This window comes from Pseudocercospora fijiensis (genome assembly GCF_000340215.1).
Source record: "Pseudocercospora fijiensis CIRAD86 unplaced genomic scaffold MYCFIscaffold_1, whole genome shotgun sequence".
Lineage (NCBI taxonomy): Eukaryota > Fungi > Ascomycota > Dothideomycetes > Mycosphaerellales > Mycosphaerellaceae > Pseudocercospora > Pseudocercospora fijiensis.
In genome coordinates, this window is record NW_006921532.1 from 8,357,802 (window position 1) to 8,423,957 (window position 66,156).

Sequence of the window (66,156 nt, forward strand, 5' to 3'; positions counted from 1 at the left end):
GGAGGTTTTTACTAACTAAGTTGGTTTCCTACCTAAAACAATATATAGAAACAGACCTACATAGGCCGAAAGGCACTATAACAGGCAAATGAAATATCTATCTATCTATCTATCTATATAGTTGTTAATTAGTAACTTGTATTTAGCCTCGTAAGCCTCCTTCTACTATAGCTAATATAGCGACTAAGTCGCCTCCTTATAGCTCTTTAGGATAGGGATAGTTTCTTCAGGCTTGTTAGACTACTTAGCAATATAGTAGGAGGCTACAAAACCTTTAATATATGCTATTAGTATATTAGCTATTATACGTCGAGTTAACCGCCTAATACTACAATCCGCTAGGCAGCTACGTAACAGTTTACGAGCGCTCTTATTACTTCGTATCTTACGTATAGAGCGGCTACTAACTATATCTAGCCGCTTAAATTTAGGTAACTATTGCAGCTAGGCTCGCCCTTCTTAGCTTCTAGATTATATGCTAGCTATTCTTCTTTAGCTAACTAAAAGCTATCTTTATTAGTACTTAAAGCTAGCGGCTAAACGTCTAGAAGGTCGTCGTCGATTAGTAATAGATTAGCGACCTAATCGGGCATCTACTAAGCAGGCTCGTCTAGAGGCTCTTCTTGCTAAGCTAGAAGCTGCTAGACTATACTAGCTGCCTTAGCTAGTAGCGGAGACTCGTTAGTTATAGAATTAAACAGGGCCGGTATAATAGACTTAAGGGTAACAAACTCATTCTTAGACAAGTCGTTAGAGTTAGTATATAGCTTTATACCCTCTAGAAGTAGGAGGTTACCCTATAACTTAACAAGCTAAATATCTTTAGAAGTAATAGCCTTATATCAATTAGGCAGATAAATTATATATTTTCTAGAATCTATAGTCTATAGAGCTATTAATATAGCTAACTAGCTTGCTAACTAGGCCTCTACTACCTATCTTCTTTCTACGAGCGATACTATAGTCGTATACGATAGCAGTATAGCTATATATACGAAGGTGCTAAAGTCGAAGCTACTTTCGAGACTAATTAAACTTCTTAGCTATAATAGTATAGAGGCTATTACCTTCTAAGGTACTAGGAGTAATGTTAAGGACTAATATGGTAGTAGTAACTAGATAGAGCTATAGAGCCTTTAGAAGGTTAGCCTATAGCATTATCTTTCTTATAGTCGTATATACGATATAGTTACTAACCTTAGTAAGGCTATTCTAAGTCGAAGAATAAGGTATAGTAATCTATAGTATAATGCCCTTATCTCGAGCCTAACTTAATAGCTAATTTTCGCCGTATTTACTACCTCTATCGAGGCGGTAGATCGGGATTAAGTAACTAGTCTATATACGGATGTATATACGATAGTAGTTAATTGCTATAGCAGCCCCTAACTTAAGCGTACTAGCATATTCGTATCGATAGCCTAACTTAGTATATATAAATAGTGTAAAATAGCGCTCTTATAATAGGCTAGTGTTAGTAATAGTAACTATATCTATATAGACAATATAGTAAATCGTAGATAGTAGAAGGCGTAGTAGACAGTTGTATTCCTTATAAGCTATCGCTATTCGATAGGCAATATAGTTCCGGAAGTCCTTCTTAGCGCTAGTAATAACAATCTAGTCCTTAGCTTCTACTATTAGCAGCTTTAAGTTGCGGTAATAGATATAGCTATATTATAGATGCTATTCTTCTATCGTGCCTATTAGCACCCCCTTCTTCGATAGAAGCGTAACTACCTTACTATCTACACTAGAGGTTAGTATATATAGGTAGGGGAGACTATTCTTTTAGTATGTCTAAGCGATAGTAACCTCGTTACCTTCTACTATCGTAAATAGGACACGCTTATTACTACGGCAGAAACAACCCTTATTAGTAAGCTTCTTAGTAGATAGGAGGTTAGCTACTAGCCTAGACCTAGTATATATAGTATATTAGATAGCTTTATACTACTTATACTACGCTTATTAACTACCTTAGTCTAAGCTATACTAACTATAGTAGCGTGCTTTATATTGCTACTAAACCGGGTAGGGATATAGCAGCCTTCGTATTTAATAAGCAACGAAGGGTCGTTAACTATATATATACTAGTACCTAAGTCGACAACCTAATTAGTAGTACGAGTACTAGTAGTAAGAGCGGTAGAAACGCAGTCGCTAATAGTAACTATAGCGGTAAAGGCGTAATTATCGCGAAGTCTCTAAGTACTTTACTTTCTATCTCGGAAGGCCTATACGACTTCTATATATCGGCGGTACTAGCTAACGAGAGATTCTAAGCACAGTCTTTATACCGAAGTGTAAATATTAAGTACTTTCTATCGCTGTTAATAATAAGCTACAACCCTAACGAGTTAGATTTACTAATATAGCTCTAATTCTCGTTATATCCCTAGTATTAAAAGAAGATACGAGATCCGCCTATAGCGAAGATATTATTATTGTTAGGTTCCGGCTAAATATCTATATCGATGTAGGTAATAAAGTCGTACCGTACGACGAAGATTAATAGGATCTACTAACCGTACGGTCGAAAGCCGATTCTATATAAGAGGTGTCTATACGCTACTTGTTTAGATACGTTTAGTACCTAAGCCTAAATATAGACTTAGCGAAAGGGAATATAATTAATACTAATCGATAACTATATAGCTTATTAGCAAAGGATCGTAGAGTAAATAATCTATTCCTACGTATATAGCGTAAATATAAAAGGAGATACTTGCGGCTAACTTTGCTTTTAGATAAGCCGGTATTTAGGTAGTATATATACGCCGGTCTAACCGTCTAAGTAGAGCTATCTTACGTATAGGAGACGACGTCGATATTACCGAGCGCGTTAGCCGGCCTATCTCGCTAGCTATACTAGGGTTACTAATAACGCCTATTATCGCTAATAGAGAAGAGGCTAAGGTTAAGTAAAAGATCTCTATATTTACGAGGAGTAAGCTCTAGTAACGTACGAATAATTATAAATTAAACTTTATAATCGATATACTTATACGCCTACTAAGCGAAATTCCGGCCTATACCTTATCGCCCTCTTTTAAGTATTTACTTAGCGACAAAAACTAGACTTTAATAAAGAAATAGACGAAGAAAGAGATTCTCCGAGCTATAGAAACAAACTCGTAGAGCTTTCTAGTATCGCTATAAACAGGCTATTAGGGCACGTAACTAGACGCTAATATTTAGATAGACTAAGTCGTAGTACCCTTAAATACTCCGAGTCTTTACGCTATTTGTTATACGACTAGGGAACTATATAAGCCTATATAATTACTAAGAAGTCGTCGTCTATACTAGGCCTAAGCAGCTCGCTATCCTTCTACTAAATAAGGTTGGCGGGAGACTAGCTAGATAGAGCAAAAGTATAGCGATAAGAGGTCATGTTCAATTGCTTCAACTGGCCAGTACCCGTCTGGCTTTCTACTCGGATCATTCCTGCTGCCAGACAAACTGCCGCCGCTCGAAAAGCTCTGTACGATCTTCTGCTGTCATGGTACCAGTCTGGTGGTTTGAAGACAGCTTCCGAGGAGATGAAAGCAATTGTGACTGTCTTCGAACGAGCCAAATCGCCCCCTGATGTCGGGACCAAGTTTCTCAATATGATGATGATCGCCTTTTTGGCCAATACGCCTGAAACACTGGGCTGGCTCATGATGTATCTTGTTCAGGCTCCGGAGCTTTTCAAAGTCATCAAAGCAGAATGTGATGCTCTGGGCGAGTCTTTAGTCACCTTGAACTTCAAATCCGCAACACCGCATTTGTACTCGGCATTCTTCGAGACTTTTCGGATGTATGTCTTCACAGGAACACCGGCGACAGTGACGAAGCCATGCACGCTGCCTGGTATGGGAGACCACGTCTTTCAGCCTGGTGACATTTTGCACTCTTTTGCAGAGGCTTGTGCGATGGATGTCGAGATATATGGATCGGACGTTGAGTATTGGAAGGGCCATCGCTTTGTTGGTGAGGGCGAGGCTTTGTTGAAGTACGATCTGACATTCGGACTTGGACGAAGCCGTAAGTATCGAAATAACTGTGATAGCTCTGCCAGTACTGACGCATCTCATTTCATAGCCTGTCCGGGTCGCAACTTTGCTATCATAGAACTGTGCATGCTGGCGGCTCGCATGATCAAAACCTTCGACTTCTCTGATCCCTTCATCAGCGAGAAGCTCAGCTTCAAAGACCCAGACTTTGTGGTGCATAAACCTGCTGAGGCAGGCAAGGCGAAAATCATTGATCTTGATGGAAGCATCAAAGAGGTCCTGCATCCTGGCAACAAGAGCGATCAAGGTCTTCCCGGGATGACAGCGTCGAACATTCCTTTAAACGACTTTGCTTGCAAGCTGACGCCGCGATGCTGAGTGCCTGGGCGGAGAAAGCGATATGCTGCTTACTGTCTATCAGATCTTCTGGTGTGCTATGGCGCTTTGGTCTCAAATGAATCCGACGATCTATTTCTCCTTATAGATATACTCACTGTCCAGGACATCCTGTATATCTCTCAGCGTCTTAGATCGTTTGCACAGGCAAATTATCATTGAGGCCGGGCTGATAAGCATCGAGTAGCAACAAGTCCGATGGATGTTTGTTCGGACTTCGTAAGTGGGGCCATATCTGAAGATCCATGATTATGCATCAGAAATGAACAAGTATCGTGTCAAGTAACGGACTAGCCATTGATTCCATCGACCAAGTAACGGATCGATGGAGATCGACAAACGCAAACTGGTATGCGGGGGCTGCAAAAACTCACACAAGCTCTTCCCTTGATCAAGTTACATCGATCTCACATGCTTCCAGGCATTTTTGGCGACGGAGAGGTAATGTAGTGCTGGATAGACTGTGCCAAGTTGCTGGTAGATCATATACGATCAAAACTCGCCAAGCCATCATCCAATCACATCGTCGCTTTAGCTCACTTGGGAGAGCGCCAGACTGAAGCCTGCAAACTTTGGTCCAACGCACTGTGCGGTATCTGGAGGTACTGTGGTATGTAATCGCCTCGCTATGATATATGTTACCACGTCTAACCAGTAATAGTTCGATCCACAGAAGCGACAATCTTTTTTTGTCCACTAGATGTGTTCTTTTGAACGAAAAATCCAATTTTTCCAAATTTCGAAAAACGCCAAGACTTCACATCCGAGCCTTGCCACGGCGGGTATACGGATTGCACACTCTTCTTTTGAGCATAGTAGGCTTTTTCAGCATCGTAAAATGATCGTGTGTAAATGTCGCTTCCTCAAAGTGTTGTGTGGTTGTGCGTGGATGAATAGGCTTCGGATCATTCATCCGCACGCAGCAAGCGCCTTGGACGTCACCTCCTCAAACTTGAACCCATGATTAGCCTACCCATCATCACCATCTCAACAACCTACAGCATAATAACAATGCACCCTGGGCGGTCGACCGATCATCATCATCATCATGGACAACCCAGGTATCATACCAACGGCAGCTGAGCGACTGAACGCTGCAACAAGATGAAGACAACAATGACCTCGTCCTGAAAGCCTCAGATCCATCTGGACAAGGCACAAAACTACCCAGCCCGCAAGCAAAAAGATGAGAACAACAGAGCTCGAAAAATTATCATGGCTGGCGTCGAGTGGTGCGCAACTTCAGCCCGCCCAGGTTCCGCGTTGACGATGGCAGGCTGGAAGCACCCAAAGTCCGAGACATTTCTCACTTTGTATGGCCACTATCCTCTACCCCTTTCATAACTAGGAAAAGCAGACTGGCTCTGAGTTACTATCTCTCCATCGGATTCTTCATGCTCGTCATAAGCGTCATGAGATACATACAGCACAGGATGTGGCCGGAGATCTGGACAGTGATGATGCGTAGGAAGATACGAGTAACTCCCTGTTCTTGGGCACGATACCTTACCGATGGGCTTCGCTACGATTATTGAGATGTGGAAGTTCGTGTGTGTGTGCCGGCTTGGGGAAGTTCGGCGCGGATTTTGCTTGGGTATTGTGGATTCTGGATTCGATTGTTGCTGTGTCTGTCACGGTGGGTCTGGGAGTTCAACGACTCGCTCTGCCAAACCCTGCCGCATCGCGAGGTCATTGTGAACTGCTTTCTACCTCTAGGACCGCTTGGCTGATCTCATACTTCGGAAAAGTCGCCAAGGAGCTGTTTACAAGAAAAAGCACCATCGATCCTATGGCTGGTTCAGTCGCGTGCCTCTCGATCGTATTGATCATGTGGGGCTAGAATATGGCTTGATCTGGTTTGCACTGGCACTGGCAAGCATTCACAAAGCCAAACTTTTTTTTTGTTTTTTCGTTCAACATGGACCGGTGGGGTTTCACATTTCCATTATGCGTATACTGTGCTGATCGGGGAAGAGCTTCCTTCGCGTTTCTTTCGAGAGTCCTGGGCACCATTGTTTTTTTTTTCGGAGTCTGCGCCATCTTGCTCTGGATCTACATCTTCACTCGGATCCGGCGTGGAAGGGAAAGATGATCCATGCACCTTGTGTGGCCGACTTGAAACAAAAAGACGAAGACGCGATCACAGAGTGTTCGGAGCAGATGACAGCGAGCCGAGACGACGGATGCCGAAGGATACTGATCGTCATACATACCAAAACAGCTTCGTCCAAGATGCCAAGGACGCGCGCGAAAGCTGAGCCAGCTCAGCCTTGTCCTGCTTACCGGTGAAACACTCAAATCCTCCGTCCTCGTCTCATTTTCATCCTATCTTACATATTCTATTGTCTCACCAAGCGGAGCGAAGGCATGTGATGAACGGACATATAATTCAACCCGATCACCCTCAACACCAGTGCTGACTACCCAACTGCCCAAACAAGGGAAAAACAAAATGTCAAAAATCGCAAAATTAGAGTCACCACGTGGGCACTTTTAAAACGTGGTGCTAGGTGCTAGGTGCTAGGCAAGGATCCTTGCGAAGTGGAGGACAACAACAAAGCCAGCCAACAGCTACAACAATTATTGTCATAGACCATGCCTGTTGTTTCAGAATTTCGTTCACGGCAAAATTTTGAACTCGGCACCTTGAATCTCGAGCTAACTTACCTTACTTACCTCAGCTAGGCAGTCCAGTCCACGCTAGACGTCTTACTTCTTTCTCCTTGATGATGAGACTGTGATATCAGGAAACGAGGCTGACGAGTCTTTGTGATGTGTGATGATATTCTTCGTGTTAGGTAGTAGATAGGTAGATCGGTAGAAATGTCGCGCAAACATTACCATTACCCATGATTCCCGTTGCTCTCATCAACATTCATGCCTCCAGTGCTAGGTATGCCATGCAAATTTTGTCCACACGCATGTCCAACACATGCCCACCCTCGTTTTGATTCCTCAGTCAATCTTTTAAAAGATGCTCCTGCCTCTTCCGTCGACGACGAACTCTATGCGCATTCATTCCTCATCATCATGTCATATCAATATTGTGTATCGACCCCTTTTATCCTTTCACCTTCGTGAACTCCATCTCCATGAGCCCCTCGGCGCTTGGCCTCTTTTCATGCTCGAGCTCGAAGGTTCTCCGCAAGAACTCCTTTGCATGCTCAGAGGCCGACTCTGGTAGATCAGGTTTGGCATTGTCGGGCGATGCTCCGCTTCCGCCGATCTTGAAGATGGCCTGCAGTTGTGTACAGTTCGGATGCGGGTGACTTCCTGTCATCATCTCCACCACCAAGCAGCCCAGTGACCAGATGTCGGCCTTCTTGGTGTAAGCTGTTTGGCGCACCACTTCAGGTGCCATCCAAAAGACTGAGCCTTGGAGCGACACACGAGGTCCGCCACGCTTGTGAGGTGACGGGTTGAGCAGCGTGCTTGCTTCCACGCGCTTGGAGATACCGAAGTCGGAGATCTTGACTGTGCCTTTGTTGTCGACTAGAATGTTGGCCCCCTTGATGTCGCGATGGATGATATCCTTGGAGTGGAGGTAGTTGAGTCCCTGCAAGATCTGACGTACAAAATTCGACACCAGTCCTTCGGGCAGTGAGCCGTAGTTGACCAACATAGTAGCCACAGAACCGCCGGCAACATACTCCAAGAAAATGTTGAGGTTCTTTTCATCGCTGTTCGAGCCAAGGTATCGGACGATGTTGTCGTGCTTCAAATCTCGCAAAAGGCTGATCTCGTGCTTGAGAGCCTCGATCATGTTGTTCTTCTTGGCATCCATAGCGGTGCCCGAATTTGTTGGCATCTCCACTTGCTTGACTGCCATGAGCTCAGCCGTGACAGCATGTAGAGCAAGGAAGACGGTGCCGAAAGAACCTTGCCCGATCATAGCACCCTTGAGATACTTCAAATCGTCCCAGCTGTTGCTCTCGAGGTGCGCAATCAGCTCATCATCCGATTCCTCACCATCTTCAGCAATGAATCGCGACAATCGAGAATTGAGACTTTCGCTGCCGCCCTCCGTTCCACCCGGACTGCTGCCCGTCTCGTCAAAGTATGACGTGACAGTGTTGCCCTCAGGATCAGTGACGGCGAAATTGCTGGTGGTGGTGTCAGATCCACTGTCACCGCCGAACGATACATAGCTCTTCCGGTTCGGTTCGAGCGGCGACTCCTCGTCAAGAGGCTCCAAGACACTACTCGTCACAGACTCACGATGCGAATCCGATCTTCCTAGCCGAACCACACTCAGAGGTCGAAGACCAGCCTTCTGCGCCTGCCCTGCTTCCTTTAACCACGTGTCCGCGATCGTAGGTAAAGGTGGTGCATCCTTGAGGCTGCTAGCAACACTGAAGTTACTGGCCATACTCAACGTCCGCACAGCTCGACTCAGTCTTCTACTTCGACGGATGGACATGCGCACCGTTCGATCCATCTCCTCCTTGCCGACTTCCGGGAAGTACGATTGTAAATCCTGTGTGATCAGCTCGGTTGGAGGGCGAGCACCGTAGAAGTCCTTAAGCTTCCTGGCTCTCGCAGATGCTGTCGACGCTGCGCTGACATTCCGAGATATGTTGCCACTGCTCTGCGTGGCGAAGTAGTCGTTTCGTTCTGCTTGAGTGGCAGGACTCATAGGATAGCTTACCGCGGCCAGCGACGGTTCTCCAGTCAGTTTCTCGATCTTCAACTGACTCTTGGTCTTGTATGGCGTCTGCACTTCTATTGCCGGCGGCTCTGGTTGCTGCTGTTCTGCTATTTGTGCAGCAGTCTTCAGCTGTTCGCCATCTGGCTCGCCAGCATGGATCTTTCGAAGGATCAGACGACCTCTTTCTGTGCGAACTGCGTCTTGGCACAACTTGCACAGCTCTGCCTCGCCAAGCCTTCGACAAAAGTTTGGATTCGGGTCGGTGCCATCGAGGACGTAAAAACAGTACGAGCGGAAATGATTCTCGTTCAAGGCTCCTTTCCGAAGTGTCTTCCGAATGATATCTTCAGCCGTCCGGAAACCGTCAATGTTAATGACAGACGCGTTGCCACTCTCGAATATAACGCGAATGAGAGGCTTCCCAGCCGGCAGGGAACTTGCATTTGAATTCAAGTTGTCCAGAGATGGTTGTGCTCGCACGTGTTGCTGGAATCGAGCAGTCTGTGGCGTATCCAGAGGCGTTCTTGCGTTGCCTGCGAATCTGGCGGTGAGAGGCGGGTTCTGGCTGGAATAGACATTGCTGCTTTCCTTTCTGACTCCTTCCATGGGGCTTGGGGCCCCATGGCGCCGCGTTCGGTTCTCTTGGTCCACCATGGGTGAGCTAGGCCGTGAGGATGACTTGCCGATTTGTGCGGTATAGGCGAGGTCGGCTCCGTTGAGCTGTCGTGATATGCGCTTGTCAGCCCTCGAAGTGGTTCCGGATCTGGCTGAATGTAAGGGCCTGGGTGAGCCGGACGATGGCGGTGTGAGCTGTTGGTTGCCATCTAGGGTAGCGAGCGAGTGCTTCAACATTGTCAGCCGCTGGAGAGAATTTCAAGCACTTTGGTAGTCCTACCCTGTTCATGACGCGCTTACTCGTGCGCTTGTATAGATTACTTCGGAATACCTTGGCATGTGTATTAATGCGCACGCGATCTCCAATCTTCTTGATACCCATCTCCTTGAGCGTGGCTTGATCAAGGTCCAGGAGGTTCTCGCCCGTGATATGATTCTTGCGGAAGATTTCGACATATTGCGCACAGTTGATACTCTTCAGCCAATCGCCCACACGCGACTCATCCCAATCCAAGATGGACTCCTTTGCCTCCTTGTAAGATTCACTGAACTCGGACTCGGTCGGTGAAGTGAAGACGCCATGGCCGTTGACACCATGCGGTGCAGGCGGAGCCAGAGGTCGATAGTGCGGCGTGGTCGATGCGGGCGCCATGGTGCTGGCGAGAGCGGGTGCTGGATATGGCGAGCGGGAGGCCAGCGCCGCCATAGTGGTGGTGGAAGGTGAGATGGGTGTGCGCAGTCAGACAAGGGAGCGGTGGTATGGCTGCTTGGCGGACGGTGCGGTGCAACAAAGGATCAAAGAAGGTAGGGTCGAATGTTTGTCAGCGCGATGGCATGTTCAAGCGGTCTCGTCTCGTCTCGCGTCGTCCAGCAGGTATGGGAGAGGGTAGGTGGTAGGGGAGGGAGGTTAGGGTAGGGTAGGGTAGGGTAGGGTAGGGTAGGGTAGCAATATCGCCTCGTCTCCTCCGCGGTGCTCGGGATGGGTGTGCAGTCTGTAGCGCGCCTGGTGCAACGACGTCTCCAGTATCGGTGTGTGGATGTGTGCCTCTAGTCACGCCCAACAACGCCAACAACAGCGACAGCTCCCCGACAATGACGATGAGCAGGGGACAGCGCTGGACAGGCAGGCAGGCAGGCTGTTTCGACACTCGATGCGAGCGCGTACGGCAGTCGGTTTTGAAGGCCAGCGGCCTGCGACCGTCAGACCGAGTGTCGGCGTGTCGCAGTGCGAGTTCAATGTGAAACCGCGAGCACTTTACGCCTGTCCAATGAACGCCGCCGTCCAGCGACGGGCTATTCTCAGTATTCTGGCAGCAGCACGAGGCGTAGCAAGAACAGCTGCACTGGCCCACGCGAAATCGGCCTGTCCAAAGCTGTGAGATATGTGGAAGATGTTCGACGTCTTCACAGACAGAGATGCAAAACCAGACGGGATGCTGTTGGACTTCTTCAACTCCCTACGCTGGTCGTTTCAAGATAATCCCTACACTTCTCTGAACCAGGGGCCTCAGGGCCGCAGACGGCCGTTAGGAGTGCCATAATACGTATGTTTCGTGCACAGGTTTCGTGTGGCAGTCTACAGACACTACTGACGCTTATGATCCAGCCTGGGAAGCTGTCATGTTGATCGATATGGTCAGGACGCAAGTGAGATACAGATCCGGAGTCTCGGCCGGCTGATGAGGCCATGGTTGATCTCCCCGAACAGCTCGCAGAGCCGCAGAGCTCTCACGTCTGCATCTATATGCAGGTGTGAACGGGGCGGGGCGTAGGAAATCCGGTGACGAGCTTCTCTCACGTCTCGAAGTGACTGTTCATTACTGTACTTGTCGCTGTATATATCAAGTCGAATCATGCCTTGCCTGGCGCCGCATCGGGCAAAGCAAACCAGCGTTTGAGAGTTTAGGCTTTGGCAAGCCATCGAGGTCGATACCCTGGGCTGCCATCCTCCAACGCTCCAAGGCTGCTCTGTGTCCAGGAATTGTTGCGGGAGAAACGACCATCACACGCTGCATGCTCACGACCTCCCACGTGACGGCCGGCGCTTCACAAACACAATGATCACAGCACGAGGCTGAATCTCCGACGTGCCGATTAACGTTATTGCGTGCACTGCACTGGAAAGACTTGGACATACATATCTCTCACGCCCACGCCCACGCCCACGCCCACGCCCGCGCCCACGCCAACACCTACCGCCGCCCGCTTCCTGTTCCATATCCTTCTTCCCTCGCATTCGTCGACGCTGGCAGCTGCCTCTAGCAACGCGCAGCGCAGCGCACGCCGTTACAGAAGCCTCCTACGCCTATGATGCCCGCGCCCGCGCCATTGGCCGCTCCATTGCACGCCCTTCGCGACCAATCGACTTCGACACCTACGTAGCCTGTGAGCCTGTGCCATTCGCCTTTGCTGTCTGCCGTCTCCACATCCTGTACGGTGCTGTGCTGGCGGCAGTGTGCCTTAGCCCGACATGGCCGATCGAAACAACACCTCTGAGTCCGTCGACAGCCAAGCACCGCTACACGCTGTCCCTGAATCCATTCATCCTCAGCGGCCCCGCCAGCCACCACCTCCGCCCGCGCCAACCTCAATATCACCTCAAGATTCCTATTCTTCGCGCGCACGAGCAGACTCACGCGCGACCTCGCGACCGCCGCCGCCGCCGCCGCCGCCTGTCCTCCACCAGCCGCAGCAACCTGTCAAGGATGCCGTCAATGCAGCCTTCGACTGCACGCCGAGCGCGCAATTGGACCCGGAAGTGGAGAAGAGATTGATTGAGCAGGTGACGGAGCAGGTGATCAAGAACTTGCATCTCGTCAATCTCTCCACCGCCGCCACTCCAACCTCTTCCACCGCGTCTCAGCAAGCTCAGCCATCACTCTCAACTGCCTCTCGCTCGCCGACGCAGCCCTCACCGACCCACACCCAGAGCTCCACCACCGAATCCTTCCCGTCGCACTTCACGCCGCCCTCGCCGCTGCAGGAGCGCGACGCTTACTATAAGAACAGCAAAGCCTCGTCGCCCGAGCGTGCCCCTTCCGATGCTGGGAGCGTGTATAGCAAGCAAAGCAAGGAGAGCATGAGGAGTTATGGCAGCACCCAATCCAACAAGGATGTGGACATCACCCCGCGTGCATCGCAGCCGGGAATGACCGGTTTCACGTTGAAGCGCAGTAAGACTATGGCAGCACCCGAAATGATCGCGAGCGACACGCTGTCTCGTAGGAGAGGCTCTTCGGAGATGACAGCTCGGCAGCTGAGGCGGCGAGATAGCCGTGGTTCATTTGACGGAGCGTCGCGTAGTAAGCCACGGCCTCCAAAAGTGGATGAGGTGCCAGTGGACAATGAAGAACCTACCATGCTGGAGCAGTATTGGAAGCCACTTTTCGAAACTGACGGAAGCCCGACACCTCGCCTCGGCCAGTTTCTGAGAGGCCTCGCACAGCATCTGATCGACGACTACGAGCCAAAGGGAAGCTTGGTGATTGGACCTAAGAAGATGCTTCGGTTCCTGGAAGAGACAAAAGTGGGTGGCGAGCATTATCCCTGGCAAACCATCTTTGGCGGCAACATGCGTTTCGAATCCATCTCAAGCATGTATCGGAAGCTGCTCTGCCAACACCACTTTATACAAGCTCAGTCGCAGTACCACGAAGCTCCCGCTGTGCCGGCGCTAACGCCACATGGCTTCGAGCAGTTCATGACTTGTCTGATCCAAGCGCACCCGGACACTGAGTTCGAGCGACTCACCAAGGCCGTGAGGGATATGCCCATTTCGAATGCTGATGACAGTAAAGAGCGCTTCCCGAAGCAGCTGTCACGAAGACTGCTACCCCGTCAACCGGTCGTCCAAGCGGAGCAGAGGTTGATCTCCAGTCTGCATCATGAGCCAGATCTTGTCCCTCTGGAGAGAGTCGAGAGGGCCATGCCGCCTCCTCCGCCATCTGCACCACCTCAGACTACCTCCGCGCCACCTTCAGCAGTCCCACCGCAGACCGCGTTCCCAGAGCGAGAGAGGAAGCCTTACTCGCATACAACACAGCAATCGAATGCTGTTGATGATGACGATCTGACTTCTCCGCCTGCAATACCAATCGAACGAGAACGCAAGCCGTACTTTGCGAAAGAAGGCACTGGAAAGCAATACGAACCAGAGATTAACGCCGAGCGGGAGCGCGACAGAGACCGCGAGCGTGAGAGGGAACGCGAGAGGGAGCGAGATAGAGAAAGAGATCGTGCCTCGCGTGAGCCTAGTCGGCCAAATCAAGCTCCTCCTGGACGACCGTTGCGGATGAACTCGGGCTCTGGTGCAGTACCACAAGGATCTTACAATGATGGGACTGGCCCAGACATGCCATCATCTGGCCGAAATGCCCACCGAATGTCGCAGCCACCGCCCGTGAATCCCAGCTACTCAACCCCCAAGGCCTCTCGTCGCAGGTCGCCTACCGCTAGTGGCTATCGAAGTGCTCCAATGGACATTAACCAGATACCAGCCTCAGAGTATGCATCAAATCTACGTGGCCCACCTAGAGATCGCTTTACAGGTGATCCAGATGAGGATGTACTGCGATACAATGACAGCCGAAGAGCTGGAGGAAGGAATGCAACCTTTGAAGACGACTACGGTGGTCGACCTGTACCATCACGCAATGCGCCTCCCGCTCCCAGTGCCGCATATGATTCGGCATTATATGGCTCAGCAGGTCCAACAGCGAGCAGCTCCGGGGGCCGGAATTCCATACCTGGAGGTTCTGAAGACAGACGGCGAACTTGGTACCCAGGCATGGCTGGTACTGATGGCTACGGAAGCTATTCTGGAGGCCAGAATGGAGACAACTATCGTGGCTCGTCGCAATACTAGAAGAATCGTCAGAAGACTTCTGGAAACGGGTCTCCGACAGCAGGTGGCAGCCCAGGGCCATCGATTCTGAAGAATCCACTTCCCACCTCTATACGGAAAAGCGGTATGCGCCAAGAAAGCGCAGAAAGCTTTGACAGCGAGTCGTCGACCGACAAGGCTCGGCGAACTCTCAGGGCTCGCTCTCGAACTAGACACTAAGCATATGCGAGGCTGACATGCTCCTCCTACTCACGAACAAAGCGAATTTTGCGAGACTAGATCACGATACCACGATGACGACGATGATCATGATAATTCGATTCTTGGATACAACGTCAATGTTACAGTAGCCCTACACAACTGGGCACCATGTTCTTCTGCCTTTTCGGTTACACTTGTTGGTTCCCAGATACCCAGAGAAGTTGCAGTTTGCTTGAGACGATTGGATTTGGAAGGCGCCACGACAGTACAATGTAGCATATGTAAGGCAATGACGAAATCTGTGAAGCGTGGCTGAAGATTGTGTATCGGTAACCCCAACTTTTCAATTTGCGATCTGAACGCTTTTGATGATCACATGATATTCGATGTCACTCGGGTACTTGGAGATCTTGATTATTGGACCTTGACGAATGCATGTTATCCGGACGCTACGAAAGACTTTATGCCAAGGGCAAGCGGCACAAAGACGCACGTACACCGTCCGTGGAATTATCCCTGGAAGAACAGATCTGCTCTATAATTGGGCTGGCATGGCACCAAGGATGTACATAGGGCCACCCTGTTGAACTCTGCTATACTTGGATAGAAGTCTGACCGAAGCTCTGACGAAAAGCTGTCGACCAAACGTCACACACAAGACGAATGGTATCACGAATGAGACATCAAGCCAAACATGAGTGGAGACAGATTGATTATCAAACTGACGATGCATCAGATCCGATTGACGTTGTCCTGCTCGACCTTTGCAATTGATCATCGCGATCTTCTATGTCAAGAATGTTGATGTCGAGAACCCTTGTCTTGGATGTCTGCACCCGACGCCTGAGCTGTGCTATCCTGGTCAATTCAGCCGGCGGACCTTTCTATCAGAGCTCATCCGAGCACAGACGGGGAAAGGCGTCATGGATATCCTTCCAAGCTGCGATGCACGGCCGAGCGGTATCTGCCAATGCGAAAGCTTCCGAGCGAGTGTTCTCTATACCACGGCCGAGGTGGCCGTTCACTGCCGGACGGTGGACGAGTGAAGATCACCTCTGGCCCAATGCTCGGGTGTTCGAAGGCAGTTAAGTGAGCCTTGTGCACTGCAGTCGTTGGTCTCATCTTGCCTTCTTACCTCTCCGCTATCCTATACGATCTAATGCAATCACTATCATGACCACTAGCCTGGCTAGAGCAGGCCTTGTTCTACTGTGCATTGCTGAGATAGCAACTACAAAGCCAGTAATAGTACCACGGCAGATCAGAGAAAATGTCAACAGCGCTCGACAAGTCAATCAGACGTACGACTACATCGTTGTGGGTGGAGGCACGGCAGGCCTTACCGTCGCCAATCGACTTTCCGAAAATCCAAATGTGTCCGTTTTGGTCGTCGAGTATGGATACTTGGACAACAACTGGACGACGCTCGTACCATTTTTCGCGAGATTCAACCAAGACCCCAATGAATTCAGTCTCACCTCCGCGCCTCAACAGCACGTTGACAATAAATCCTACAGTATACGAGTAGCATCGACAGTGGGAGGCGGCAGCGTAACGAATCGAATGGCATTCGATAGAGGGAGTAAAGCAGACTATGATGCATGGGAAAGCTTGGGTAATGCTGATTGGGGCTGGAATGGACTGCTACCATACTTTCTCAAGAGCACGAACTTCACACCACCGCAGCCAGATTCAGCAACAAAATGGCATTTGACTTGGAACGCGAGCTCTTACGGGACAAGTGGTCCTGTACGAGTCAATCTACCCGAGTATCAATGGCCACAACAGCCGAGATTTCGAGCAGCGTTCCAGGAGGTGGAAGGTAGCGATATTGGATATCCGACGGAAATCAATGACGGGAGTCCAGTCGGTGTAGGCTGGGTCCCAAATAGCCAAGACTCGACTTCGCAGACACGAAGCGATGCGCGGACGGCATACTGGGATCCAGCACGGTATCGACCCAATCTGCACCTCGTCGTGGGCACAAAAGTCACAAAGGTCATATTCGAAAACAAGACCGCAGCAGGGATTGAGATGATCAGCCGAGAAGATTCGTTCAGAGCAAGAGTACGAGCCAGGAAAGAAGTGATCCTCGCCGCAGGGCCGGTCTTTAGCGCCAACATCCTGCATCGCTCTGGAGTCGGTCCCAAATCAATGCTTCAAGCTGCGGGCATCGATGTCGTCCACGACTTACCCGGAGTCGGAATGAACCTCCAAGATCACCCACTCCTCTACCTCTCCTACAACCTCACAAACAACACCTATCCCGCCCCTCAAGACCTCATCAGCAACGCCACCCTCATGACCCTCGCCAGTCAAGACTACATAATGTACCAATCCGGCCCCTGGCTCCTAGCCCACAGTTCCAGCTCCGCCTACCTCTCCCTCCCCCAAATCTCCCCCACCACCACCACCACCAAAACCCTCCTCTCCGACCTCGACTCCCAAGAATCCTCCACCTACCTCCCAAAATCCTACACCGACCCCCCAAAAGCCGGCTACTGGGCCCAACTCCAAATCCTCAAATCCCTCCTCCTGCACTCCCGCGACTCAGCAATCTACGAAATGCCCTTCAACGGCGACACGACCTTCGTAATCAACACCCTCCTGAAACCCCTCTCCCGCGGAACCATCGCCCTCAACACCTCCGACCCGGATCTCGGTCCTCTCATAGACTTCAACTTCCTCGCCAACCCCGTCGATCGAGACCTCGTGCTGACCATGTTGAACTTCACGCGCACGTATTTCCAGACGCCGACGATGCAAACGTTGGGAGCGGTGGAGAAGTTACCGGGATACAATGATCACGCGACTGCGAATTCGAATTCGACGACGGATCCCTTGGAAATTTTGAAACGCAAGAATCTCATCACGCCGACATCGTCGCAACTTTCTGGGGCTTGTAGTATGATGCCGTTGGAATTGGGGGGAGTGGTGGATTCGGATCTTTTGGTTTATGGGGTGGAGAGGTTGAGTGTGGTGGATTCGAGTATAATGCCGTTGATTCCGAGTTCGCATTTGTGTGCGACGGTTTATGCGGTTGCGGAGAAGGCGGCGGATTTGATTAAGATACGGCATACGGAGTGGATGTATGAGCCGCCGCCCGGATGCACGGATGATGAGCACAAGGTGTCGTGAGGAATGAATGAATGGATATGATGAACGCCATGATGGAATGAATATGAATCGATGATACCCATACCCATGACGCTCGCTGATAGCATTTTTATATCATAAGAATAGACATTAGTTCTCCAGCTCAGGTTCCGATTTTGTCTCTCGAGTCTGTAAGCATAGGATCGATCGCCTTTCTTTCCTCACCTTATCGCTGCATCCCTTTCGACATCAGCACTGACTCCATCCTCCAGAATGGGACTTCCACCCAGCAATCCCACACCTCCTCCTCCTCCACCGCGACCACCGCTTCCACTGCTCTCAGCCCAAATCTCATGGAACTTGATGCTTGCATCGCTTGTTGCGATCACGAGACAGCCTTCCTCTCCCGTTCGATTACCGGACCAAGTCCTCCCTTCACCGTCTGCTCTGTACCTAGGAATCCGACCGTGCTGTGTCGGTCCGCCGCTCGGTCCACCGGGATATGCGACAGCATAAAGAGCCCTCTCCTCACCCTACCAAGGAATGCCGACAACTCTGCGACAGCTGGGCCATGTGAATACGGCGACGCGATATGGATGCTCAGGCTGAGCAAAACCAAAAGTCGCCGCAATTTCTTTCCTCTTTTCGCTCCACACCAAACTCGTGATCTGTGCGTGACAGTCAATTGTCGCCAGACAGGCACCGGACAGAGCGTGGAAGAAATGAATACATCTGTCATTGCTTCCACCTCCGGCAGCGATGAGTGACGATTGCCAAGGAGCGAAAGCGATCGCTTTGACTGCAGCGTTGAGACTGAACAGATGTTTTTCTTGCCCTGGCGTGATGGCAAGAACTTCTCCCTGCCCAGGGATAGCCGAATCGCCAGAAGGATTGCCGTTTCGCACGCTCATAGCACTCGAACTGTCTATGCTACGACGTCGTGAGCGACAGAAAATTTTTCTGGTCTCGAAGAGAAAGAGTTGATTGTCGTTGCCACCAGTGGCAAAGTATTCGCCATCTCTGCTCCAAGCCATGCCACAGACCTGCTGGGAGTGACAAGAGATTCGCGCCAGCAATGTCATGCTTCCATGCCAATCGAAGAGATCTCGCTTATCCTGGGAAGGCCACTCGACAGAGTAATAATAGACGTTTCCCATCTCGTCGCCAACCAGCAGTTCCTCGGTCAACACCATCTCGGTTGGCTCTCTTATCGATGGCCTTTTCGTAGACGTGGGCTTGAAGCATACGCAAGAAATGGGTGCAGGTTGTTCGCTGTTGAAACGTGCTTCTTGATCGCGAGGGCTCCATAACGTCACGCGCCCATCGGCGCGCCCAACCGCAAGGATTGCGCAATCGCCTTCTTCTGAGCTGAATGTTACTGATGTCACGTGTGCTCCAAATGGGGAGGTGAGCGAGTCTGGCACATGCGAGGGCGAAGTGCCACGAGACTCTGACCAGAGATAAACGTGTGGTCCCAATCCAACAGCCAAGCATTGCATGGTGTGAGAGTAGGCCAGGAGTGAGCAGTAGTAGTCATCCCTCAGCGCGGGCGCATCAAGCACGCGAAACGGTATGATAGGGATGTGCTTCGACTTTCTCTTCGGCGCTCTGGAGGGAGTTGATGGCATTTCTTTTTCCCATGCATTGTTACTCCACACCGTCCGGTTGCCACTAGAATCACTGCAGGATCTTCTGCTCGATGAGCCAGCTTGTGACGAAGTGGAAGGAGTGTTGAGACTGCCGGATAACCTCATGTGCTCATCAATTTGCATGGCCACGGCCAATCTTTGGCTATGCACAGTTTCTTCTTCACTTGGAGACTGTCGTCTGAGAAAGTCAGAGGTGTGGTGAGGAGCACTGGTCCCGCTTGTCACGCGACCTCCTCTGCCGTCCGTGATACTGGCCACACCCTCGGTCACAATGGTGCTACCAACGGACCACACCGCCCCAGTGCTGATCGCTCTTCTGTTACTTCCAAGGCCGCCTGGCGTCAGTTGAGATCCGACGGTGTTGATAGGGCGTCGATCTGGCGGTAGTCTGCGCGTAGTTGCAAATCTGTCGTTTGTCCTCACGCTTTGACTAGGAATCGGTCCAAATGGATCCGTGTCACGTCTCGAAAGTGTAGAGCTTGCAGAAGACAGTACAGGCCTCTTTGATATCGCCTTTCCCAGCAGAAAAGACTCTTTCGTGGGAGTGTTCCAGCGAGGGGGAATGAAGCGGTCAGGTGTTTGAAGAACACCAGCCATCAGTCTTCGCTGACGAGGAGTCGCATTACTCTCGCAATGGCGAAGCAATGCGCTTGGATGGCGTTGTGCAGAGAGAAGGGCAGCGGATCTTCTCTCGTCCTGGCACGGAAATGGGAATGCATCTGTCCTGAGCGCTCGAGATGCTTTTGTCAACGGCGTGACATCTTCCAATAGCGCTTGATCGCATGCTGTGGCTGTTTGATGAAACGGCGGGACCGTGAGATCTGGGCAAGTTCTTTCACGAGCAAGCTGTTGGAAAGCTCCCGTTTGGGAGTACTTTCTGCGTGCCTTGGATCTATCCCCTGCTTCAAGAACGTACTTCGACTCATGCTCCTCAGCCAGGTCTGAAGCGCCATCAAGCTGAAAGTCCAGCAACCTTGAGCTACGTACCACGCCCACCGAGGCTTCATACTTCATTGGAGAACTGCATGGAGAAGTCAAGGGCGTTTCTGAATTTGCTGGGCCACTTGCTTCGTCACTGCCATCGTGTGCGCTTGAGATCGGGCTCGCTGTGTCTTCGTCTTGGCGGACAGGAGAGAGCATTGCGGGCAAATGTGATGATCCGCCCCCGAGAACTTCCGGCGTGACTACTCCCTTCGTGCACTGTGGAGAGATGCTGGTTGCTGTCGTTGTGGGGCTTACTTCTTTCCATGGGATAGTGGCCTTTGCGATCAGCAGCTCTTTTGCCGTCTTGCCTGGGAGGCTCTTTAGATTTGCGGCTGATTTTTGAGTTGACTGATGCAAGTGAGTCGACAGATTGATTAAGTGGTGTGTTGGCCTTGGAATTTGGTCGACTGCCTGAGGGATGGGGCAGCGGTATCCATTCCTCTCGTTTGACCCAATGGTAGGGTGCATGTTGACCCCACCCGTATGGCTGGCCGCCGACAAGTTCCATGTGTGTCTCCTTGAGCCATCTAGTGGGCCTATAAGGGCCCCCGGGGTCTGGTGGCCTGGAGTCGAAGGATCGCCGCATGGAAGATCTGCCTGAATGGTTCGATCTGCGTCGTTCAAGTCCTGAGTGGCCTTGCTTGACTCTACGTTGAGCTTTGGTCGACCATTGGTCTCCATCTCTAGGTTTGAGAGATATGGTCGAGCTGTTCGCGTTGACTGGAAGCGCGCCTCGTGAGGCATCGCGGCCTCTTTGGGCAGATGTCTCGTGCTTGGTTCTGTGTCGATGCTCGCGGTTGGAGCTGTGAGCTCCAGTCGGGGTTTCTCGAATAATTGCGGACGCGGCAGCAACGCGGGACTCACGAGAATGGCTTGTCTGCTGTGAGCTTGATCGTCGTTCGATGCGTTCAGCTCGTTCCGAGTGCTTCGATTGCTCTGGTTGCTCTGTGTCCTCTTCCGAGAGGCTCTGCTCCCTCTTCTTTGCCGCTCTCGCCCGCGCCTTCTCGACAGGGTAAGCGACAAGCTTCCTGATCCACTGCTGTTTCTGGATCCACTGTTGTCTCTCAGCCCATTGACCGAAAGTGAATGATGGTTTGTTGGCTCCAGTTGAGTTGCTAGGTCTGTCGGAGGCAGATCGTCCTGATTCAGATGTACGTCTGGACGAGTGCTTGCACGAATGCTTGGACTGTGCCTCAGCCTCGAGCGATGCACGTCCTCTGTGGTCGGTCGATTCTCCAGGGCTATCCTCTCCGTCTGTGTTGGGGATTTTGCTCGTGGCTTTGGGATCGACCGTAGAGGCCTTGCCCGATAGCGGTGACAGGCATCTTCGCATGGCTGACATACTGGAAGCTCGCAAAATTGACCTGGGTCCATGAGATGCTGCTCGTGTGATGGATCTTGCCATTCTCGCAGTTGATGGTCGCTGTTGCTGGGAGTTCTCGACCTCTCAATTTCAGTAGGGCTGTCCTCGGAAAGGTGCAGACTGCGATATGAGGTTGTCGAAGCCGTGCGAGTCCAGGCCTTCGCGCGGATCTGCTCAGATGTGCGTTGCTGACTATTGCGTCTCTCCTGGATGAGCTGCTCAGGGGTTCTGAGGGAGGTGGAGGCGGACCCGGACATGCTCTGACTGGGCGAGGAGTCTTAGACACGCATTTGGCAGTCGTGGAGGAGTGTTAAGAATAAGCAGTAGATGCACCTTGACCAAGGCCTATTCTAGCGTTTCCGTTTCCCGGTTCCGCGGATCCAATTCTCTCGAGTTCTGAGCACCGGCCCAACAAGCAAATGCTATGGAGGCGACAGAGAGGCGGTGGGCGGGGCGGAGCGGAGCGGAAAGCTTGCAGGCGCAGGCGCAGGCGCAGGCACACATTTGCTCGTCCATGGCAAGGGAAGGGAAGGGACTCAAGACCGCGCGTCATGTGGTGGTCGGTCTTTCTGTGAAGAGCGTGCCGAATGATGTTGCCTTGCCTTCGTCTCATTCTCGTGGCTGGCAGCTTCTGTTCGCAGGTTGACGCAGACGTTGATGACGGTTGACCTACCGGTACCTCCTCCCGGCGCATCGCGAGTATCATGGCAAGCAGTGTAGGTGTCGCGGGCAGAGATGCCATCGAGTGCGGTGCGGTGCGGTGCGAACTGACGACGGCGAACAGCACGGCATTCCCCGCGCCGCCGTTGCAGACAAGAGCGAGCGCGACAGGGAGAAGGAGCGGAAGCACATTGAGCAGTACAAGGCCCTCGAGGCTGCGGTCACGGAGAAGGTGGACATTCTCCCGTGCACAGACAGCGAGAGTGTGAAGACATGGCTAAGCAAACATCCAGATCCACGGCGGCGACTACTCCAACGCCACGCTCCAGCTCACCTCGCGACTCCTCAACCAGAACCCAGAGTACTATACCATATGGAACCATCGCCGCGTCCTTCTCCAACATGTCTTCGCCACAGAGCTCGCCGCGTCGCATGAGGAATCTACTGCGCAAGCTGAAGAAGGCGACAAGGCCGCAGCCGAACGAGATGGCATGAGCATAGCACAACGTGAAATCCTGCTGGTCATCAAGGAAGACCTGCAATACCAGATCCCTCTGCTGAAGCAATGGCCGAAGTGCTACTGGATTTGGAATCATCGTCGTTGGCTGCTCGTCACGGCTACGCAGCACGTGCCCGCCCACGCGACCCTCGAGCTCTGGAAAGCTGAGCTCGGTCTGGTCAGCAAGATGTTGGCCATGGACAGTCGCAACTTCCACGGCTGGGGCTATCGACGTGAGGTGGTCGAGAACGTGGAGCGGCTGAGTGGCAAGAGCATGGTTGAGGCGGAGTTTGAGTACACCACCAAAATGATCCAGAGCAATCTCTCCAACTTCTCGGCTTGGCATCATCGTGGCCAGCTGATACCACGATTGCTCCATGAGCGGAATGCGGATGCAGAAGCTCGGAAACATCTGTTGGACAAGGAGCTTGAGCAGATCACCAATGCCTTGTACACTGATCCCTACGATCAGAGTCTCTGGTTCTACCATCAGTATTTGATGTCTGCGCTGGACGGGAAGAATCCCAAGGCTCCCACACTTCTGGAACACGTGACGAATGGAGATCGATTGCAATATCTGGAACAGGAGATTGACAGTGTCAAGGATATGCTAGATGGTGCGGAGGATTGCAAGTACATCTACCAAGCTTTGCTGGACTATTCAAGGCGCTATTTGGAAATTGAAGCTGGAAACAAGAAGGTGACGACGACGGAGATGAAGGAGTGGTTGAATGCATTGAGGAAGATCGATCCTTTGAGAGAAGGCAGATGGCAGGATTTGGAGAAGAGTCTGAACCTGTGATGGCTGCGCTTCGTTGCCTAGCGGTATGAATAAAAGTCAAGACTCAACGATGCTCCTCTATTCCCTCGCTTTGATATATTGAACCCTCCAGAGCACGACAACCTTCGCTTCCCCTCCCCAATATCAGCGTCCTACACACCCTTCGCCTTGTTGAAAGTCCCGATGACGCCTTTCGCCCAAGCAAAGTGTCCTGCATCAGTCCCCAAACATCCCTCTGCCAACTTTCCCGACTCGGGATGATACCAGCATCCATCCTTGGAACTTGCTCTCCCATACCTCCCCGTATTCTGATTCCTCTCAATCCCCTCCCTCCAAGCCTTACAGATCGCGCTCGAATCAATCATGACATTAACCTCCTGCGAATGGAACCAACTCTGCGTATCCATATTCCCACTACCCTGAATCGCAACCTGTTCATCGACAATCAAGAGCTTGATATGACAAGATCTCTGCCGGAAATTGTTATGGATAGGGAGAATCTGATCGGCAGCAACGTAGTAATGGAAGTTCAAATTCTCCTTTTCGGATTCCTCGAGTTGGGAGAAGAGGTGGTTGGCGTTCATCTCGTTCGTTCCTCCTTGGCCGGGGAGCAATTCTCCTCCATCGTTGTAACCGAGACAGACGTAGCAAGTGACTTGAACCCCACCCCGTTTTACGGCTTTGATCAATTCGGGCAAGAGGGGTTTGGCGTTGAGGTCTGGAGTCTGGATGAAGATTGATTTCTTTGCGTTTCGCATTAGAGAGAGCCAGGCTTCGTTTTGAGGGACGAAGATCGAGTCGTTGTTTAGGTTGGCGTACGGTTTGCGTGAGCACATGGCCATTGGTACTGGTTCGGTGTTGGGCAGGGGAATGAATGGGAAGAAGTTCAAGTCATTGCTCCGTTCCGGTGCTGTGGCCTTGACGCTGAGGTTTGTGGGTTTGTTGAGATGGCGGGCTACAGCATCGACGGACTTCTCGGCAGACGAAGGTCGAAGGGTGGAGCGCATGCGGTCAATCTCTTCAGACATCGTGGAGTCGTGATGTGGTTCGTTTGGCATGTGTTCGGGGAGGTCTTTGTCGAAAGGCTTTTCTGGAAGACGAAATTTGCCGTCCGGCTCGAAAAGTGAGGTGAAGCTCTCGAGTTCATACGTTGGTGGTGGTTTCGTGGCTGCGGGCTCCGTGCGGCATGGGAGTGCAGGGTCTAATTCGTTGTGCCAGGAGATGAGAAAGGTCTCCCAGAGCGAGTCAACAATTGGACCTTCGAGGTGTGTCATCATCTCCAGATTGTCATTATCTTGGATGTTATTCGACGAGACGGTGGCTATCTGGCGATCAACAATCATGAATTTGCTGTGGAACGTCCCCAATGCTAAAAGCAAAGGATAGAAGCGTTAGCAGACGTCCTGATAGGAAAAGCGGTTGGCAAGCAGGTGATTTGATTGGCGCTGGCAGGTTGAGACAAGAAGGGCTGCAAGGCGGGAGTGTGCAGGGCGAGGGCATTTGCCCTTGAATTTACTCACGCGGTCGATGAAAATTGACTATGGCAAGGTCCACGTTTGGCATCTGTTCTGGTGGAGGGATTCCAACGCCAGCTGCTTGCCAGCCATTCGAGTCGACGTTTTGATGGTTGTTAAGAACCTGTTGGAATATTAGACGATAACAAAATTGTCACAAGGACAGAAGGATATATATACCTGCTTGAGAGCACCTCTGTCGAACATAATCTTGACTACAGCTCGCTCCCCTCTCGCCCCAGCCCGCTTAGATAGCTCAATCAGCGCATCGTTGACGAAGGTACTTGCGCCAGATTTCTTCCAAAAGTTGGTAGCTAGCAGTACTTCCTTCTTTGCCCGTGCGATGAGATTTGACATATGCCTCAGTTGGTCGTTGAGAGGAGCAATGATGGTCATTGGCACATAGCCAGTGCTGCCACAAAGCGGCGGCGACACACAATTGGCAACCGCATCTCGGTCCAGACACTGGAGCAAGTCGTGGAACGCATGAAGAAACAGCTCGGTTGGTCTCGTGTCCTTGAAGTTGCCGCAGCTTCGTGCCCAGTCAAGATCTGCTTTGATAGAAGTCCCCCTTTCGTCAGGAGAGCGAGTGACGATCGTGGAAAGATGCTATGCCGTGTCAGTGCTGCACGAATTGAACGATGGCTGCGTGCTCACATGGCTTCCATAAAGTTCTTCTGCTATTTCACCGGGCGACTTGCTCGCATCTTTGGCATACACTGAGCTCACAGACAAGTCTGAGTAGCACAGCTGCTCGATCTTGCTGCGATCTTTAGCGTGCTCTGAGTCCTTGCTGAACATCGGAAAAATAAGATAAAGCCAAGCTTTCCTGGAATCTTGGCTTTTGAGCTTGGCAGTACTCTAAGAGTGAGAAGCGGGAGATGAATGAGAAAATAAAGCAAACCACTCATGCCACTGTTCCTTGATGTCAATACGAGGTCTGGGCGAACGTAGAAACTCAGACTATTCCATGACGTAGTAGCATACGTACGTTTCAGCCTTCGCCTTGCTTTAGCTGACCTAAAGCCAGCCAGCGCTTTCAGGGCCTGAATTCCGATCGTTCCGACTTAAGTTCCATTTGACTGCTTTACGAGAGACAGGGAGGGTCCTTCAAATCCTTCGGCACAGAATCGAGGTCAGGCATTTCTTGCTTTAAAGCCTTTATTATAATCTCGTCAAAGACCTTGGCTTGCAGTTCTCATTTTCGGCAACTGTCAGCAGTGGCGCTGGCCTGTAGCAGCGAGTCAGTGATGCATCCAGACCGAACCGCTGACAGGACGAAATACGTACTCTTTAACAGTATCCGCAGTCCAGAATCTGGCATGCCCTCTATCTTTGAGATCTGTGCGAGAGATATACGTGCGAAAGCCTTCATCTGCCGTCTTCATGGTTGTGGTTTTGAAGCAAAATGGAATGATTGCCGTGCACCACTGATAATAGCTTCGGATGAGGTTTGACGCACTAGCTGCTGGACATACGGCGACAATATCAATAGCTGGTGGTTCGCCCTTGTTCGTCCTACGACTTTGACCGGTCCAGTTTGAGCGTATTACAAAAAGGGACTCAAAATGTAGTATTGTTCATATGGATTAAAGCCTTGAGGTCTGCTCATGTCTTGAAAGCTGACACTGTGCCTCTGCACTGATCCACGTAGTCTTTGATGATGAAGTAGTGGTTCCCGCTGTTGGTCGGCTCCAGCACATAGCCAGGCTCCTTCACAAACAGGTCGGCCCACTTCACCCGGAAGACGAATGGGGATTTGTACTGGCATGCAGGGTTAGAGAAATGTGCAAGATAGGCCCAGCTTTCAGCGATGTGTTCGGAGCTATACGAAGCGTACATTCGCTATTGACGGGTGCTGGTCAAGAGCGCGACAAGGGAAGCGGAGCATTCTTAACAAGGCTTACCCGACCGGGATTCGTTTGTCGCAAAGCGGCAAACTGTCGTTGGTGGTAGCCAATGCTCCCAATCAAAATCACCTGCGTGACCAGCCAATGATCAGTACAATCAAGAAGGCAGACACTCATATTCCTGTTAGCGTGTCATGTGTTACTGCGAGCGTTGCGTGCTGCCGAGCAGATTCTGAAGCGCCTGGAAGTCCATCCCGTCCGGAAGGGGTGATTCGAACGCATTGCAAATCATCATTATTTGTACCAAAAAAGCCAAGTGATCGGCCTACGAACCTCTGTCCTTGAACTCCGTGTTCGTTTAATCTTCGCAGCATTTCAATAAGAGGACTCCTAATCCAAAGGCGCATGCTTGAACAGGAATGAGACCGATTCGCCATTATGTGTTCGCCGTATGGCCTCCGCAAGTGTGGGACTGATATCGATGGTCGCGATCTTGTCACATTGCTTCTTCTTCTCCTCGTGGGGTACTGTATTCGTGATGACGAGAGTCTTGAGAGCCTTGCTGTTGTTCAGCTTTTCGATCGCGTTTCCGCTCAGAATGCCATGCGTGACGATCGCAATGGCCTCTTTTGCGCCATGCTCCAGCACCACGTCGGCAGCTTTGACAAGGGTGCCGCACGTGTCGGCCATATCGTCCACAATAATGGCAACCTTGCCCCTCACATCACCAACCAGCGTCATTCGGGATACTTCGTTTGGTCGTGAGCGTTCCTTGTGTATGAGTGCGAATTGGAGGTCGAGACCGTCTGCAATGCTTGTAGCTCTTTTTGCACCACCAGCGTCAGGAGAGACGATAACACAGTCCGGCACATTGAGGTTGTCCTTAATCCACCGCAACGTCGACGGCTCGGCATAGAGGTTGTCGACAGGCACGTTAAAAAATCCTTGGATCTGTGAAGCGTGCAGATCCATTGTGATGACGTGGTTGCAGCCTGCCGTCTGGAGCATGTTGGCCATGAGTTTGGCAGTGATAGGAGCTCTACTCTTATCCTTCTTGTCTTGTCTGGCGTACGGAAAGTTGGGTAGGACAGCAGTTATTCGGCGAGCAGAGGCGGTGCGGCAGGCGTTGATGAGGATGAGAAGCTCCATGATGTGATCGTTGATGTTGCCTGGCTCGGTCGACTGGAGAATGAATACTGCGCTGTGTCAGTGGTCAACCATCAACCATCCTTGGGGTGTTGCGTCTGCCCACCATCTTCGTCTCTGACACTCTCTCCTATAGATATGCTCGACTCGTTGTTCGAATATTGGAGCACCATAATCTTCGCAAGCTCAATACCCAGTCTGCTCCCGCATCAGTCATCTACGCGGTCGCGCCAGTCGAATTTCCTCACCTGTCGGCGACCAGCTTCGCCAGACTGCCGTGGCTATTCCCCGTAAGGAGTTTGATACTGTTGGTTGCCATGATCGCGTAACTCTAGCGACACGGATGATATTGCTATGGGCCGATTTAGAAGATGTGAGTTGGTCATGGTGAAGTAGAATATATAAAGGCACTCACGATCTAAAATGTTGAAGCTCGGGTGTTCCTGACCACTGACCAGCTTCAAGCTTCGAGCGGGCCGCGACCGCGACACAGCTACTGTAGGAAAAACTCGGTATCGACAGCAAAGTCAGCTTGATCGAGCCAATAATGGAGTAAGGATCTGTAATGACTCAAAGGGAACATGAACTGTAGCCACAGAGATTCCGCGGATGTGAAGCAGAGCAGAATAACCAACAAAATCGTCTACCTGGTCAAGAGTATGTCTCAGAATGCAGACCACGCAGAGATGTGATAGTCGGTGGGACATTTTGAGAATATTTAATGTCTGCCTGAGAAGTTGCTTCAACGAAGGGAGAGAAAAATCATAATAGGGAGAACGTCTGCCGCTTGATGCATTCGAAGCCGCTGCTTGCAGCTCTGGGGATATCGAAGACTATTCAATGCTAACGCCGTCCTGACCCTGTCACGCTGAATGGTGCACCGGCGATATTGATCCCCATCATCACGAAGTCTTCATGCTTCGCTCGTAGACCATAACATAACCCTTCCCATTGCGCCTTTTTCGCAGAATGATGCGCCTATTGCTTACTTGCGCATGCTGGAAGCGCGGCGCTTCTTGATATCTGCAGCCTTGGCCTTCTCCTCAGCAACACGCTTGTGGAGGATCTGGGCGTACTCGTTCTGAGTGACTGGTTAGTGGCTGCTCTGCCATTCTCCTCGAGATTGCGGGACTTACGGCAGCATCCTTGGCGGCCTCTGCACGGCGGCGCTTGAGTGCGATGCGATGGCGCTTGTGCTGGAGACGCTGAGGAGTGACCAGACGCTGGATGCGAGGAGCCTTGGTGTATGGCTTGGCACCCTCCTTGCCCTCCTTTGGCTGCACCTCACGACGGATGACGAACTTGCGGACCTACAATATCACGTATCAGCAACTGATGCTGTCTCAGATCTGATCACTAGCCTTGCGGCGTGTGATCTCTCAACCACTGGCCATGAGGCGTATGTGGTTGGCGAAGAGGAAATAGAGCCTCCTGGAGAGAGCACTCACATCGTCTTCCTTGCTGAGACCGAAGAAGCGGCGAATCTTGGTCGCGCGCTTTGGACCCAAGCGCTTGGGGTGTACGGTATCCGTGAGGCCTGGAATGTCTGCGTCACCCTGCTTCACGATGGAGAGGGCGAGGACCGACAAGTCCATAGCGACGATGCAGCCACGAACAGACTTTCTCTTGCGCTCACCGGTGCGGCGTGGACGGTAGCAGGAGTGGCCATCGGCGAGGAGGAGGCGGACACGAGTTGGATGCATGACACCCTGCTTCATTGGGAAGCCCTGTTTGTCGTTGCCGCCGGTGATTCTGAAGATGTATCCCTTGAACTCGTCGCCCACACTGTCGCCAGGCACTTCTTGGCCCATACGGCGGTCCATGAAGACACGGAGCTTGCGCTCATCTTCGATTTCGATCAGCTTCTGCGAGCCGTTGGCCGGGTAGGAGATGTTGAGCTTCATCTTGACGGGATCCGGTCAAGATTGTGCTGCTGTTGGGTTAGTCGGCGGCGTTGTCGAGCGAGCGTGGGCGGAGAGAGAAATCCAGGAAGCCAGCAATGGAGGTGCAATTCTGGTGTGCGCGCTAAGCGAAGCTTAGACGATTTTGGCCTCAGGCGTCAACAGACGGGTACATCCGCTCTATCCATCTCTACATGTATCAACATGAAGCCTCCTTGTGTTTTCCATCACGCCTGCCACCTGAGCATCGTTATGCTCATATTCGAGAACTTGTATTTGCCTTGACCCCTCCACTCCATCTCGTCAATGCCGATGCTTTGATCATCCTTCGTGTTGATGGCATCCCACTGCGACCCTGTGATTGTGTACACCTTCACGCTGCTGCCCACGCCGTCCAAGGCCACCTCGAAACTCTCCGTCAGATGCACATTGACCACGACGAGGCTGACCCAGCGATGCTCGTTGATGGTCGCCGATACGTCCAGCCACGGCGTGTCCACTGCGGCCTGCAGCCATTTTGGAGAAGTCTCGCCATCGTACGTTCCGCAGCTAACGTGAGTTGCAATAGTGTAGCCTCGCATGTACTTGCAAAACAGGAGGAGAGGCCACCAGGTCGTCTGCTTTACCACACCGTCTTCGTTTGTCATCAAAGGCGATATCACATTCACGCTTTGTGCAATGTTCGCCATTCCAACGTACTTGCTCTGCCGGATAAAGACGTTCAGCCATACTGCTACTGCAAGCGCGTCCGATAAGGTGTACTTCTCCTCTGCGCCCTTATCCCCTGGAGCTCTTTGCGGATCCCAGACGTTCCACTCATCAAAACAAATTGTTTGACGCGGCACAGACGCTGGGACTCCGTTCTGTATCCTGGCCAGATCGATGAGTCCGGACGCTATTTCAATTGCTCTTTCTGCACTTCTCGGTGCCAGTGCATTCTTTACTGGATCTTCGCTGGCTGTATAGATGTGTATACTGTGCATGTCTATCAAGCTGGCAGCAACATTGCCGGCTCCCAGGGCGTGATGGTCCCAGCTGACGCACTCTTTCAGGACGTGGAAATCCCATTCGGAATGTCCTGTCTCTCCACACAAGATGAGAGTGATTGATGGATCGATCAATTTGAGAGCTTTTGCCCACTGATACGCTTTCTTTGCGTAGTCCTCCTTGCTCATTTGCTCGACTTGCCACGGGCCCCAACATTCATTGCCGAGGGCCCAGTATTTGACGTTGTACGGCGTATCACGCCCATTTTGCCGGCGAAGATTGGCATAATACGTGTCCTGGGAAGAATTACAATATTCGAGCCAGGCGAGAGCTTCATCAAGGGTTCCTGCAGAGAGTCAACACAACGTTCCCTAACTTCAGTGCAGCTGCTGCACCTGTCCCGAAATTCAGAGCAAGGTAAGGCTCTGTTCCTACCACTTCGCACCACTTCATAAATTCATCGGTGCCAAACTGGTTGCTCTCAACTCCAAGCCAAGCCAGTTCAGGCCTTCTTGGTCTCTTTCCCCTGGGACCGACGCCATCCAACCACTACCAACGAACTCGAGTTGTCAGCGCAAACCCCCGAAAAATGCTCTCCGCCGTCGCAGACGTACATGATAGGTCGCAACAAAATTACCGCCAGGATAGCGCACCACAGGCACATTCAGCTCTTTCATGGCTGCGATAACGTCTTTGCGGAAGCCCTGGTCGTCGATGAGCTGCTTGTTCGGATTTTCTGGGTCATATAGCCCGCCATATATACAGCGGCCCATATGCTCTGTGAATCCGCCGTATATGTTATCATTGACTTTTGACAGCTTGTGCTTGGGGAACACCGCAATTGAGGCTTCCTCGCCGGACGCGAGCTTCGTGAACGTTGTCATGGCGCAGGAGATCGAGAACAAAAAATTCAAGGGCTTCAATGGTAGCAATGGTAGCAATAACCAGAGCTGATTCTTACTACTGGAGGGATTTCGCCGCAGCCTTCCAACTCGACAAGTGCCGCTCCAGTCGCTAATTAAGCCGCCAAGATCCTAGTGTATATAGTCAAGCGTCGAAGGATCCTGCACAACTCATCGTCCGTGGAACACCCCAAAGGGCTATATTGACTTATTTCAGTCCAACGTATTTACGCGTTTACGCGTCCTAACCGCGACGTTCTAGCCGCGACGATAGGTTACTACCGACCAATCCGCTACCGACCGAGCGACAGCGAGCGAGCTACGACTACGACTAGCGAGCGAGCCACGACTACGACCAGCGAGCGCAGCTTTCCTGTACGGTCTAGATAGAAGCCCACATTGGGAGTCTGAAGGATGCCTGCTAATGATCTTGGTTCGATGTCCAGCGTACAGCGACGTTTCCTTGGGCAGGACGACTTGGCGACTTTGCTGCACACACTTGAATGGTGGAAGAACTCAATACCCCGGCCCTTATCGTCCCGAGCCGAAACTCAGGATGCGCTTCCTCCCCGCCCTCCCCATGGGGACTCCAGAAACCAACAGCGGCAGTTCGCTTGTCTTTGTGAAGGTATACAAGAAGCTGGAACTGCTCTCCTCAGCGCAAGCTTGGCCAATGTCGTGGCGCCATCCTATATGGAGGCCCTCCTTCCGCATTGCAACAGAACGCCACATGATCTTCCTTCCTCCGCTTGTTCGGCAATGTCCTAGCATAAAGGAAGGACGATTCATAGCTGTACATGATCGGATGTGTGTTCCTTCAAAAGTTCGTACTGACCATTCAATTGAGGATCGCCGCCATTTCAGCGCACCGCAAAAATGAGGCTTCCGCCAAAATGGTACCAATTTTTGGTGTCTGTCTTCGCGTCGTTGGGATCTGTTCTCTATGGTATTTCTGATCAAGAGTGCATCAAAGGAGATGGGAATGCTCATACGAGGCAGGCTATGATCTCGGTGTCATCGCTGGTGCGGTGGCGAGCGACAACTTTGTCAGCACATTCACTCCAACATCCGCGGAAACAGGAGCGGTGGTCTCAGTGTTCACCGGAGGAGCTTTCTTCGGTGCATTCTTCGCAGGTCCTTCTGGCGATTACCTGGGTCGGAAGAAGACAATCCTTCTCGGTGCGCTTGTCTTCATCCTCGGAGGTGCTTTGCAGACAGGAGCACAGTCGTTGGCCTATCTGTATGCTGGCCGCCTTATTGCTGGCGCTGGTGTTGGAGTTCTGGTCATGATAATTCCACTTTACCAGGCTGAACTAGCACATCCGGATATCAGAGGTCGTGTGACTGCACTTCAGCAATTCATGCTGGGAGTAGGAGCTCTAGTTGCGAGTTGGGTCTCATATGCCACATACACATACATCCCGGCATCCTCCAGCAATCAATGGCGGGTATCTCTTGGTATCCAGATCGTTCCTGCTGGGTTCCTCGCAATGCTAATTATGCTGTTCCCGGAGTCGCCAAGGTAAGCGAAACTCCGCAGCGTACATTGCTTTGACTTCCACTAACATCGATGTCTCCAGATGGCTCATCGATCACGGCAAGAATGAGTTGGGCCTAGCCACATTGGCTAAACTTCACGCGCACGGCGATCAGAATGATGCTTGGGTACGAGCCGAATATGACCAAATCCAGGACATGATTACCTTCGAGCATGAACACGAAGCCAAATCGTACATTGAGCTGTTCTCTAATAAATCATGTTTCCGCCGACTCTTGCTGGCATGCTCCATCCAAGCTTCGGTCCAGATGACCGGTGTCTCTGCGATTCAGTACTATTCCCCCGCGGTAAGAGTTCATACGAATCACCTCGTGCTGCACATTTGAGCTGACCACGCAAACAGATCTTCAAGCAGATTGGCATTCCGGGCTCCGACACTCTCAAATACCAGGTAAGAGAGCCAAGATTGTAGCGCAACCCATTTCCGTGGCATGTGCTAACCGTCGGGTCATCAATTCGCAGGGCATCAGCAACATTATCGCTTTGATTGCCCAATTTTGCTGCATTATGCTCATCGACTATACTGGACGACGGTGGGCAATGATAGGCGGGAATCTGGGAAACATGGTGACTTTTATCATTGCAACAATCCTGCTGGCGAAGTTCCCACCAGGAGCGACAAACAACGATGCTGCATCCTGGGCCTTCATCGTCATTACTTGGCTCTACAACTTCTCCTTTTCAGCGACTAGTGGTCCTTTGTCCTGGATTGTCCCTGCGGAAATCTTTGACACCAGGACTAGATCCAAAGGTGTTTCCATCGCTACAATGACATCTTTCGCGTTCAATACCATGATCGGACAGGTTACGCCTATAGCTTTGGAGAACACTGGCTGGAGGTTCTACGTTGTCTTTGTGGTCTGCAATTTCACCAACGCTATCTGGTTCTGGATGATCCAGCCAGAAACGAAGAAGCGGCCACTGGAGGAAATGACTTACTTGTTCACGAATGCACCTTGGTTCGTTCCAGGAATGAACATGAAGGATTATGAGAACCATGACCTCGAGCACAGAATTGAAGAAGTGCAAAGAAAAGGCAGCACTGTGAGTCAAGTTGAGGTGGGGGATAAGTATTGAGGATGGAAATGAGACGCGCGCTATCGGCATCTGGACGCCAATTGCCCATCCTCAGCAGATTTCGACAAACCTTTTTTTCATAGTACCGTTCTCTTCGGGGCCTTAAACTCGTGAAGCACCTCCACCAGCATTCACAACTCTTGAGGTCGTTCAGGATTATGAGTAACGACCTCTAGCTCCACTCTCATGTCTTCTTCACCCAACCTCGTTACACCAACGCAAGTCCATATTGGCTGAAGGTCTGGCATCCACTTCTTAAAGTTCCGGACCATGGCAGCACTGGCCTCGTCATGAATTGGCACATGATCTGAGAGCGGTAGAGTGAGTCGTTGTCCTGAAATTGTGACATCGCGGCCATACGTGCCTATTTCCGATCTTCTTCAGTTAAGATCTCCTTCGGACGAATGCTGTCTGTCTGGTGTCTAGCAGGCAACAGGTTGATGACTAGAATGAAAAAAAAAACAACGCATCCTCGATCTTCTGGTTTCAGAAGAACGAGCTTACTCTAAACAATCCGACATCAGCCACAGGATATGTATACACCCAGATTTCGACCAATCTCGATATTGAGATCACTGCAAGCGACTTCGATTCTTTTCCGACCAAGGTCCGCCCAAAACATGAGCTTCACGGCTGTCCAGCAGAGGTCTACCTCCCCGGGCCTCCTCAATGAGTATAAGCAATAGAAAGCAATAGGAGCGGGAGGAGTCTCGTTTGATTAGACTAGCTTTCTGTTCTACAAAAGTGTCGAGAAGACGATTTCTCGGTCGGATACTACGAATTTCGAACTCTACAATTCACCGCAACAAGAAGCTCCTAGTTAGAAGCATACGGTAGTAGCCTAGAGAAAGTTCTTAAAGGAGCGTGAAAGTGCTAGAGTTAGAGCAGTAGCACTAAAAGTTTTGTATTCCTATAGCGTGAAAGGCTAGAAGATTATCTATAGTCACAGCATGTTAGAGACGGCATTTAACAAGCTAATAGAGAAATTTAGACACGGAATAGGCGACCTCTCGGTACCGCTCTTTTTACAAAAGAATCCCCCCTCTTACGGTGCCTTCTTAAGAGGAGATTTTTTTTTTATATAATTACGGCACTAATTTAAGCGGACACATTACCTTATAGTACTCTTAGCTTTCCTAACGGCTATAAGAAGTAATCGAGCGAGGCTAGGGCGAAATAAGTAGAACTAACTAACCGCCTTTATCTACGCTATACTATAGTCTTTGTGCCGAATTATATGCGTAAAATTAGAAGTATTAGACAAGATTCTTTAGGCCGGCGGGCATAGTTGTTAATTACTAATTACTCTATAATTAATAGTTACTGTAATCGCTATAACTATAATTATAATTATAGAGTTAGTAATTAGTAACTATAATTAGTAATTAGTCGGCTGTTTCTAGGCTATACTAGGGTATGTGTTACACCTATAGAAGGTATTAAATTTGCACTATTTCTACCTGTTTCTATAGACAATAATATATCCGTAATAGGCGACTTTTATCGAGAGGTAAGTAAATCGAATATAGGTATAGGAAGTCGCTAATTTAGACAGGTTGCCGAGTTACTAGTGCCTTCTTAAGAGGAAGAGCTATTATTATCGCTATCGCTATTATAGACCTCTAACCTATTAACTATAGCCTTCTTAGCAACGTAGAGCTATTACCTATAGTTATTACTAAAGGATATACTAGCTACCTATCTAACTCTTAGCTAAACCGACTATTGTATTACTCCTGCTTAGCTCTACTTCTAATAAGCCGGTATACTATCCTTTATCGACGAAGTAGTATAGAATAACTTCGAGTAGTATATCGGAGAGGCGGAAAAGGAAGGCTTATAGTTACTATATCGGAGGGTTACGAGGAAGACGACAAAGAGCCTTCGGTATGCTTAGGAGATCGTTAAAAGGGCTAGTAACTACTAAGAGCGTATTACTAATAGCCTTTAGAAGGTATATAAAGGTATAGAACGGAAGAGTAGGCAGATAGCACTAGGCTCTCGTCGTTACTTCAAATTCGGAAGGAGGTATATCTGCTCTAAAGAGTGCTTTCTCGGGCTAAAATCGTAGTGTCCGCTACGACAGATATATTTTAAGGCTCGTATCGATAAGGTGCTATACTATATAATTAATAGCGAGGGTACTAAGGGCGACAATAAGGTTATTATTATTAATTAGGTATAGAATTAGTCGAAGAATAGTATTCGAGCTTGCTATCGCGCCTATAAAGATTGCGTTATATTAGCCCTTAGGGTCTAGCTAAGCCTAATCGGAAAGCGTCGCTTAGTATAGACGGCAAGGTCCGTACGGCTTAGCCGTACGCTAGCAAACTCAAATCTCGACTTTTATTATTTAATTCAAGATAGCTATACCTTCGAGATGCGAGATAACCTCCGTAAAACACATAAACTAACTTAGAAAGTGCTAGAAAATTATATAAATACCTAGGCATCGAGACGGGAAAGCGACCTACTAGATCGGATACTATTCCGTAAAGATTCGAGCGATCTAAGCGACATTCTAACCTCCGAAGCTAATAAGCCGCTGTCTCTAACACTAGACGATAGCTTATTCCTTTAGTCTACCTCGTAGTCCTCGAATATAGTATAATCGATAGCGATAGCGATACCGATAGCGATACTCGCCGAGTTAAGAAAGAGAAGGAAAGGTAGGAACCGCCTAGATCCGGCGTTATAGAAGCATACGAGAGCACTAAAGGATAGTAAGCCTTTAAAAGTAGATAGAGGCAGGTATAAGGCATTCTACTATAGATACTATAACGACAACGACCCTAACCGGTACGCCTCTAATTCTAGTAACGCGCCTTAGCACCTAGCTAAGAAGTACTTTATCTTTATCGGCATTAAGAAACGGAAGCTCGAAGGCAATTATTAATAGAAGAAACAGATACAGATTGACCTCTCGGCGCTATAGAAAAAGCAAGGCGTTATTAACTCGGACAAGACTATTAATATCCTATAAGGAGCCGCCGATAAGGACAAGTTTAGGTACGCTCTCGCTCGCTATACTACGGCTAGCAGCATTCCTTATAACGCACTAGTTACGAAGGAATTTAGAGACCTAATATTAGCGGTTAATCCTTACGCAGAAAGCGTGCTTCTAAAGAGCTATACCTTACTATATCCTCGTATTCTATATAACTTCGAGAGCTAGCGAGAACGAGTTAAGATAGTACTATTAGAAGCACTTAGCTGTCTTTACTTCTATACTAATATATAGAAGTTATAGTACAGCTACAAGTTCTTCTAGGCGATTAATTGCTAGTACATTAATCTACGTAGTTAACTAGTCTAAATACTGCTAGATTTGCTACAACTTCCGCCTAGTTCTTATACTAGTAACTTCCTTGCCGAGAGCGTCTTGCCTTACTTCTTAACCTTCGAGATTGCTAATAGTAGGCTTAGCTAGATAACGACTAATAGCGGCTCTAACAATAACACCCTTTGTCTTACTATTAAGCGCTTTATAGACTCGCAAGGCTACTCGTAGAAGAACCGCCGCCTTCGCTATATTAGTTACATTCTTAATCGTGTAACTATAGCCTTTATATTTGCTAAGGACGTAGAGGCCGCTAAAAGTGAGGAATTTGATTAAACAGTGCTTAGCAACGATAGCGACAATATCTCTATATCGAGGTAGCTCGATATAGACGTAGAGTGCTTCGTTAAATAAGGACTATTATAACGGCTATTTATACTCGCTAAGCTTCTACGGAAGAACGACTATAACAACATCTTCTAAGAGGTCTATAAAGCCTAGCTACAACTGCTATATATAGTACTAAAGATCCCCGGTAAAATACGCTAGAATAGTTGGCTTCTAATAATAGAAGAGGCTATTTAAACAAGGCCGATTTTAAACACCTTCTTCGATAGAATGCCGTACCTACGCGAGTTTAGCCTATCCGAGGACGATTAGAAGGTGCTAGCTTATATACGGAGGTTTCTTAGTCCCTTCAAAGAGGTTACTCTTCGGCTATAAGGCTATACTATTATATTCGATATATATTAAGAGTCTATAGAATACCTAAGAAGCCACTTTATACGCTTAGCTAGCGAGAACGCTTACCGGACGGTCCTTATTAGGTCTATTAATATAGTAAGGACGCTGTTCGACAAGTACTATATTCTTAACTAAAAGAGCCCTCTCTACGTTACTGTAGTATTGCTATATCTAAGCCGACGACTTGCCTAGCTTAGAGGCCGCTCTGTAGTAGACATAGACACTACCTTGTTATAGTCTATAGCGCTTTAGAAGGACTATAAGATACGCTTCGGAAATAGCCGTTAACTACTAGCTACGCTATAGCGCTTATTTAAAGGACTATCGGACCTCGAGCGCTAGTAAATTAAGTCTTAAACTAACCTAGTTGCTACTAATAATAACCCCTTCGAAGCCTTTATTTATACTAGTCTAATAGTACTACTACTAGTTAGCGAGAAGCCTATTCTTATAAGCCCTATCGACTAGTAGGTTTAATAGCGGAAGACCTACGATCTAGCACTATAGTAACTAGCTATTAATATATTATTAGCCTTCGCTATATCCGCTAAGTTAGAGAGGACCTTTAGTATAAGCCGCCGCACTACTAGATAGGACCGTATACATATAAGTAGCGACTATACTTATATAAATAAGTGTTAGGACTAAAGAGGTTATACGTAATTAGTATGTAACTAGGCTCGAGTGAAGCTAGGGTCTTAATGCCTTAGGCAGGGCTTGGCGCTTAGCGTTAGGCTAACTTGCCTATCTTCCTCCCTCTCCTCTTAGCTCTCTATCGAATACTATACTAATTTACTACTACCCTATCTACCTGCTAACACAACCCTTTTTATATAGTATTCGATCTACCCTTTAAGGGCAGTAGCTAGATAGTCCTTATTTTAAGCTTTTAGCGGTATAGCTACGAAAACCGTTAATCTAACTATATTACGCCCGAGGCGGGATCTATACGCACTATTCTATTAGAATAACCGTACCAATTATCAAGCAAGGCCTTCTATACGGCCTATTATACTAAGTTAATCGTACTAGTAAAGGACGGAAACTAATACTACTACTACTACTTGTAGTAATAGTATAGGCTACCGAGGGTAATATAACCTATAGCAATATAGATAGCTATGTTTAGCAAGATAGGATAACGAGACTGTCGCTTAGGCTAATAACTAGAGCCCTGCAATATAGGCATTATAGAAGTGTAATATAAACAATGTGCTATACGAGGTTAATGCTCTATCTATAATATAGAAGGAGGCCTCTTATATAGGCTTAAAACTAGCCTATAGGTGTAGGGCCGGTTACTAGCTAATATCCCTCCCTTTCTTCGTATCTAACTAGATACGCTTCACATTGCGCGCTTAAAACAAACATGTATGTATCCTTAGCGTTCTTAGCTAAGGCCTTTTTTAGAACTCCGCAATAACACCCCCGGGGTAGTATTAATCCTAGATACTATAATTATGCAAAAACAACTTCCTAAGCAACACTATACAGACCTACTATTGCTTTAACGCGCCGTAATCCTTACTAGCAATAACCTTATCTACTAGTCGGTTCTCGAAATCTCCTCCGTATACGTTAAAGCTATTAGCACCGAAGTACTGTCCCTCGTAGAAAGCTTAATTAACGAGGAGATTAGTAGCCTTTTCCTTCGTAGCATTCTCCTAATCGTATAGATATTCCTTAAGTCCCTCGTTATCGAGCTAGAGGATCTGTTTAACTTCGTTCTAAACAACGTAACTTAACTAAGGAATCCTACTAACTAGGGCGTCGGAGATGCAACTAAGGCCTTTAACTAAGATAGCGGTAGGGAAGGGGAACGGTACGAAGGTGTTTAAACCTAGAAGGGCGGTTAGATTGCGGTGCGCCTTAGCAACCTTAGCGACGGTTAAGTTGTCGTAACCCTTAATCTTAGTGCCGTCGATAACGCGAGAGTAGCCTAGGTTAATTAATATACGGTTGCTCTTAGTCTTTAGATTACTATATAGTAGGTATAGCATCTAAACAGAGACTTCGCACTCCTTTAGAGGGTTAAGGATCTACTCCGCCTTACGCCCCTTACTATTAGGCTAACTATCGAATATATAGTCGAGGTCGTCGTTAGTAAGGTACTTATTAGTAAGCTTACCGATCTTGCTTAGCGGGACTAGGCTACGAGCCTTAAGCTTCTTAACCTAGTTCGTAAAGACCTCGGGCTAATATATGCCTTCGATAATAGTAGAGTAGCTAGTCTTATCCTTAGATATAAGATAGACCTTAATGCGTAGGTAACTAGCACCCTCGCTAGCTGCGAGCTTAACTATATCTTATCCGAGACGAGCAGACTCCTTAGAAGGACAGTTTTTATAAGTACCGCTAACCTTAAAGAACTTAGTAGGCTTAGGGATAGAGATAAGCTCGTATATATAATTAGGTCGAAGGGCGACAGCTAAGAGCTATAGGGTAGGGTACTAGCGGACGATTTAGTTGCTTATACTATAAGTTTAAAGGGTATTACGGCCTTCCTACTTAGACTTAGGCATCGTACGTATATACTAAAGGTACATTTCAAACTCCTCCTATATTAGGTCGATAAGGAAAGGAAGATATACTCTATAAGGCTCTTATAACTAGCTAAAGACTTAAGGGAAGATAGTATTGCTAGTCTAGCGAAAGCGGTCGAAGGAAGTGCCTTAGCTAAGGATACTAGTAACGAACTTGCTCTAGCGATCCGTTAGCGTAAGGGCGCGAGTAATAGTACTAGTAGGGTTAAACGCGTAGAGTCCTAGAGATGTCGGGGCGGCAATAGGGCGTCTAGGAAACTAGTTAGTATAGGCCTAATTAGCCTTAAGGGCAGCGAAGGCGTCTTAATTAGGAACCTCGCGACTAATCTTTAATAGGCGGCCGACGAGGACAATCGCCTTAGCACTAGTATAGAGACTACAGACCTTAGCGGCCTTCTTAATATAGTTAGCATATATAGAGAACGGCTCTTCTCCTAGCTTGCTAAGGTCGTCGAGCTGTTAATAGATAGACAGGGCGGTAGGAGCTTTGCCTATATCGGCTTTAGGAACTATATCGATCTTAGTAATAAGGTACGCAATAGAGTCGCCCTTATAAGAACTATAGATATTCTTAGTTAATAGGATCGGCGAGAGCCCTCTATCTCTACGCTCGCTAAAGGAGCCTTCGGAGGAGATATCTTCTAGTAGTATATCTAGTATATTAACATCCGAGTTACTATAGTTAGTACTATAGTTAGCCCTAGAAGGGGCGCTATACTTCTTAGTAGCCTTGCGGAGGGCCTAGCGAGTATACAATGCCTTCTTACGCGCTGCTTCGGCCTTAGCGCGCTCGTCCTTAACTTCCTAAGGGACCTTACGGTTACGGGTCGAGCGACGGTCTTAAGCCTATATCTCTATAGCGAGCGCGAGACTAGCAGCCGTATCGGCCTCTGTTTCTAGGCGAAGAGCCTTACGTTCAAGGACATTAACGATAGGAGCCTCTTAACCTTTAATAATAAAACCTATACTATTAATGCGATAGCCCTTCTCTTTTAGTAGATCCTTAGTTGTCTATATATTAAGATCGATCTAGACAATTGCATCGTAGTACCGCTTCTAGTAGGATATCGTAAAGTCGCTAAGCGCAAAGGACAAGTTAAGTAACTGCTTACCTACTTTCTTGCTAGTAGTAGATATACGATAGATTATAGTATAGGAAAGGTGCTTAGCGCCTTAACGACGGACCTTGTACTTATTAACGAACGAAGAGACCTGCTTTATACGCTCTTATCTACCGTAGGCGAAGTTAATAAGGCTCTTAGGAAGACTGCTTAGTCCTCCCTAATGTTCGAAGGCCTAGTCGAGGGTCTTAAAGCGTAAGCGAATCTAGGTGCCGGCCGTCTCGAGGCTATAGACGATAGGAAAGGCTTGTTCGATATCTATATCGTTAAGGACCTCGCGCTTAAAGACACGCTTACCGATAGACTAACGCAAGTTGTTTATACTGTATGCAACTAAGATAGTAGCCTTCTTAATGTTCCTATTAATAACGCGTAGTAGGGTACGAGCGTTCTAGATCTTCTCTTAAGGGTCTTTAAGGGCAGTAACGATCTAGAAGCAGTGCTCGAGGCTAGTTGCAGTAGCTAAGGCGCTATCGGAGGGGGCTTCGATCGGGACTAGTACGCCTAGGTTTAGGGCTAGTAGGTTGCTACTACTGCTAGCGCCTAGCGGATTTAGGGCGCCGGAAGATATCTTAGTCGACCGGAGCGGAAAGGAGTTAGTAGCGAGCTTGTAAAAACGTTCGTAGCTTGTTAATAATAATTAAAGGGTTTAGATAGAAGAGGGGGGGGGTAGGCGGTAGTAAGTTAGTTAGTGCTCGAGTAGAAGAAAGAGCTTAGAAGGCTTGCCTTAAATAGGGTATAAAGGTAGCGTAGTCCGTATGTTCCGGTAAAGCAAACGGATAACGATTACATATAGACCCTAAAAAGTAAAGCTGCATACGAGACTCCTTTATTAGTAGGGCGGCTAAAGTTTAATAATCGATCTAGCTAATTGCTAGTAGCGACTACGCGCCTTTATTAACCTCTAGCTTTCGTAGATTCCCGCGCACTCGAAATGTAACTAGTTAGTTCGAGTACCTAGTAGTAATCTATAGTAGTAAGGCTAGCGGGACTAATAACACCCCCGGGGTAGTATTAGCTTTTCTCTAGAGATACTTAGCAACTAGGAGCAAATCGCCTAGGCCTAGCGTAGCTTATATTAGCCTATAGCACTATCGTTATAGATGCAGCATTACCTTTTATAGTAGCAGGCATATAAACGTAGCCTATGCGTTCTTCTTTCTTCTAGATACTAAGCTTAGCGGCCTAAGGTCCCTATTCTTAGAGGCTATAGGCCTAGGTTGCTATGTCTATCTAAGAGCTAGGAAGGGAGAGGGATCCTCCCTTTCTTAGTGTCTTATATAGCTAGTACTAATTAGGGCAGGAACATCCTCTAGTAGAGTATCTTATTGTCGTTGTTACTTAAGGAAGGTTGCTAGAGTCTAGGAATCTAGAGGGAAGTAGTCCTAGAAGGGTAGAGGGGTTAGGTTCGGCTATCTTCCTAATACTACCCCCGGGGTATTATTAGGAAAACACGCCTCGTATAGTTCTATCTAAGGAAACAAGAGCGAAGGAATAAAGTTATAGCAATATCAATCGAAGGTAAAGGCAAAAGCAAAAGACAATAATAGGATAAACTAAAAGCAACAAACGAGAGTATAAACATTAGTAGGAATAGACAATAGGTAAGGACTAAAGGTATAGGGCGGTACTATATTAACAGCGCGGAGAACGATCGATAAGAGTAAGGAAGCAACGTAGTAGAGGCAGATAGAGGCAAGGAAGAGCAAGCAATTATTTAGTCTCGGGGTCGTCTAGCTATAATTCTAGGCGGTCTTTATCGCTAGACTAGTTAGGTTCCTCGGAGTTAGAGTTAGATAGCTAGAAGTCTAGTTTACTATTAGAATCGGAATTAATATCGGAAACGCTCTATATATAGTTAATCCGTATATAACCCTCCCTTTATTCTTAAGTTATTCCTAATAGCTTACTAAGACGAATCTAGGGATAGGCATAGTTCTTAGGCAGAACAGGATCTATAATAGCGGTAGGATCCTCCTCCCGATAGGCATCTAAGGACGATAGAGGGTCCGTAGAGGCACTAACTTCCTCCTCGGTCGGCGGAGGGCGGGCAGGTTCGCGTAACTTAACGATCTTCTTTAGATTGGCCCGAGGGTAAGAGTGCTTTAAGGTAGCACTATCTAGCTCCTAAAGAAGGTATACGGAACCCGAGTAAAGGACCTCCTTTACTCTATAAGGACCCTTCTACTTAAAGGCTAGCTTATAGGAGTAACTATATTCTAGTTCGGACCGGTATAGAAGGACTATATCGCTAACCTTTAGAGGCTCCTAGTTAATAGTATTATAGTCGTCGAAATACTACTTAGCCTCCTTACGAAGGCGACGTTGTCGAGCAAGTCCCTCCTAAGAAGTAGTAGTTATATCCTTAAGAGCCTTAGCGCGTAGGGTAAGGAGATCTGCTCTAGTACGAACAGACCCCTAGTCGTAAACGCTATACGTACGGTAGGACAACTTAATCGGAAGAACGGCGTCCCTTCTAATTATAAGCTCTGCTAGCGTAAGTCTAGTCGTGTCGATAATAGTAGTTCGATCCGCCTAGAGAAGGGCTAGAACGTAGGTAGAGATAGGAACGGACCTGTCGCTACTATTAGTTATCTTAGATAGGGCATTAATTAACGACCGATAGCCGCGCTTAATAATAGCATTCGACTAGGGATAGTATAGGGAGATGCGAACGTTCTTAGCCCCGTATAAAACAAGTAGCGCTTAAACCTTCTTAGCTATATTGTTCGTAGCGTTGTCTAAGATAACCTTGTAAGGTATTCCCTAGCGGCAAAACAGATCCTTAAATAGGAAGGTAGCTATATTACGGGCATTAATAGTACCGCAACCTTTGTAGAAATAATAGGCCTCCGGCTATTAAGAAAGACCCTCTCGAATAATATATAGGCTATTATTGCGGCTAAGATAGACCCTATCGCTATACTACCGCTCCCTAACTAACTAGGTAGCAGGGATACGCAGCTCTCCTAGACGCCGGTAGCTGTTCCTAAAGTTGCACTTAGGACAGCTCTTATAGTAGCGAGAGACATTAGCCTATACGCCGTCCTACTAGTAGCGTCGACGAAGGACATCGAAAGTGCCCTCCGCCGCCCGGTAGCCGAGCTTATCGTAAACAGAGCGAAGGATTTCTTGTCGGGCTGCTAGATCGTTAATAATACGCTAGAGCGGTATATTAATTATAGCCTATCGCTAAAGGATACGATCTTTAATAAGGAACCTCCGAGAATAGCGAATAATACGACGGTATTAACTCCTTAATAGACTAGGAGCTCTCTTCGTATAGGTAAGGAAGTAGGCGATATTATAGAAGTCGTCGGAGTAGACCCTATTAAGGATATTATCCCTACCTAGTTCGCCTGCCTTAGTATCGTCCTAGTCCTCGCCGTTAGTAGCAGAGTCGTCGTTAGGCTAGTTACTAGGTTAGTCGTCGGCAGTAGACCTAGTAATTACTAGTATAGCATTAATATAGAAGGTAGTAAAGAAGGTGCGGTTAATAACCGCGTCGATATCCTCTTCTTCTATTATCTCGGCGATGTCTTCCTCTATAGCAGGCCTTCTAGAAAGGCTATCCGGTCTAGTATGCTTCTTACTAGGAACATAGAAGACGTCGAAATCAAACAAATAGATCTAGGTAACCTACCGAGCTATCGTAGAGTTAGGCAGGTCGGAGGCTATATAGTTAAGTTAATAGACTAGCGTCTAAGCGTCGACTTCTAAGCGAAAGAACACTCTAAAGAGCTAAGGTCGGAACTTCTTAAGAGCCTTGTAGACACTAAGGCACTCTCGCTTGCTAGTATCGTATCGGGCCTCGATAGGTTTCTATAGACCGGACTCGTACTAGATAGGGTAACGTAAGGAGGGCTCCTTACGATTATACTATATTAGTATCTCGCCGTAGCCTTCCCCGCTCGAGTCGATAGCAACAATTAGTAGACCTACGCCTTCCGAGTAGTTAATAGAGGTAAGCGTAGGCGCGCTAACAAGTGCCTTAGTAACCTTGTCCTTAGCGGCTTAGTAAACGGAGGTCCATTTAAACTCTATATCCTTCTTAAGCAAGGCGTATAGAGGCTTGTATACTAACGCAAAGTTTTCGACCTAGATGCGGAAGTAGGAGACTACTCTAAGCTAGATCCGGACATCTTTCTAATAGGTAGGGTCTAGCTAGGACACAATCTTTAGGACCCGTGCATTATTAGGATAGCGGCCGTTCTTATTAGTTACAAACCCGACAATGTTTATTCGTTTGCATAGGAGCTAAAGTTTCTCCCTATACACTATTAGGTTAGCTCGCTCTAGGTCGTAGAGGACACTATCGAGGTTCTAAATATGTTCGAGAAAGAACCTGCGGATACTAGGCTCTACTTCTTTATTATCGTACCTAGTTTTAGGGCCCTTAATGCCGATGTCGTTAAGGAAAGGCATCGCTATATAGGAGATATAGGCCGCGAGGACTTAGTTTATAATGCGAACGAACTAGGCTACGGAGTTGGTTGCCCCTTATAGAAGGGTAGTTTGTCTATATAGCCTAAGAGGTGTCTCGAAACTAGTAAGGTCGCGGCTATTAGGATAGAGAGGGATCTAGTCGTAGCCCGAGAAAACATTAACTAGTAAGGCTACAATATAGTTAGCAAAAGCTTCCGAGAACCTATTAGTCTCCGGAGGGAGGTTAGCATCTCTAATCGTAACTACGTTAAACTTTTGTATAGCGTTAATTAGACGGTACTTCTTTAGTTCCCTAGGAGCTGTCTTCTTCTAAACTAGGAAGTATAGGTTGCGATACGAGGCATAGGAAGGCTCTAAGGTGCTAGCCTTTATACGCTACCGTATTATGTCCTTAACTATACCTCTTAGGCTTAGGTTTAGCTTAAACCCTAGGTAAGCCTAAGGCTTATACTCGATCGTTCGGATCCTCTATAGAGGGGCAACCTCCGGGTTAATCCTGCCTAGATACGTAAAGTTATATACTAATACGGCTTCGCGGTTATATAGAAGCTCGTATAGCAAATCTAGTTTAAGATCCGAAAGCTCGATGCTAGGTTTGATATTCGCTAGTCTCTCCGGCGTTAACCTCGATCCCCTAGGAATAGCGGAGAACTTTTTAGTAATATACCTCTAGTCGTATAGACTATCCCTAGGTGTTAATATCGCTTCGCGGTTAAGGCACTTTTGTCGCTAGTTAGGATTTCCGCTAGGATTAGACCTATCGGTTATATATACGCTACCTTTTACGGGCTTAATCTTGTTAGCTACCCTCTTATATAGGGTATATATACTAACCGCTCGTAATACCCGAGCTCTCTCTCTTTAACGTTAGGCCCGGAGATTAGCGCAATAGAACAGCGCGTAAACTTTATTAGAAGTCTCCTTTAGTCGGTAGGTATATAGCTAGTAATCCTAATTTATAATTCCGGCGAAAACGTTAGATTCCTAATAACACCCCCGGGGTAGCATTAGCTCGGCGTTCTAATTAGTTAGTTCGGATTCGGGTAGATCCGCTTCCGGCGGCGATACCTGCGATAGCATTATTACCGAGATTCGTACACTAGGTAGTCGTTGCACTGTTATACTCGCTATCGCTTCGAGCATTCGTCTCCTTAGTATAAAGCCTAGAAACTAGCCTTATTATACGGAGCGGCGCACCTCTAGATATAACCTATTCAAGCTACATTAACTTATAGCGCAGATTGCCGGTCTTATAACCGCGCTATAGCGTTTCCTAAAGAGCGCTTAGAAGTAGCAAGGATATCCTCGTAGGACTTGTAGCTAGTGTTTCCGATATAACTAGTAAATACGACTCGGTTGCCCTTCTAGTTAGCGATAGTTCCTTCCTAGGAGCTATCGTCGCAGTTGCGCTAGATATCCCGGGTTATATAAGACTATAGTCGACCTAGAATAATTAGCGTGTTCGGGTTAGCGGCAATCTAGAAGGTAAAGGAAAAGTATATGCCGAAAGCGTCTACTATAACATTATAGTAGGCACCTACTAGCGCAACCTCCCTATTCACTCCCTACATACTAAGGGAAATATCTCTATTTATTAGCAGTCGGAGCTGTTTGGCCTAGCGCTTACTTATAATAAGTAACTCTAAACCGTTATTAAGCATTGCTAGCAACTACTAACTATAGCTTCCGATAGTAACTTAAATATAGATAGCGGGAACGACGGCAAAGGAACGGGTAACTGCGGAAAGGTCTATATTATTAGAGATAGAGTAAAGTTCCTTAGGTCGAGGAGGTCCTACTCGACCGATTTGTTAGCCTATAAACCGGACAGCCTTAATAGAAACTAAAACCGAAGCAGAGTCGGCATTATTATTATCCCCTCGGCCTATCTCCTTAATCCCCTCTTCGTTAGCATTATCGATAGTCTCCTAGCTTTCGTAGGTTACTAATTCGCCTTCTACTAACTCCTAGGCCCCTAAAAATTTAGGAAGGAACTATAGGGAAGAGACGTCGATATAGTCCTCCTGCCCCTATTTACGTCGGAGAGCTACAAGGTCTTTTATAAAGGTAGCATCGTTAGGAATCCGGCTCTAGAATAGGTTAGTAGGCAAACCGTATACTAGAAGCTCCCTTATAGACACGTTAGATTTGAGGTCTAGGAACTATAAAGCCTAGAAGAGAGCATTTGCCTTTATGTCGTAAGAGTTAGTAGGCCCGGTACTATACTTCTTTATATACCTATTAAAGCGAAAGCTCTTTAGGTCGGCTAACTTTCGCTTGTAGGCCGGCGGGTTAGCTAGGCCTAGGGTACTACTAAGGTCGGTAGCAGCATCCTCTATATCGACATCTAGAGTTTCTAGTACCTCCGGAGTAGCTATACTAGCTCGGGTTGCACGGTCTTTAGCTGTCTAGAGTGTTTTAGTCTTAGCGACTAATTCTCGCTGTTTCTTAGCCTTATTAGCTGCCTACTTCTTAAGTATCCTAGTAGGGGCTGCCGCACTAGGGCGGGTAGGGTTCTGCGGGCTCTTGCCCTTGCCCTAGGACTAGGTTTAGGACCTTGTAGCAGCGTAGACATCTATACTGTTCTTAGTAACCGCGTAAACATTAGTAACTACGTCCGGGTCCTAAGACACAAAGTTGACTTTAATAGGCTTAGTAGTACTATTACTGCTCCGCTCCTTAACCTGTTTTGCCCTAACCTTCTAAGTTTCTCGTTTAGTAATAGCGGCGAGGGTACTGTTCCTAGTGTCCTTAAACTCGATCTTGCTACTATACTTCTTCTCTAGAAGACTCCTAAGTTAAGGCAGCTTCGGAGCTCTGCGATCCTACTCGAAGTTAATCTTGTCGCCGGTGTCGGTATAGTAGAACCGACTATTTACTTATATAACGAGCTTCCTCTTAAGAAGCTCTTTCTAGACAAGGCAGTCTAATTAAACATATTTGAAACCGCCGCATATCTAGCACTTGCTATCTAAGTTAGAATAGATCTTTCGTATAGCGTAGACGTTAACTAAAGGGGCCTTAGGGTAGTTAGGATCGGAAATCTAGTAGACCGGTAGTACATCCTTTAGTATACTAGTATTAATAACCTCCCTAACTCGCTATAGTGCTTTCGTATTAAGGTTGAGCTAGGCTAGGGACTTAGCTAAGTCCGCAACGTCCTAAGAATGCTTAGTAACGGTAGGAGTTACGGTACTAGGACTACTTTGCGATTTAGGAAGAAACTTAGGCCCTCTAGTTCCCGAGGCATCGTTCCTTACCTAGGCTAGGTTATTCCGGTCCTCGCCGTAAATGAACTTCTTTACATCGGCGGAGCTATTAATATCGTCCTTAACAGCCTCTAGGACCTCTTTGTACTTCCTAAAGGTCTTAGGATTAGCTTCGCTAAGCTTATAGCGACGGAAGACACGCTTAGCCGTAGACTACGGCAACCCTTTAAGGAGCAGCCTCGTTCTCTAAGAATTCTCGAGGTCCTGCTAGTCGATGCCGTCCGCTAACTTAACAAACTCGCGGACGTACTCCTTTAGGTCGTTATCTTCGGTGCGCCTCTCTATATAGAGGTTCTTAAGCTACGTACGACTGCCTTTAATACGACGGCTGTCGCGATCCCGATACTCCCTTATAAAGGCCTATTTGAAGACCTCCTAGTCGGCATTAGACTTGTCGTCCTTTTCTAGGTAGCTAACTAGGGTTCTAAGGGTTTAGTAAAGCTTAGTAATAGTAGTCCTCGTAAGGGACCGGACCTTATACTAGTCCGACTCCTCTTCGAGCCCGTACTCGGCTAAGTTGTCCTTAAAGCGTTCTACGTACGCCGTAGCGTTCTACCCTTCGAATAAAGGGATTCTAACGGAGAAGGTTAGTTTGCCCTTAAATTATCTTTATAACGACATTGTAGAGAGCCTCGGGCGTAGAAGGCTCGATAGCCCCTAGTTCGACGGCGCTTATAACAACTAGTCGTCGCCTAATTTCTTCGTTAATAGAGTCCGGTAGGTTATTAGATTCCGAAGATTCCGCTAATTCGTAATGCTCGTTTTCGCTAGAGCTAGAGCTTATTCGATTGTCGTAAAGTAGTTAAAATAAAATGCTATAGGAAAGTGTTTTTAGTATATATTATAAGTTTGGTTTGTTTCGATATTGCTATACGAGAGAATAGTATGCTAGGCTGTTTTCTTCTAATGTTACCCTCGGGGTAGTATTAGAATTTAGCCTCCTAGGGGTCGCCTATATACCCCTAGGAGCTAAGTTTAGTATTAGACAAAAGCCGCTTAGAGGGAGAGACTGCAATCTCTATTTATACCTAGATCCTAGAAACTAGCTCGTATCTCCTTTAGCTAGGCGGGGGGGGGCGGGGACTTTCTTTTTCTAGTAGAAGGCTAAGTACTGTCCGAACGAGGCAGCGAATCCTAAAACAATCTACCCGGTTAATAGGGGAACTGTCTAGGCATCCGACCTGTAATCTAGAAATTGCTATCGTATAGATAGTCTTAGCAAACTAAGCAAGGCCGATAGGTAATTAGTCTATTTCCTCCTTAGGCGGGCGGTAGCTTATCTCGAGTAAGCGGTACTAAATAGGTCTTCGACCCGGAGCCGAGTCCTTAGAAGCTAGCTATAGTTATAGACTAGGCCCTAAGCTATAACAGTCCTAAGGGTTTGCAGCTTTTCGGGGTCAAAGCGATGCCCTCGTTAAGAGGTTTCTCTGCTTATCGTAACGGCCCCTTAAGATACTTCGGTATCGTCCGTATCGTAGGCTCTTATCGTACCCTCGCTTCGGTTATAGCTATTCGTACCTAGAGACTACCTTTAACATACCCGAACCTGTTAGATATAAAGAGATAGCCCTACCTTTAGCTCTAATAAAGGACGGAAACTAACACTACTACTACTACTTATAGCAATAGTATAGGCTACTAAGGGTAACATAACCTATAGCAATATAGGCAGCTATGTTTAGCAAGATAGGATAACGAGACTGTCGCTTAGGCTAATAACTAGAGCCCTGTAACATAGGCATTGTAGAAGTGTAATATAAACAATGTGCTATACGAGGTTAATGCTCTATCTATAATGTAGAAGGAGGCCTCTTATATAGGCTTAAAACTAGCCTATAGGTGTAGGGCCGGTTACTAGCCAATACTAGACTAATATCTACTAATTCCGCTATATCCGTATCTTAGGGGCTAATAATATATTATTAGTGTTACCCCCTATTATAATAGCCGGCTTATCGCGAAGCAACAACAACCGTACTGCCGCTAGCAGCGCTAGCAATAATAACGCTAGTAGTATAGTGCCTACTAAAGTGCCTACTAAAGCACCTGCTAAAGTGCCTCCTACTAAAGGGCCTGCTACTAAGCCTACTAAAGAAGAACCTATAATCCTAGGTAACGATCTAGAATTGCCTGTTAACGACATTCTTAATAACATTGTCAATCGACGATATAGCTAGCTAGCCTTTAGCCTCTAGCTAGTAGCGAGACTTTAGGAAGCTACCCGAAACAGGCTTACTACCCTACGTTAAGAACAATAGCTAAAGGATAATCTCCTCGAGATTCGCCGCCTATAGGAAGCCCTAACAACTACTGCTAGGCTAGAACTAGTAGTAGGACCTTCTATTTAAAAGAAGGATACTAAGCTTAAGGACTATACTATATTTAATAGCTCTAGTCGAAAATAGTATAACGACTATATTCGTAACTATAAACTCAACTAGCGCAATATACTAAGAGCGCTACTAGACGACTACTCCTTAGTCGTACATGCTATGCAGTATATTAATAGCGACCTAAAGCGTATATAGGATAACTATTTCGACTCCCTCGACGACTAGACCGCTATTTAGTAGCAGACCTACAAAACTATTATACTAGACACCCTTAGAAACCCTATACTAAGGCAATAATACGCTTAGGACTAATACCTTCGAGCTAAACAAAAGACTAATTAATCGGCCCGCTTATTTAAGGCCTATTTAAAGACCCTCGAGGACGATCTACTAGCTAAGACCGACTCTATCTAGATTTCCGAAATACGCCCTAAATTGCGATAGGAATTGGTCCTTAAATTGGACCGCCGCCGTGTGTTTGAACAGACTAACCTAATACGCATTTAATTTATAGTCGAGGTAGAAATAGCTAAACGAGCTATCTAGCTCTAGCAACGACTAGAGTTAAGGATCCGACCTACTAGCAACCGTAGCAACCGTAGCCGCGGAGGAAACTAAGGTTCCTACTAGGACAACAATACTAACAATAGGAATAGTAACAATCGTAGAAGAAGCCGTAGCCGGCGGCTATATAGAGGAGGCCGCGATAGGGGCCGTAGAAGGGGCTCGTATCCCTATAGTACTAATCGCTCGGCTAACAATAGCGGCAATAGCTATAGCAATCCCCTAACCGGACTAAAGTGCTTTAATTGTAATAGCACTAGCTATCTACTAGGCTAATGCGACAAACCTAAGGACTAGGCTCGAATCGACCGTGCTACCGCTAAGTACCGAAAGCACCTCTTAGTAGCTAACGCTACCTCTATAGGCTAACCTTCGAAAAAAGAGTAAGCGCCGCACTAACTGTTAGCCTCGTACGGCGTAAGACTATCGATATTATACTAGCTATTACACGTACCTGTCTTATATCTAGGCCCGATACTAACTATAAGGCAAAGGTTATACTAGACCCCGGAAATTCAGTTAGCGCCCTTATTAGCTATTACCTAGCTAAGCAATTAGACCTTCGATAACTGCCGAAGACTAACCTACTAACCCTTGCTTAGTTTAATAACGCTCGGCACTTAACCTATAGAGCCTACTATGTTCCTATAGTTCTAAAAGACGACCTCGGAAATAAACGCCTACTAAACTTTACTGCCTACGCGGTAGACATAGATAGCCTCCTATCCGATATTGTTATTAGCAACCCTGTTCTTAAGTACTATACTATAGTTATAGACCTAGGTAGCTAATAGTAGCGATTTGGAATCGCTAGGAAAGAGGACATTAAACACATTAATGTTAGCGAGTGCCCTAACGACATTAGGGTCCTATTTATTAGCAACCTAACCCTAGCTAATCCGACTACCGACCTACTTAGTAGGGATAACGAAGAACCTATGCCCCCTAACGGCATAGACCCTAATTAGCTCGAACGCATACTAGAGCCTATTCGAGAGACCTATATTAATGTGTTTAAACACTATTTAGTATCGACATTGCCTATGTTTAAGGAGACAGATTATAAGATTAATATTATAGAGGGCAAAGAGGTTCCTTTTAGTCCCCTCTATAACCTTAGTAAACGAGAGCTCGCTGTATTACGTAAGTACCTAGAGGAAAACCTAGCTAACAGTCGCATTCGGTATAGTAATAGCCCTGCTAGTGTACTAATCCTATTTGTTCTAAAGAAGGATAGTAGCCTACGGTTATACGTCGATTATCGTAGACTTAATACTATTACTATTAAAGACCGCTATCCACTTCCGCTTATTAATAAGACCCTCGATCGCCTTTCTAGCGCTTACTACTATACTATACTAGACATTAAGGATGCGTACTATCGTATCTGTATTCGTAAGGGCGACGAATAGAAAACAGCCTTCCGTACTCGCTATAGCTATTTCGAATACTTAGTTATACTATTCGGCTTAGCTAATGCCCCTATAATATTCTAGTCCTATATTAATCGGGCCCTTTCGGGTCTATTAGACTATCTCTATATAGTCTACCTAGATAACATCCTAGTTTATATATATTTACCTAATATTGTAGAACACTAGGCCGTAGTACGTAAGGTCCTCGACCGCCTGCGAGCCTATAGACTATATTGCAAACCTTCTAAATGCACCTTTGCTACTAAAGAGGTGTTATTCCTTAGCTTCCTTATTTCAACCGAGGGTGTTAAGGCTGATTCTAACCGGATTAAAACAATTACTAAATAGCCTATTCCTACGTCTATTAAAGAGCTTTAATTATTCCTAGGTTTTGCTAACTTCTACCGTCGGTTTATTAAGGGCTATTTACGGCATATAATGCCCCTAACTAAGCTCACTAAAACTAAGGCTAACCTAACTAGAGAGTTTAAATAGACTAATAGAGCACAAGCCGCTTTTAACGGCCTAAAGCAACGCTTTACTAATGTCCCCTTATTGCACTATTTCGTACTAAGCAAGCAGATCCGAATTAAAACTAACGCTTTATAGTTCGCTATATTAGCTATTATGTTATAGTAGGCTAATAATACCTATTAGCACCCGATTGCCTTCTTTTTACAGAAGATAATCGATATAGAACGTCGGTACGAGACCTACGAGTAAGAGCTCCTAGCAATCGTAGAAGCCTTTAAGTACTAGCGCTATTATCTCGATAGTGCTTAGCATCCTATTTAGGTCTATACGGACTATAACAACCTCCGTAGAATTACGAAGGTTACTAGGGTTATAGGTCGACAGGCTAGATAGGCCGTCTACCTCGCTAGGTTCGATTTTAATATATTATATCGGCTAGGCGTAAGTAACCCTACTAATAGCCTATCGAGGCGACCCGATTACGATAGCGAAACCTAATATATTAATTCTCTATTTCTAACCCTGTAGTATAAGATTGCTATAGACCTTGCTATAAAGTAGGCGTAGGATAAGCGGACTTCCGGACCCCGCGGCGACAACAAATACTATAGTAGAGTTGTCGTTCTTCTAGTGTACGTTAAAAAGGACGTAGATCGCTCGAGCTATAACGACTCGATTAAAGATATTGCTATCTATAGCGACAGCACTATAGAAGAGGTTGTAGTTAATCCGGCTGCTAGTGCTATTAGATATATATAATGCATACCTCGTTCGATAGCGAGGGTGCTATTAAATAACCTTACAAATAGGGATAGTTAATCGTTTATAGATAAGCTATTGCGTGCTTAGTAGAGGGACGCCTTTACTGTCGAGCGTATTAATAGGCTTGTAAGTAGGCGGGCGACCCGATCTAGTAAGAGTAATAACAATTAGTCGATCGACGATAAAGGTTACTTAAAGTTTAAGGGCAGATACTATATCCCCGCTAAACAATCGATTAGACAAGAGCTTTTAAAGAGGCACTATAATAGTGAACTCGCTAGTTACTATAGCATAGAGAGGTCGTACGAGTTACTATCGCGTATATACTACTAGCCGAATAGTAAGCGGTATATAAAGGAGTATATGCAGACCTATGCAGTATGCTAGCGAGTTAAAGCACTAAAGTACTTACTATTTAGCGAGTTGTCTTTACTCCCTGTTCTAAAGAAGCCATTTATAGAGCTTATAATAGATTTCATTATAGGTCTTCCCCCTACTAAGCGAAGAGGAAGCAAAGACATCTTTAACGCTATCCTAGTCGTCGTAGACCGATTTACTAAGGGCGCTCGTTACATCCCTACTAGGAAGGATTAGACAGCTATTAACTTAGCTAAGTTACTATAGAATAACATCTTCTATAGCTATTAGGGAACCCCTAAGGGGATAGTCTCTAACCGAGGCTCGATATTTATATCTTACTATTAGAGTAAGATATGCCTATAGCTAAGACTCAAGCATCGCCTGTCTATAGCATTCTATCTATAAATAGATAGCTAGACCGAGAGGCAGAATGCTACGCTGCAGCAGTACCTACGTAGCTACATTAATAAGAACCCTAACGACTAGGTTAACCTCCTACAACTAGCGGAATTCGTATATAATAACAGTGTCTACTTATCTACTAAGGTGTTACCTTATTTCGCTATAATAGGCTAAAACGCTACTATACTACAAGACCCCTTGTCGCTCGAGGCCGAGCGTAAGGAAAGGGAAGCGGGTTAAGGTCAACCTAAAACACTAGCGGCTATTAAGAGGGTTTAGAAGATGCGAGAAATTTACGCTAACATAGCTAATAAACTAGCAAAGGCCTAGGCCTATTAGAAGGCCTACTATAACAAACACTATATACTAATAACCTTTAAGCAAGGCGATATAGTTATGCTTAGTACGAAGAACCTCCGTATCCGTAAACACCTATCCCCTAATAGCAAAACAAGGCCTAAGCTCGTACTAAGATATATTAGCCTATTCCGTATTCGAGAAGTTAAGGGCTCCTCCGTATAGGCCTATTAGTTATAGCTTCTACCTTATTACACTATCTATAATACCTTCTACGTATCCCTCCTTAAACTATACTACTAGCGTAAAGGCGATAAAGCGCCTACTAAGTTAGAAGAAGTCTTAGCTAATAGTAAAGAGCTATAGTCTATAGAACGTATCCTAAAGCATCGGACTAGGTAGGGCAAGAAGGAGTACCTATTAAGATAGTAAGGCTATTTACCTAAATAGGACTTATAGGAGGCTAAAGACTCGTTTAAGGATATAACTAAGTTGTTAGATAAATATTGGACTAGCGTAAAGAACACGAAGAAGGCTAAGAGCTTATAATGCCTATAATATTACTACTAAGCCTAGGATTAATACTACCCCTAGGGTGCTATTAGCTAACTAATTAGAGGCAAGCAATTATTAGTAATAAAGGATAATAAGACTATACTACTATAGTAGATACGCACCGAGCGTTAATAAACGCGCTATAACTATTAACTAATCGCCTGCTCTTTTAAGGAACCTACCTCTTTACTAGCGTACCCTATAAGACCCTCCTTTTAACGCCCCCTTTTGCTTCTTCCTTCTATCGAGGTCTCGAGGCCTAGGCGATCGGCGAGGGCGGTACGTGTACGCGTAGAATAGTAATAATAATAATAACGACGGCGTCTCGCCTATACTAAAGGGCAGTACGGCTAGCGCGGCTATATTAGTAACAGTGCTACGGAGTGTATTATTAGTAGAAGGAGGAGATTAGAAGCGAGGTAAAGTTAGCGCTAAGACGACTAGCGCCGCTATTGTTAATATTACTTGCTATTGTCGCTGCGCCTGCAGATACAACCTTACCTATACTACGAGCCTAAGGCACCTTTAATCAAAACTTTAATTAAAGCTTTAAGCCTATTAAAGGTTTAATTAGAACTTTAAGGCCGAGTTAAAACTTTAAGCCGCTTAAAAGATTAAGTAGACTAATAGACTAACTAACTAAGGGCAAAACTATAGAGCTAAGCTAGCTAGGGTCGATCTTACGGACAATAGGTTACTCCTCGATCTATCTAACTCTTTAAGCGAGGCGAACCTCTACTACTGCACTTATAATAGCCTTTATTTATAGAAACTAGACAAGCTGTGTTTTTTAAAAGATAAGATAAGATTAACAATTAAAGGCTACTAAACCTAACTAATTAGGGCTAGTAAAACTACGATAGTAAATAATAGCCCTCGTAATAATAAGAGTAACCCTCGGAATAGACAAACCCTCGGAGCGGACATTTCTAGGTCTTTTAGAGTAGACGCAAAGAACTCGGTACGATATTACTTAGAACGGAGGCAGGGCTATAATACCTCGTACGTCTACCTATTATAGTAGGGAAGACGCGCTCGTATTATAATTAGTCGAAGGCCCTCAATTTTCGTAGCTATATATTACTTTATTATATGCAAGGATAGCGCAGTTAGAGTTAGACATTGTGTTATATTAGAGGTAAGGTTTGATATAGTTATATAATCGGTAGTTGTATATTTAATTTAGCGCGAATCGAGTAGCTTATTAGACCTACTAAGTTAGTAGCAATAGAGGTTAGAACAAAGACTAGCTACGAGGGCGCGGCCTTTAGAAGGGAAGCGTATATTAGGACTAAAGAGGTTATACGTAATTAGTATATAACTAGGCTCGAGTAAAGCTAGGGTCTTAATGCCTTAGGCAGGGCTTAGCGCTTAGCGTTAGGCTAACTTGCCTGTCTTCCTCCCTCTCCTCTTAGCTCTCTATCGAATACTATACTAATTTACTACTACCCTATCTACCTACTAATACAACCCTTTTTATAATAAGTGCTCGAAGAACTAGATAAGAATAGGGGTTACTAAGGTACTATTAGAACTAGCTATACTAGAAGAGGTAGAAGAAGGGCTATTACTAGCCTTATATTTAGTCTTAGGTGCTAGCAACAACGACGACGGCTTGTAAATCTATCTCCTTCTTAACCCTAAGTATTACTAGGTACTAATTATATAATTACGTAACTATAAATACTAATTATTCACTTATTATTAACTATGATTGTGATTACAGGCGCTGACTAGTGAGTACTTAGTATTCAACAACTATGCCGGCGGGCGTGGATTACATAAAGGAGTGGTTAATGGACGGGCTCGCGGTGGTGGTGGAGATAGGGATGTGCGTCGAAAATGGGTTCGACTTGTCCAGCAGGGCGTTGGTAGATGTCTTGCACGTCGTTACGGCAACCTGGTACTTGGCCCACGTAAGGGCGAGAGAAGACTTGAATCTCCCATGCATACCGCTTATGCCTTGCAGTGATGTTGTATAACTAATACCATGCATAGCAAGCGCCGTGTCGTGCAACCACAGGTCTTTGGATACACTTGACAGCCTGTCATGCGTCGATGCAAGGTACGAGCAGAGCACAACGAACATGACTTTGCATGTTACCGTGAAAGAAACCTTGCTTGCGCTCTGGATTATCATGGTTCTTCGGCGGCACACGAATTTGGTGAGATGTCTGTCGTTTTGCCTTACGTGCATGTGGCTCACAGCAGGAACATGTTTCTCCTAGATTGCCTTGTAATTTAACGATCATGCTCGAGCAAGCTGGGAAGTGACTGTGCCATTTTCGTTAGGAGAGCGGATGGGACCTGACTGACTGACTGACCCAAGCGTGTTTTGACTTGGGTCCTCACACATCGAAAACCCAAGATACCGATGAAGGGCGACGAAACAGCGCGATGAAATGATGGTGGAGGCGGGGAAGCAATTCTGGGGTTCCTGGGGAATGATCAATGATGTTGGTAGAGTGAGTTCATCAAGCTTTCAATACAGCTGTTTCAGTTGGTACCTTGGCTCGGCTGTGTGGCCGTCCGCATCAATAATCTAGCAGGACTATGGGACAGTAAATGCAGCCCAAGATCTGGAGCGGCGAGACAGGTTGACATCTTAGCGGCGTCTGCATTGACAGTAGATGGACGAGGGGGAGGGGACTATTAGGGCGTTGTTGTCAAGTGTACGGGAAGTACCGCCCCTGTAGTCTATGTGGTTACCAATTCCACCCAGAATAGGTGAACCACGGATCACGGATTGTTTCGCGGCAAGCATATCGCAGAATGGAGAGGCCATCGACAGTATCCTGAAGGTAGTGACTTGAAATGGTATAGCGTGTTCCGCCTCCAGACCTGTGTCCGTCAAGATTTGGACTCTCCTGTTTCCTTTCAGTCAGAGGCTTCAGCGTGAAGTGTCAGTGGCAAAAAGCATTTGGATTACTGTTTGCACAATTTCCTGCAGGCGCAGCTGCGATGTTCCAGCGCCTCGGGCTGGGAAAAGGGGAGCGAATGCCGCAACGGTCCCCAAGCCGTTTCTGTTGATCGCATCGCCCTTAACAAGGTAATGTGTTGCTACTTGAAACGTGGGCCTTGATGCATTGATCGAATCCTTTCCGTCCAGAGTCATGGTGATTTCAAATTTGGACGCACCATTCCTAACCAGCCAGTCACATTACTCAAAGGATCATCAGGTATAGGAGGAGGAGTCTCGAACGGGGAGCGGCACTGCAAACAGTTCCGGAAACGCCACGGCTCGATCAAACGGTCACTGGCGGCGGAGCCGTCTTCCGCGCAGCATCGAGGCTGCAATCCCGCATCGGAGACACATCCACGAGTGCAGGAACGATAGAGACTGATACATCCCACGCGCGCGGGCGTGATCCTTCCTTTCGCCTCCATGCTGGCGAGTTTGTGATGCGATGCAAGTATGCGAAAGCGGCGTTGTTGGAGGATGCGGGATCTGAGGCTCGTTGCATGTGTGCCGGACCTTGCTAATAACTACTGTAATTGCTTGTGTCTGCGATAAACGCGTGTGGGAGAGGCCGTCTGCAAGTGGCCAGCACGGGATATCATAGTTTGTGAAGATGTCGCAGACCGGATCAGTCAGTAGCCCCATGGAGGACGGAGCGACCATCTCCGTCAGATTGGATCGTCGCAGAAGCAACGTCGATACTCCGTCAGCGCATCGTTGTGGGAAAAAGAATGCGCGCGCATCATCAAGGCCGAATGCAGACGGCAGACGGCACAGAGGGCCTAGAAGGCTGAAGGAAGCAAGTACCGACCAAGCGCTTGGGTGGTTTAGGCTAAAAAGGGATGCACGTTTCCGGCAGCGTGGTATGGAATGTGTCCTACCTTACCTTTACCTTACCTTGCCTTACCGTCTGATGCTGTGGCGCCATTATTACAGGAACAATTCTGACTTGTGCCTTGAATGATGAGGCAGGCTGCTATAATGACAAGTATGGTTACTGTTCTGTTCACACATCCCGATCCCTGGCCGGCTTCCATCAAGCCGTTGTGCGACACATCCCGAAGACGTTTGCGATCTCCCGCAGCACAGCAGCCGGGGAAGATGGAATGCAATCGTTCGTGGCGCACTCCTGACGCAGGGTGCACCGTGGCAGGGTTTGCGGAGAGTGGAGAGTGGAGAGTGGAGAGCGGGACTTGCTTTTCCACACCGCCGGAGCCGGCTGGGGTCGACATGTCCACATGACAGGCACACCCCTTGGCATCTGGTCATCTGCATTCGTGAGGCCGGGCTGCAGCGTGTGCTGCCTGCTCTATGTATGTACTATTCCATCCGGCGTACGGACGATGTTGCCCCGTGTCGCTGTCGCTGTCGCCGTCGCAGCGTCGCTGCGTCGCGGTCCAGGACATCCATACCGGCTATCCGCCCAAGAAAGGTCCCTTCGAAATGACTGGACATCAAATACGAGAATTGCTGGCCAATTGCTCGTGCGTGCTTTCGATTAATATTGCGGGGGTACGAGGAGGACCATGCTCGTCGCCTCGTGCTGATGATTCTCCTCATGGTAAGATCTACTTCTACGGTGAAGTAGTCACGCAGTAGTGACGCCTCGGTGCTTCTGTGTCCTTGCAAAGCTATTCTTTAGCTGCGTTCCGGGGCGCCTCTTCCGACCCCGGTTTTTTTCACGGGAATGTGTAAGCGAAACTGGATAGACGCGAGGATGAAGGGATGTCGTTGATCAAAATGGGTCGAGAACAGAACTGTGGAGAAGCACTAGGAAGCAGTGTTTCACGCTCCTCCTCACGTTTCCATGCAAAGGGATAGAGCTGAGAGGCGGAGGATGAGGGAGGATTGCAAGGCGTGCGACCAGCGGTCAAGAGGCAGATGACTTTGCCGCCAGCTTTGCCAGCGCATCAATTCCGGTCATCTGCCCCCAAAGTCGCGTGGTAAGCGACCAAAAGCACTGCAAAGACCAGCGATGATTTCCACAACGAGACACATTATTGCAACGGACGGGTCACTGAACCTGTGATTAGACCGTGCAACATCTGGCCCGGTCCTGGGTGTGCAGTTGCGGCTGTGCCTGTACCCTGGTGACACCCAGAGCATCGTGTGAGGTGTGCGATTCGTTCGGCCGCTGTACATCAAGCATACCAATAATACTAATAAAACTACAGCATCCTTCACTTCTACCCGTTGATGATTGCAGGCGCGGCCAGACTTCCAAATTAATAAGTGTCATGTTGTTTATTCCCATATGTAAGACATTGTTTGATGCGCTGTCGCTACCGCATCACTCGCAGGCTGTCCGCAGAAAGTGACAAGTCGGCCATTGGATGTTTCTTGTGCGTAGGTAGCCTATCAACAGGTTGCAGAACAAACGCGCGCGTTGGCTGGTGCAGCGTGCGATTGCTGTGACGAGGCATCACAGCGCGTTGCTCGAAAGGCGTGGGATTGGGACAAACACTTGATGAGTTGCACGTTCTAAAGCTGTATTTGTCCAGCCTCGTCTCGAGGTGGACATTGGCAAGACCTTCTCGAAAGAGCAATCCGAGACTAAAGGCAGCAGTCGTCAGCCACAGTTCCCTCGATTGGGCGTCGCCGCAGAGACGCCGTGCCATGCAAGGATGGCCACGATGGCGCCCAAGTGATGCTGCGGGCTCGATGCACGGAGTAGATCAGATAGGAGCTGACGCTGCATGTGAGGCGTGCGCAGATGACTTGTCTAGGAAAATGGAATAGACGGGATTGTGTAGGACACGGCAGCGCAGCGGATGTACGTCGCTGGCAAACGCAGCAGCAGCAGGCTGACGAAAATGCCGAGCAGGAATAGGACGGATAGGAGGGGAGGGGAGGGAAGCAGTAGGAGGCCGTATAACCCGTATTATTCTTGTGAGAGGTAGCAGAGCAGACGGAGGCCGCGCAGGCCGCGCTGTGCAGGCACGATTGGCTTGGAAGGCCTGTGATGACAAGAGTGACGGAACAGGAGGTGAGGTCGCTCGCCCGCCCGCCCGCTGTTGGAATCAGCGTTGTTCTGCTGCACATGTGAAGCCACGAAATCTGGATTCTGGAGGCCGTGGGCTTGGGGCCGTGGCCTGACAGCCCACCCCACGCGTGGACTCATCTGCTGCGGACGGCACCGCTTGGCTTTGCGCGTCAGCAGAACGAGATGATACATTATGATGATGATAATTTGTCGACTCGCCTCGGAGCAGGGTCGGGAGGGCGATTCAGGGCACGAGAATTGGACAGCCGCGAGCCGGGATAGGCTCGGCGAGTGCATCATGCAAAAGTGATACAACGGGGAGATCTCCCAGTGGTGGTGGTGCGCGGTAGCAGGGCCGAGGGAAGTTAGTTTGCACCAAAGGTACTGTCCCGACTCCCAAGCCTTGTCCCCCTGTCCCCTTGTCCCATGCGAGCGCATAGAATAGCCGTCAGACGGGCTCAGACCTGCACGTCGTGCTTTATTACCCACACCTTCCCGTCTCGCCGGCGCAGCGCAGCGCGCTGTTGCTGTCATAGTCATTGAACACACCCACTGCCGCCCTGCTCTGCTGCACCGCACCGCACCGCACCGCACCGCTGCCCTGCTGCGTGCAAACACTCGACGACGCGACGACCAGCACGGCGACGACCGACGACGACGACCGCGATACTGTGATTACTGCTGTACTGCCGTGGCATTTCCCCAATCTGGCCGAGGCGATCGCGGATGAGTTGTACCTTTGTACTCCGTCGGTCCGGCCAAGCGTGCACCTGACGTCGACCACTCTGCTGCATTCGGCCTGACTGCGCCCATAACAGCACCGCGCTTTCGCCCGCCTCTGCCTCTGCCTCACCTCACTTCCTCACTTGCACAGTCGCTGGCGCGGGCGCGACGCCTTCGCCTTCGCCTTCCCCCTCCACCATGCCGTTCAGGCCCGAGCATTCGCTCGTCAGCTTGGAAATCCCCAATCTGCGCCAAATCGACACCCGCTCCGTCGAGAATCTCATGGGCATGGTAAGCCACGTGCGAATTCAACAATGAACGCAAGCATATTAACCTAACGCCCCGTGCAGTGGTCTTTATTCTCAAAGACATCGCATGCCATGGAACATGGCAAACGACTAGAAAACCTCTCGTGGCGACTGTGGACCCGCGAAACCTTTTGCTGTGCGCCTGAGCGACAAGCATCGTCGCCCACCACCACCACCAGCGTGCCTACCCCACGCCCATATCGCACTCTCTCGCCATCGAACGCGAAATCGAAGGCGGCGACGACCGCTCGCGACATGGCAGTGCCGCCGCTGTCGACCAGCCTCGATTCCGTCTCGTCGGGCGACGCCGAATTCCACCGCACGTCACACATTCCCCAGGCTCGCCCGGAACTGCGACGCAACGAATCCACCGCCAGTTCTCAGAGCCGAGGGAACGCAAAGCACATCACCCCCATCGACCTCCAGAAGATGGTCATCTCGATCAAGGAGACGAATCTGGAGCCCATCGAACTTCCCATGCCCACGCCATCGCCGCGAGCCGACGACCCACCTTCCACGAGTACGCAGAATCTGTCGACACTACACCTCTCCCCACCGTCGCCGCCGTCGCACGACCGGACTTCTCATAGCACCGACTCACAGGCCACACTCCTGATATCGTCGGCGTCGACTGTCCACACCAATGGCTCAGAGCGCTCGAACACTTCACCACCCGTCGGCTCCCAATGTTCCGAGGACAGCTCGGCGACCGAAATGAGCTCCCACAGCATCATTCGTGGCTTTGTGCCGGGAGGAGCACCATCATCGTACCGATCGCAGACCAACCTTGCCTCACAACCGACTCCTATCCTCAAAACATCGCCACAGTACCGGCCAGCTCCGCCGAAGAAGAAAGGGGCCATGTTTACCATCGGGACCTCCTCTGGCGAGGATGAGTCTTCCCTGGACTCGCACATGCACAGAAGCGTCCTCTCAGATAGCCTACGTAACAAAAGCAGTCTTCGTAGCGACTGTAGCAAAAAGCAAACTTCATTCAAGGATGAAGTCGCAGTCAGCAAAGCGGCGGCGGCCGCCGTACGGAACAGTCCGGTCTTCGAAACTGACGACGAGGACGAGGACGTGTCCGAAAGTGCCATTGAAGATGACGACGATTCATCTGACTGGGAAGACTCCGATGATGCCAGCGGCCCGTCATCTGTGAACGAGAAAGATCTCTTCCAACGAGTGGACTCGCGACCGAATCTTACATCACGACGATCACTACTCACTACACTGATGCATGAGCCCGACCGAGCGAAGGCGCTTTCCAACGCCGCATCGCGCTCAACTCCAGCGATCAGGAGATCAAGGACGACGACCCCCAACGGACCATCTGTGGCCACCTCACCAGAGACTGGCTCGCTTGCACCACCCGTGCAACTGGAAATACCAAGGTCAAAACCAATCATAATGACCACATCCAACACACACCAGAATCTGGCCATGTCTCCCCGCACAACTCGACGGAACATGCTCAGCAGCGAACTTACCGAGAGTCTCAGAAAGAACCTTCTATGGGAGCGCCAACACAGGAGTAGTGGAAACTTGACCACGCTCAAGCGACGGCACACATCCACGGATGTGAAAACACTCAAACAACACCCAGAACCCGGGCCCATTCTGTCCCACAAGGACGGAAAGAAGAAATTCAACAATGACTATTTCCATCAAGGCCTGGGAGAATACCACGCGAAGGGCTGGTAATATGACAATTGTTCGACTTGCTTCGATCTTGCGTTTCAGCGAACCGGAACATGACTTTTAGCACACTACGACATGGCGTTTACAGGTAACCAATATCCTCACGGACAGGGTTGGGCTATCGGAAAGTACCTATATTGATATATGGGCAATTCATGGCAAGGAAAAAGGGAAGGGAGAGGGACTTTTGAAATTCACAATGATACCAGCATCGGCATTCTACAGATACTTGACGACGGCCGCAAC

The 66,156-nt window shown here is 48.1% G+C and overlaps 20 protein-coding genes across 20 annotated transcripts in view; 8 read left to right on the forward strand and 12 right to left on the reverse strand.

Moving 5' to 3' along the window:
• Nucleotides 1–3,395: 3,395 nt before the first annotated feature.
• Nucleotides 3,396–4,379, forward strand: MYCFIDRAFT_76378 (uncharacterized protein; the record flags this gene model as incomplete). The annotated part of the gene is made up of 2 exons (XM_007922260.1): nucleotides 3,396–4,032; nucleotides 4,120–4,379. The coding sequence occupies 2 exons, from the start codon at nucleotides 3,396–3,398 to the stop codon at nucleotides 4,377–4,379; spliced, it is 897 nt and encodes a 298-aa protein (XP_007920451.1).
• Nucleotides 4,380–4,418: 39 nt separating this feature from the next.
• On the reverse strand, nucleotides 4,419–5,543 carry MYCFIDRAFT_170538 (uncharacterized protein; the record flags this gene model as incomplete). Its single annotated transcript, XM_007923620.1, has 10 exons — nucleotides 4,419–4,450; nucleotides 4,496–4,508; nucleotides 4,543–4,632; nucleotides 4,666–4,757; nucleotides 4,809–4,895; nucleotides 4,938–5,152; nucleotides 5,195–5,342; nucleotides 5,371–5,383; nucleotides 5,415–5,491; nucleotides 5,519–5,543. 10 exons carry the CDS (start codon nucleotides 5,541–5,543, stop codon nucleotides 4,419–4,421), a joined length of 792 nt encoding a protein of 263 aa, XP_007921811.1.
• A 69-nt stretch (nucleotides 5,544–5,612) lies between these two features.
• MYCFIDRAFT_170539 (uncharacterized protein) lies at nucleotides 5,613–7,047 on the forward strand (the record flags this gene model as incomplete). Its single annotated transcript, XM_007923621.1, has 10 exons — nucleotides 5,613–5,626; nucleotides 5,653–5,710; nucleotides 5,746–5,832; nucleotides 5,866–6,203; nucleotides 6,238–6,501; nucleotides 6,532–6,622; nucleotides 6,652–6,880; nucleotides 6,922–6,938; nucleotides 6,962–6,982; nucleotides 7,009–7,047. The coding sequence occupies 10 exons, from the start codon at nucleotides 5,613–5,615 to the stop codon at nucleotides 7,045–7,047; spliced, it is 1,158 nt and encodes a 385-aa protein (XP_007921812.1).
• A 166-nt stretch (nucleotides 7,048–7,213) lies between these two features.
• On the reverse strand, nucleotides 7,214–10,366 carry MYCFIDRAFT_213493 (uncharacterized protein; the record flags this gene model as incomplete). Its single annotated transcript, XM_007923622.1, has 2 exons — nucleotides 7,214–9,906; nucleotides 9,992–10,366. 2 exons carry the CDS (start codon nucleotides 10,364–10,366, stop codon nucleotides 7,459–7,461), a joined length of 2,823 nt encoding a protein of 940 aa, XP_007921813.1. The 3' UTR covers nucleotides 7,214–7,458.
• Nucleotides 10,367–12,130: 1,764 nt separating this feature from the next.
• Nucleotides 12,131–14,524, forward strand: MYCFIDRAFT_76380 (uncharacterized protein; the record flags this gene model as incomplete). Its single annotated transcript, XM_007922261.1, has 1 exon — nucleotides 12,131–14,524. One exon carries the CDS (start codon nucleotides 12,131–12,133, stop codon nucleotides 14,522–14,524), a length of 2,394 nt encoding a protein of 797 aa, XP_007920452.1.
• A 169-nt stretch (nucleotides 14,525–14,693) lies between these two features.
• Nucleotides 14,694–15,826, reverse strand: MYCFIDRAFT_170542 (uncharacterized protein; the record flags this gene model as incomplete). Its single annotated transcript, XM_007923623.1, has 11 exons — nucleotides 14,694–14,711; nucleotides 14,740–14,748; nucleotides 14,796–14,855; nucleotides 14,897–15,066; nucleotides 15,098–15,163; nucleotides 15,188–15,220; nucleotides 15,263–15,491; nucleotides 15,520–15,552; nucleotides 15,585–15,699; nucleotides 15,730–15,770; nucleotides 15,809–15,826. The coding sequence occupies 11 exons, from the start codon at nucleotides 15,824–15,826 to the stop codon at nucleotides 14,694–14,696; spliced, it is 792 nt and encodes a 263-aa protein (XP_007921814.1).
• A 174-nt stretch (nucleotides 15,827–16,000) lies between these two features.
• MYCFIDRAFT_116030 (uncharacterized protein) lies at nucleotides 16,001–17,782 on the forward strand (the record flags this gene model as incomplete). Its single annotated transcript, XM_007923624.1, has 1 exon — nucleotides 16,001–17,782. A coding segment is annotated over one exon (1,782 nt), but the record flags the coding sequence as incomplete, so codon positions are not given.
• Nucleotides 17,783–17,855: 73 nt separating this feature from the next.
• On the reverse strand, nucleotides 17,856–20,273 carry MYCFIDRAFT_55512 (uncharacterized protein). Its single transcript, XM_007921968.1, has one exon. The coding sequence runs from the start codon at nucleotides 20,044–20,046 to the stop codon at nucleotides 18,334–18,336; it is 1,713 nt and encodes a 570-aa protein (XP_007920159.1). The 5' UTR covers nucleotides 20,047–20,273; the 3' UTR covers nucleotides 17,856–18,333.
• Nucleotides 20,274–21,736: 1,463 nt separating this feature from the next.
• On the reverse strand, nucleotides 21,737–22,513 carry MYCFIDRAFT_201749 (uncharacterized protein). The gene has a single exon (XM_007923625.1). The coding sequence runs from the start codon at nucleotides 22,500–22,502 to the stop codon at nucleotides 22,107–22,109; it is 396 nt and encodes a 131-aa protein (XP_007921816.1). The 5' UTR covers nucleotides 22,503–22,513; the 3' UTR covers nucleotides 21,737–22,106.
• MYCFIDRAFT_62867 (uncharacterized protein) lies at nucleotides 22,501–23,757 on the forward strand (the record flags this gene model as incomplete). Its single annotated transcript, XM_007922068.1, has 4 exons — nucleotides 22,501–22,512; nucleotides 22,581–22,688; nucleotides 22,750–22,883; nucleotides 22,953–23,757. The coding sequence occupies 4 exons, from the start codon at nucleotides 22,501–22,503 to the stop codon at nucleotides 23,755–23,757; spliced, it is 1,059 nt and encodes a 352-aa protein (XP_007920259.1).
• Nucleotides 23,758–23,888: 131 nt separating this feature from the next.
• On the reverse strand, nucleotides 23,889–26,051 carry MYCFIDRAFT_185461 (uncharacterized protein; the record flags this gene model as incomplete). Its single annotated transcript, XM_007923626.1, has 4 exons — nucleotides 23,889–25,105; nucleotides 25,257–25,374; nucleotides 25,431–25,804; nucleotides 25,940–26,051. 4 exons carry the CDS (start codon nucleotides 26,049–26,051, stop codon nucleotides 23,889–23,891), a joined length of 1,821 nt encoding a protein of 606 aa, XP_007921817.1.
• A 413-nt stretch (nucleotides 26,052–26,464) lies between these two features.
• MYCFIDRAFT_76384 (uncharacterized protein) lies at nucleotides 26,465–27,190 on the reverse strand (the record flags this gene model as incomplete). The annotated part of the gene is made up of 5 exons (XM_007922262.1): nucleotides 26,465–26,481; nucleotides 26,541–26,592; nucleotides 26,729–26,774; nucleotides 26,878–27,075; nucleotides 27,158–27,190. Coding segments are annotated over 5 exons (346 nt in total), but the record flags the coding sequence as incomplete, so codon positions are not given.
• Nucleotides 27,191–27,377: 187 nt separating this feature from the next.
• Nucleotides 27,378–28,565, reverse strand: MYCFIDRAFT_55515 (uncharacterized protein; the record flags this gene model as incomplete). Its single annotated transcript, XM_007921969.1, has 3 exons — nucleotides 27,378–28,296; nucleotides 28,353–28,444; nucleotides 28,495–28,565. The coding sequence occupies 3 exons, from the start codon at nucleotides 28,563–28,565 to the stop codon at nucleotides 27,491–27,493; spliced, it is 969 nt and encodes a 322-aa protein (XP_007920160.1). The 3' UTR covers nucleotides 27,378–27,490.
• A 444-nt stretch (nucleotides 28,566–29,009) lies between these two features.
• Nucleotides 29,010–30,185, reverse strand: MYCFIDRAFT_181407 (uncharacterized protein). Its single transcript, XM_007923627.1, has 3 exons — nucleotides 29,695–30,185; nucleotides 29,383–29,556; nucleotides 29,010–29,327 (listed from the first exon to the last, which is right to left on the reverse strand). The coding sequence occupies exons 1-3, from the start codon at nucleotides 30,148–30,150 to the stop codon at nucleotides 29,232–29,234; spliced, it is 726 nt and encodes a 241-aa protein (XP_007921818.1). The 5' UTR covers nucleotides 30,151–30,185; the 3' UTR covers nucleotides 29,010–29,231.
• Nucleotides 30,186–30,374: 189 nt separating this feature from the next.
• Nucleotides 30,375–32,018, reverse strand: MYCFIDRAFT_27273 (glycoside hydrolase family 51 protein; the record flags this gene model as incomplete). The annotated part of the gene is made up of 3 exons (XM_007921616.1): nucleotides 30,375–31,480; nucleotides 31,530–31,683; nucleotides 31,749–32,018. 3 exons carry the CDS (start codon nucleotides 32,016–32,018, stop codon nucleotides 30,375–30,377), a joined length of 1,530 nt encoding a protein of 509 aa, XP_007919807.1.
• A 218-nt stretch (nucleotides 32,019–32,236) lies between these two features.
• MYCFIDRAFT_55519 (uncharacterized protein) lies at nucleotides 32,237–34,756 on the forward strand. Its single transcript, XM_007921970.1, has 6 exons — nucleotides 32,237–32,411; nucleotides 32,483–32,982; nucleotides 33,036–33,558; nucleotides 33,617–33,881; nucleotides 33,938–33,985; nucleotides 34,057–34,756. Exons 2-6 carry the CDS (start codon nucleotides 32,913–32,915, stop codon nucleotides 34,669–34,671), a joined length of 1,521 nt encoding a protein of 506 aa, XP_007920161.1. The 5' UTR covers nucleotides 32,237–32,411; nucleotides 32,483–32,912; the 3' UTR covers nucleotides 34,672–34,756.
• A 46-nt stretch (nucleotides 34,757–34,802) lies between these two features.
• Nucleotides 34,803–35,029, reverse strand: MYCFIDRAFT_170549 (uncharacterized protein; the record flags this gene model as incomplete). Its single annotated transcript, XM_007923628.1, has 2 exons — nucleotides 34,803–34,950; nucleotides 34,974–35,029. The coding sequence occupies 2 exons, from the start codon at nucleotides 35,027–35,029 to the stop codon at nucleotides 34,803–34,805; spliced, it is 204 nt and encodes a 67-aa protein (XP_007921819.1).
• Nucleotides 35,030–35,075: 46 nt separating this feature from the next.
• Nucleotides 35,076–35,344, forward strand: MYCFIDRAFT_170550 (uncharacterized protein; the record flags this gene model as incomplete). The annotated part of the gene is made up of 2 exons (XM_007923629.1): nucleotides 35,076–35,084; nucleotides 35,120–35,344. The coding sequence occupies 2 exons, from the start codon at nucleotides 35,076–35,078 to the stop codon at nucleotides 35,342–35,344; spliced, it is 234 nt and encodes a 77-aa protein (XP_007921820.1).
• Nucleotides 35,345–58,956: 23,612 nt separating this feature from the next.
• On the reverse strand, nucleotides 58,957–59,453 carry MYCFIDRAFT_170552 (uncharacterized protein; the record flags this gene model as incomplete). The annotated part of the gene is made up of 7 exons (XM_007923630.1): nucleotides 58,957–58,979; nucleotides 59,018–59,088; nucleotides 59,123–59,191; nucleotides 59,226–59,281; nucleotides 59,317–59,364; nucleotides 59,395–59,410; nucleotides 59,443–59,453. The coding sequence occupies 7 exons, from the start codon at nucleotides 59,451–59,453 to the stop codon at nucleotides 58,957–58,959; spliced, it is 294 nt and encodes a 97-aa protein (XP_007921821.1).
• Nucleotides 59,454–64,049: 4,596 nt separating this feature from the next.
• MYCFIDRAFT_86181 (uncharacterized protein) overlaps nucleotides 64,050–66,156 on the forward strand; it is a 2,388-nt gene continuing 281 nt past the window's right edge. Inside the window, exons 1-2 of the mRNA XM_007922469.1 lie at nucleotides 64,050–64,192; nucleotides 64,252–66,156. The exon at nucleotides 64,252–66,156 is cut by the window's right edge and continues 281 nt beyond it. Of these exons, the coding sequence (XP_007920660.1) occupies nucleotides 64,100–64,192; nucleotides 64,252–65,913 (1,755 nt within the window). The 5' untranslated portion in view covers nucleotides 64,050–64,099 and the 3' untranslated portion in view covers nucleotides 65,914–66,156. The remainder of the gene's footprint in view (nucleotides 64,193–64,251) is intronic.

Bases quoted from the DNA above. Each gene is read 5' to 3' on its own strand.
- MYCFIDRAFT_55519 (XM_007921970.1), top strand. From the start codon at position 32,913: ATGAGGCTTCCGCCAAAATGGTACCAATTTTTGGTGTCTGTCTTCGCG. The intron at 33,559-33,616 runs GTAAGCGAAACT...CGATGTCTCCAG, and splicing joins CTGTTCCCGGAGTCGCCAAG to ATGGCTCATCGATCACGGCA. The intron at 33,882-33,937 runs GTAAGAGTTCAT...CCACGCAAACAG, and splicing joins TTCAGTACTATTCCCCCGCG to ATCTTCAAGCAGATTGGCAT.
- MYCFIDRAFT_55512 (XM_007921968.1), bottom strand. From the start codon at position 20,046: ATGGCTGGTGTTCTTCAAACACCTGACCGCTTCATTCCCCCTCGCTGG.
- MYCFIDRAFT_181407 (XM_007923627.1), bottom strand. From the start codon at position 30,150: ATGAAGCTCAACATCTCCTACCCGGCCAACGGCTCGCAGAAGCTGATC. The intron at 29,557-29,694 runs GTGAGTGCTCTC...GTGATATTGTAG, and splicing joins GTCTCAGCAAGGAAGACGAT to GTCCGCAAGTTCGTCATCCG. The intron at 29,328-29,382 runs GTAAGTCCCGCA...CCAGTCACTCAG, and splicing joins AGGCCGCCAAGGATGCTGCC to AACGAGTACGCCCAGATCCT.
- MYCFIDRAFT_201749 (XM_007923625.1), bottom strand. From the start codon at position 22,502: ATGATACTCGCGATGCGCCGGGAGGAGGTACCGGTAGGTCAACCGTCA.